General features: G+C 49.3%; 5 protein-coding genes, 1 non-coding gene and 1 pseudogene across 8 annotated transcripts in view; 2 read left to right on the plus strand and 5 right to left on the minus strand.

Moving 5' to 3' along the window:
* The window catches only part of NPBWR1 (neuropeptides B and W receptor 1), a 984-nt gene extending 967 nt beyond the window's left edge, over positions 1-17 (plus strand). Inside the window, exon 1 of the mRNA XM_008143297.3 lies at positions 1-17. This exon is cut by the window's left edge and continues 967 nt beyond it. Coding sequence (XP_008141519.2) covers positions 1-17 — 17 coding nt within the window.
* A 7,980-nt stretch (positions 18-7,997) lies between these two features.
* On the minus strand, positions 7,998-11,076 carry LOC129147281 (M protein, serotype 24-like). Its single transcript, XM_054708748.1, has 2 exons — positions 10,899-11,076; positions 7,998-9,156 (listed from the first exon to the last, which is right to left on the minus strand). Exon 2 carries the CDS (start codon positions 9,106-9,108, stop codon positions 8,605-8,607), a length of 504 nt encoding a protein of 167 aa, XP_054564723.1. The 5' UTR covers positions 9,109-9,156; positions 10,899-11,076; the 3' UTR covers positions 7,998-8,604.
* Positions 11,077-11,819: 743 nt separating this feature from the next.
* On the minus strand, positions 11,820-14,495 carry LOC129147286 (polycomb group RING finger protein 1-like; annotated as a pseudogene).
* A 6,321-nt stretch (positions 14,496-20,816) lies between these two features.
* FAM83A (family with sequence similarity 83 member A) lies at positions 20,817-32,619 on the plus strand. Its single transcript, XM_008143410.3, has 4 exons — positions 20,817-21,458; positions 26,461-26,628; positions 28,652-28,776; positions 30,725-32,619. Exons 1-4 carry the CDS (start codon positions 20,979-20,981, stop codon positions 31,257-31,259), a joined length of 1,308 nt encoding a protein of 435 aa, XP_008141632.1. The 5' UTR covers positions 20,817-20,978; the 3' UTR covers positions 31,260-32,619.
* A 231-nt stretch (positions 32,620-32,850) lies between these two features.
* C19H8orf76 (chromosome 19 C8orf76 homolog) lies at positions 32,851-45,096 on the minus strand. Of its 3 annotated transcripts, none has more exons than XM_054708746.1 (7): positions 44,884-45,091; positions 44,480-44,632; positions 43,620-43,715; positions 42,356-42,499; positions 38,599-39,017; positions 37,209-37,341; positions 32,851-33,269 (listed from the first exon to the last, which is right to left on the minus strand). In XM_054708746.1, exons 1-7 carry the CDS (start codon positions 44,998-45,000, stop codon positions 33,072-33,074), a joined length of 1,260 nt encoding a protein of 419 aa, XP_054564721.1. In that variant the 5' UTR covers positions 45,001-45,091; the 3' UTR covers positions 32,851-33,071. The 3 variants fall into 3 exon arrangements, with proteins under 3 accessions (XP_054564721.1, XP_008141631.2, XP_054564722.1); XM_054708747.1 differs by lacking the exon at positions 32,851-33,269 and adding an exon at positions 33,329-33,501 and having other exon boundaries at positions 44,884-45,096; XM_008143409.3 differs by lacking the exon at positions 44,480-44,632 and having other exon boundaries at positions 44,884-45,088.
* LOC114232136 (U4 spliceosomal RNA) lies at positions 41,800-41,940 on the minus strand. The gene has a single exon (XR_008554659.1). It is a non-coding gene; the product is annotated as a U4 spliceosomal RNA (small nuclear RNA).
* Positions 45,097-52,061: 6,965 nt separating the features above from the next.
* ZHX1 (zinc fingers and homeoboxes 1) lies at positions 52,062-60,606 on the minus strand. Its single transcript, XM_028147924.2, has 2 exons — positions 57,853-60,606; positions 52,062-53,782 (listed from the first exon to the last, which is right to left on the minus strand). Exon 1 carries the CDS (start codon positions 60,604-60,606, stop codon positions 57,856-57,858), a length of 2,751 nt encoding a protein of 916 aa, XP_028003725.2. The 3' UTR covers positions 52,062-53,782; positions 57,853-57,855.
* Positions 60,607-60,948: the final 342 nt, after the last annotated feature.

The raw sequence follows: 60,948 nt of genomic DNA on the forward strand, positions 1-60,948 counted from the left end.
GCCGCCCCGCCGCCTGACTCCCCCGCGCGCCCCCCGCGGCCCGCGCTCCCGCTCAGCACCGCCGGCCCTGGCCTGCAATCTTCCACCCTCCGCCCCTTCCGACCTGCCGGAGACGCAGATTCTCGGGCCCGGACCTGGGCGTGCCCGGAAGCTGAGCTTGCCCGGCCCTTTGGGTGATGCTGGAGCAAGCACACCCAGTGCGCGGACAGCGGCGGCTGAGAACGCGCCCGACGGCTTCCTGAGGCCGAAGGGCACCCCGCCGAACTTGTTGGGGGAGCAGAGTAAGGGGAAGGGAGAAGGGCTGGGAACTTCCTTCTCGTTCCGCAGCTCGCTTTCCGGGCCCCCAAGTCGTGCGCAACCCGGCTCTAGGTGGAGCCCGCGGCGCTGCCTCGGGCGGGCGAGGTCCGAGGACGCGGCGGCTCGTGGGCTCCGCACTTGCCTCTGCACTTCGCTGCTTTGGTTTCCAGCAGCGACTGACCGAGCTTTTGCTGGAGCTGCGAACAGCCTGCCCATCCCCCCTGACCGCCCCCGAGCTTCTAACGGCACGAGAAAAGGGTCCAGGCGCGTGCGCTCCGCGCCCACCTCGCCCGGGTGCGCGGTGATGGCGGACGAGGCCCCTCGGTCCTTTTCGGGGAAGTCTCGGGGACGGAGAGAGGGAGAGCGGGGAACAGAAGAGAGAAGAGAGAGAAAGGGGAGGCGTGTGGGGAAGGAGGCTGGGGTTTGGCTGTGACTCCTGACAACAGCGCTAAGACTAGTCATAACCCCCCTTCCTGATCCAGCCCCTTCTTTCTTTACCAGTCCCCTCCCCTCTGCCCCTCCTCTCACCTGAAAATGCTCCCGGACTCGGGCTCTGGGGGGCTCTGGGGGGCTCTGGGGGGCTCCGCGGGCTCAGGACCGGCCAGGAGCCCGAGTTGCCCAGGCGCGGGGCTGTGGCGCTCCCTGGCGGAACCAGCGGCCCAGCGCGCGGCGTCCTAAAAGGGATCGCGAGCCTGCGAACCTGCTGCTTACACCGTCGGATTAGGAATAATCGCTTCTTTCTGCAGAGGACTTCGTTACCCTCACGCTGCTTTCTCCCCGTGGACCTCTCCTAGAACTCGGACCAGTTCATTGCAATTGCTTTTCAGGATTGAGAACTTTATAAATATCCTAGCGGGCCCGACGCAGGACAATTCGTGCAAGAGTAGGCCTTTCTGCCCCCGGCTGCCTGCACGGGCTTCCCTCCTGCCACCCGCAGGCACCCAGACTGGGCTGGCTTCTCGGGAAGGACTTCTGGTCTAATTAGCATATTACCTTTTTTTTTTATTATGGATAATGTCCCAACCTCATAAATGTCTATGAGGAGCAAATGAGGTAAAAAGAAATGCAAAATTATTCTTTCGTTCTCTTTTCCTCGTATTCTTCATCTCTTTCGCTTAGGGACGGCCAGGAAGCTGAAATGAATCTGCCCTTATATTTCTCTCTACTGGATTTCTTTCCACTGGCAGCTATGGATTCCATGGGCTTTATTCCTGAGTCTCAGATAGCACCTGGAAGTTAAGTGAACCTGGTCAATACCTGGTTCTGGAATCACAGGGGAGTCGGCCTGCAACCTTTATTTATTTTTTAAAATATATTTTATTGATTTTAGAGAGGAAGAGAGGGAGAGAGAGATAGAAACATCAATGATGAGAGAGAATCATTGATTGGCTGCCTCCTGCACCCCCCCTACTGGGGATCGAGCCCACAACCCAGGCATGTGCCCTTGGCGGGAATGGAACCTGGGACCCTTCAGTCCCCAGGCCAGTGCTCTATCCATTCAGCCAAACCAGCTAGGGCGGCAACCTTTATTTTCTGTCCACTGAAGAGAGATGAAAGTGGAGTAAGAGAGAAGATCGACACTTTGTCCAACCATCTGCAGTTTGCATCTCAGACATGAGGGCAGAGCCTTCACCAGACCATGGTCATTGACTACAGTTTTTTAAAAAAGGTATTTTTTTTTATTTGGGATGAATTCAAAACAGAAATGAAAATTTCTACAAATATCTGTTTCCTATGGCTTGGTGTTAAGTGTGAGAAAAAGCATTAGTGTCACCATCAGGTTTTGTTTCCTTAATTTAATGGGCATTAATCAGTTTCTCCATTACTTTGGTTCAAAGTACATTTTTGAAAATATGTGGAAGGGGAAACGTCTCTCTTGGGTGGGGCTCTGCAAACTCCCTCTCTGATCTGGGTGAGTAAGGATTGCTTCTTTAGCTCTCAAAGTTATTAGGGAAAATGGGATAACACATAGCTGTAAGTTTAGAAAATGTAAATTTAGAAACCTACCTTGGGTGACCAATAATAATACATTGTTCAAAATACAGTTTTTCCTCTCCAGTACATGTCAGATGACGGGCATTGTGGCCTTCGAACAGTCCTCTGCCAGTGGGCCTCAGAGGGCCTCTTGGAATTCATCGTAGTATTTCTCAGGTTTCTTGGAAACATTTTATTGATTTTTTTATGACTCAAAAATTCTTTTAGGAATCCTCAGTAATTTTTTTAGAATATATTTTTATTGATTTCAGTGGGGAAGGGAGAGGGAGAGAGAGATAGAAACATCAATGATGAGAGAAAATCACTGCTCAGCTGCCTCCTGCACGCCCCCTACTGGGGATGGAGCCCACAACCTGGGCATGTGCCCTTGGCTGGAATCAAACCCGGGACCCTTTAGTCCACAGGCCTATGCTCTAATCCACTGAGCCAAACCGGCTAGGGCTCTCAGTAATTTTTAAAAATTGAAGTTTTAAGCTTAGAATAGTTGCTAGACCATCTAAGGTGATGAACGCAGAGTAAAGTGGTCACAAACAGAACCAGGTACAATCACCTGGATTTGAAACCCCATCTGCCTTCATAACCTCAGTGACTACACTTTGACATCCTCCGGACACAGATGGGGAGAGCAGGGTGACCCATCTGCCCACCGTGTCAGCCCCACGCAGGCCGATCTGGAGCTGCCTTGAATCTCAGCTAGGACTGCTGGACAAATATACAAACCGTTCTGTTGTCCACATCACCGTGTTGTGTTGCATCCTATTATAGCCCGTGGTTGATTAAACAGGGCTCAGCAGTTCAGTGTCACCCTGGCTTTCTAAATCAGTGGCTAAACTGTTGTATTGTTATTTCTAGGTTGTAGCCTTCAGATTAACATGTAGAAGTCCAGAATGTATGTCTCAAACTTCCTTTTTATGCTGTGTCTTCAGTAGAATAAATATGCAAGTAGCCACATTAAAAGTAGAGTTTATTTACCTCATTGTATTACAGAGGTTTTAACTCGGTGTTGAATTCTTGCAATCTTCGTGTAAACTGTTATTTGGTTATACCTCTTCTGGTATTTAAAAATGTCTGTTTGGTCTTAGTTCAGTTGGTCAGGTTATGTAAGGCACGTGTTTAGGCTCTCTCTTGAGCAATGCAGACTGTTAGTCCACCCTGAGAGAAGCGCAGTTTAAAATAAAAGCTGAAACATTCTGTGTCATACGTGAATATTCTATTGCCCGAGAACATCGAAATCCATAATCCAATCACTTTAGTGTATATGCACTCTTAATTTTTAAAATATTGCCTTCATGCCCTAGCTGGTTTGGCTCAGTGGATAGAGTGTTGGCCTGCGGACTGAAGGATTCCTGGTTCAATTCCAGGCAAGGGCACATACCTTGGCTGCAGGCTCAATCCCCAGCCCTGGTAGGGGTACATGCAGGAGGCAACCAATTGATGTGTCTCTCTCACATCGATGTTTCTCTCTCTCTCTGTCTCTCCCCCTCCCTTCCACTCTCTCTAAAAATCAATGGAAAACATGCTTGGGTGAGGATTAACAAAACAAAAATAAAATAAAATACTGCCTTCATGAACAAGTTATTCAACGGCCCTGGCTGGTTTGGCTCACTAGATAGAGCATCGGTCTGCAGACTGAAGGGTCCCGGGTTCGATTCCAGTCAAGGGCACATGCTCGGGTTGCAGGCTTAATCTCCAATAGGGGTCCTGCAGGAGGCTGCCAATCAGTGATTCTCTCTCATCATTGATGTTTCCATCTCTTTCTCTCCCTTCCTTCCTGAAATCAATAAAAAATTATTTTTAAAAAATTATTCAATGGATAAGCAGTAAATAAATAGGAGGGATTTGACAGGACAAGATTATGAATTAAATATTCCCTCTTGATTTTGATTGTGAAAATGATATATAACTGCTGACGAGCACAACAATTCTAGAACATATGCAGGGGCAGTAAAAGGATGCTATGTTGTTATCATATAATCACAAACCCCGTCTCTTGAATATTTGAGCAGCCTGTGTGGTGAGTGATAGCTTATAGCACACCCATAACTGTTTTAGCTAACAGTGAGCACAGACATGGCTCAGATGCACGCAAGGCAGAGGCTCTGACACCACAGCAATTTGACCTAGTGAGGAATAACTGTAAAGAAGCAAGGGGAAGACCAAATATTACAGTCATTTGTGCCGCTTTGCCACCAGTCTGTCCACTGCTGGGGAACGGGACTGGACAGGGGGAAGAATAGACCCGTGCCCAGTAAAGTCTGGGTGACATGGGGAAGGTACTTGCCTGTCAGTCACCCCTGGGAACAGTCATTGGCCAGGGTAGATGTGGCCACTGCAAGCACGGGAAGATTTGAGATACTGAAGCTCCTAAACGAAGGCGTTGGCTCTCTTGAGCCCTGGCTCGCAGAGCTCTCACGCTCCTACATTAATGGGCTGATGGACTACAACTAGCCCGATGCTGTACCCGACTCAGTTCCCCCAGGGAATGGCAACTTGGTGCTGGCTTTGCTGCTAGCTCTATCCCTCCCCAGCTGCACATCTCCCAGGGCTGCATTAAGGGAAATGGGACTTTGAAAACCCAGAGATGTAACTCCATGCAAATAAAAATCACTCATCTTCCCTCGATTTCGTACAGATCTGACCCCCAGCACCCAGTGGGGCGAGGGTACCTCACTTTCACCAATAACATAACCAGCCCTGGCTGGCGTGGCTCAGTGGATAGAGCGTCGGCCTGCAGACGGAAGGGTCCCGGGTTCGATTCCGGTCAAGGGCACGTACCTCGGTTGCGGGCACATCCCCAGGTGGGGGGCGTGCAGGAGGCGGCTGATGGATGTTTCTCTCTCATCGATGTTTCTGACTCTCTATCCCTCTCCCTTCCTCTCTGTAAAAAAATCAATAAAATATATATTGAAAAAAAAATAAAAAATAACATAACCAGAAAAACCCTCTCAGTTACTGAAAACTCTCCTTTCCTCAGCAACACGCTGGGGGGAAAAACAGCAAGCAATATCCTACACACATGGCAATCAGCTATGCTTATCTACATTAGGGAAGAGATCAGAGGCTGCGTCACATAATTGTCTTAGATTGAGCAGATTTGGGTCTGGCACCTGGGTCCCCACTGTATATACAGAGAAAGTGAGATACAAGGAAGTGGATCGATTTGACCAGACCCACCAAGACCAATCGGGATCAACCAGAGCCACCTGTTTTCTAGAAACTGCTTCAACCTATTCCAGCGGAGAGGAAATTGGTTGCCAGGTATAATTTGAAATTACTAGATCATAGAAAACATTGATGTCTTTGAAATATTTAATGGATCAGGCAATATATACTTAATATTACATCATGTGGTACAAAGGGAGGAAAAGGTTTGATAGTAAAACTTCAGTCCTAACTCAGAGAAAGTGTATGGCGTTGTTAAAGATCTTTTAAGAATAAAAATTCCTTGGCCAGCGCTGGCTGCACGCACAGCTGAACTACAAAAGTACCACATTCGTTAGAATCTGCATGTTCCTTCCACATGGGGTTGTGCTCCAGGGAGCACCACGTATGGAGAACAGTGTTAAGGGCCCCTCTGTTTCCATAGAATGGAGTTTTGTCTTGGGTAACACTGTCCTTGAGTTTAAGGCAAGAGACATTTATTTATACCATAAATCATAAAGTTACATGAAGATATATCCTATCAGTTAAAATTTAAAAAGGGAAGAAAGGTTAAAATGACATCTCTGAGAAGCTCTTAAAATGGATGAAACTACATGTTTCCCACAAGCCAGAACTGGATTAAAGGATTTCTTCAAATACCGACCGGCAGCGAGAGTACTTTGCATTCCCCACAAAGGCCTCCGGTGAGTCCTGCACACACAGACGCCCAGGGAGGCAGCTTTGCATCTTCCCGTGAAACCTGGATCATCTGGAGAAGACTGCGCGACCAGAAGTGGTGCCTGAGGGTGACTCGATGACTGCTGCACCCCACGGAAAGAGCGGGTGGGACTTCACCGTTAAGTTGCCTATGGGCAGCAATGTAGGAGAGGTGGTGTGCTCCCCAAAACAGGGGCTTCCCATTGGTGGATACTAAATAGTTAACAACAAATAGATGTTGTAAGTGGCTCATCCATTTGAGAAGTTCTTTTGCTTTAAACAGCAGTGAATTATAAGAGACTATTGAGTATAGGTGATATGAATGAAGCAATCATATTAGAAAAGATACATTTACACCTATAAAAGTACCAAGTGTGTTATCCATATTCTCCTATAGCAGTGGTTCTCAACCTTTCTAATGGCGCGACCCTTTAATAGACTTCCTCATGTTGTGGTGACCCCCAACCATAAAATTATTTTCGTTGCTACTTCATAACTGTAATTTTGCTACTGTTATGAATCGTAATGTAAATATCTGTGTTTTCCGATGGTCTTAGGCGAACCGCTGCTGTTCGATGAGCCTAAGACCATCGGAAAACACAAGTAGCAACGAAAATAATTTTATGGTTGGGGTCACCACAACATGAGGAATTGTATTAAAGGGTCGTGGCATTAGAAAGGTTGAGAACCACTGTCCTATAGGATGTTGTTTTTATACCTGTAACTCCTGCCTCTCATACAACCGGTGTTCTTTAAATATATATACTGAGTGGCCAGATTATTATGATCTCTGAACGCATAATAATCTGGCCACTTAGTGTATTTGTATCTCAAATGGGTACCAAAAGTATTCTAGGCTTTTGCTGGAGATCACCCACCTATTTGCCCTGAGCTTTCTATCAGCCAGTGCAAAGGGAAAAACTGATCAGGTGCATGATTTATAGTATCTTTGATATCAAATAAATGAGGTACTCAAGAAAAGTACATTTAGTGGCCAGATTATTATGCATTCAGAGATCATAATAATCTGGACACTCATTGTATATATACATACACTAGGGGCCCGGTGCACAAATTCATGCACAGGTGGGGTCCCTCGGCCTGGCTGGCAATCGGGGCTTATTGGGGCCAGCCAAGGGGAGGGACCGTGGGAGGTTGGCTGGCCATCGGAGGTTGGCTGTGGGAGCGCACTGACCATCAGGGGGCAGTTCCTGCATTGAGCGTCTGCCCCCTGGTGGTCAGTGCACATCAGAGTAAACAGTTGACTGGTTGTTCGGTCAACTGGTCGTAATGGTTTTATATATATATAATTGATTTCAGAGAGGGGAAGGGAAAGGGAGAGTTAGCAGCATCAATAATGAGAGAGAATCATTGATCAGCTGCCTCCTGCACATTCCCTACTGGGGATCAAGCCCACAACCTGGGCACATGCCCAGACCAGAAATCAAACTGTGACCTCCTATTTCCTAGTCAACCAACACTCAACCACTGAGCAACACCAGCTGGGCTCAACTGACATTCTTATTGCTGCATTTTTATTTGTTCTCTTTACTGGAGAATCCCACGGATCCTGTTTTAAAGGGAATTTCTTATATATTTCTTTTTTTAAAATATATATTTTATTGATTTTTTACAGAGAGGAAGAGAGAGGGATAGAGAGTTAGAAACATCGATGATAGAGAAACATCGATCAGCTGCCTCTTGCACAACCTCTACTGGGGATGTGCCCGCAACCAAGGTACATGCCCTTGCCCGCAATCGAACCCGGAACCCTTCAGTCCGCAGGCTGACGCTCTATCCACTGAGCCAAACCGGTTTCAGCGGGAATTTCTTATATATTCCTGAAAGAAATTGGATCTAAGCTTTATTATTACCATTTGTTACTATAGTTAAATTTTATAGTACACCTTTAAATGTATTTATTTACTTTTATATATTTTTATTGATTTCAGAGAGGAAGGGAGAGTGAGAGATAGAAACATCAATGATGAGAGAGAACCATTGATCGGCTGCTTCCTGCACCCCCCACCCCAACTGGGGATCAAGTTGCAACCTGGCATGTGCCCTTGACAGGAATCAAACCAGAGTCGTTGCCTATCATACTGTAGAGGCTTTTGTGGGTTTCCAGGTCCAGATTGATGAAGGAGAATTGAACTATGCTTGATTTTTTGATAAAATGGCCCATTTTGATCAGCAGCCGCGAGGGGAATAACTCCATGATCAGCTTCTGAGGCCAAAGGTCTGTTTTCAGGTTCTCACCTTGGTCCACGTAGACCTGGCAAGGCAGTGACCGCATCAGCAGGGTGTTGGTGCCTGGTTTGGGCTTCTCCTTCCACCCGAGGACACCGCTCCAGGCCAGGAGTGTTTTGGAGATTGGCTGCTGCTCACTGAGGGCCGAGACCCCTCGCTGGGCTGGTGAAGGGCCACTCTCCTCGCCGTGAGATACCGTGCTCACTAGGGACGGTGACCCAGGCTGTGCAATGGGGGCAGGCCCTGACCAGGGGCCACTGAGGACTGGTTCTCTTTTATGGTTTTCATGTCCCGTTTTACGGTTTCCATGTCTCCTTTTACGGTTTCCATGTCTTCTTTTACGGTTTTCATGTCCCGTTTTACGGTTTCCATGTCTCCTTTCATGATTTCTACGTCTTCTTCTATGGTTCCCGTGTCCCCTTTTACGGTTTCCATGTCTTCTTTTACGGTTTTCATGTCCCGTTTTACGGTTTCCATGTCTCCTTTCATGATTTCTACGTCTTCTTTTATGGTTCCCGTGTTCCCTTTTACGGTTCCCATGTCTTCTTTTACGGTTTCCATGTCCCGTTTTACGGTTTCCATGTCTTCTTTTATGATTTCTATGTCTTCTTTTATGGTTTCCATGTCCCCTTTTATGGTTTCCATGTCTTCTTTTATGGTTTCCATGTCCCCTTTTATGGTTTCCAAGTACTTTATTATGGTTTCCATATCTTTTTTTAATCCTCACCAGAGGATATATTTTTTATTGATTCTAGGCTAAAAGGAAGGGAGGGGCAGAGAGAGATAGAGATAGAGATAGAAACATCAGTGTGAGAGAGAAACATCTGTTCCCTCCCATACGCTCCCAATCAGGGTTCCTTCCAATAACCTGGGCATGTGCCCTAACTGGGAATCGAACCAGTGACCCTTCGGAGAAGGGACAATGCTCAAAACAACTGAGCCACTTCGGCCAGGGCTCCAAGTCCTTTTTTTATGCTGTTAAAGTTCTCTCTAAATTCAGCTACTGTTCCCCTAAGTTCACTGAGTACCACCATTATAAACCAGTATTTGGAACTATACATCTATTAGATTGCTTGTCTCCATTTTGTTTATTTTTTTCTGGACTTTTGTTCTGTTCTTTCCTTTGGGACATGTTTATTTGTCTCCCCACCTCTCCCCACCTCCCCCTCCCCCCCCGCCCCGCTTTGGCATCTCCCCTGTGTCTGCTTCTGTGTACTAGGTAGAGCTGCTATGTGTCCTGGGCTTGGTGGAGTGGCCTAATACAGTAGGTGTCCTATAGGGTCCAGTGGCACAGCCTCCCTGATCACCCAAGCTGGGCACTCCAGTTGTGGCCCCAACCTACACCATCATGTGCTCTGTATACCCTCCTCCTGTTGTTGAGCCTCGATTGCTGTAGGCACCTCAATGGGAGGTATTTACCCCCAGGTCGATCGGCTGCAAGTACCAACCACTGTGGAAGATCAGCTGTGCAGGGCGTACCCCACAGAGCTGGACTCACCTCTGTGGGGCAGTGGTGCCTGCTGAGCCCACCCCTTGAGTGTGTCCCCTGCGGAGGAAGTTTGTGGTGCTCCGACATGGTCTGAAGCTGTCCACCGGGTGTGCTGGCTCTGGGGCCTCCTAGGAGGTGCTGGCCCAGGTCAACCACCACCTGTGTTCTGCCCAGGGCTACGGGGCTTGAGCTACAAAGCAATCTGCAAAGGCTGCTACTTGTGCTGGGCTTGGAGGTGCCCAGGAGACGCCAAGCTGCGAACCAAGGCCAGATGCTGCTAGTGCTGGGCCTGGGGCCGCTTTGTGAGAGGGCCTGGCATGCTGAGGCCAGATGCTGCTTATTTGAATGATTTTAGGAATGTCTGAAGCACGAGCCAAGACAGGCCATTCATATCAAAAGCCAGTTGGATGTGACAGGGACTCAGATATGGCCCTTGCATGTAGGCTCTTTGGAGAAGGGCTCATAAAAAAACCCACAAAAAACAACGACCTCGCCCTTGCCCGTGTTGCTCAGGGTAAGAGCTTCCGCCCACGCACGGGAGGGTTTCGCTTCCTGCCCCTGGTTGGGCGCATGTGGGAGGCAACCAGTTGATGTTTCTCTCTCACATTGATATCTCTCTCTCCCTCCCTCCCTCCCTCCCTCCCTCTTTTTCATTCTCTCTGAAAAGCAGTGGAAAAAATCATCTCAGGAGACGATTTAACAAAACAACAAAAACAAACAATTCCATTTCCAGTTCCTTTCAAGCGGCTGCCTCAGCAATGGACTCAGAGGAAGTGAGTCTAAGTGCCCGGGTCCTGCCCGGGACTCCAGGAGCCCTGCTTCCCTTTGGCCTCAAATCCCTGCTCCTTCCTACAGCCGAAAGTTATGGGGATTTCTCTTCCCGCCCTGGAACCCGGGGCTGGGCGGCCTGCTGTGAGGCCGGGACAGCCGAGGTATCCCTCCCAATTTTCATCCGCCACACGTCTGTGTGCTGCCAGCCCAGCCCGCTCCTTGTCTGGGCCCCACATACCAGGCTCAGTGTGGCTTCTTTAAATCTCTAGTTGTAGGGCTTCTCTTCAGCTAGATTTCTCTCAGGCAGTTCTGGATGATGGTTGTTCTGTAGTTTAGTTGTAATTTTGATGTGGTTGTGAGAGCCAGGATCTGTTTTCGTGACGGGGTTCCTCCTTGCCTTTCTTCAGCAAAATGGAAAGTCCCCTTCTGTGCCAACCCTTATCTCTACTTCCTACTTCCTTCTCAATCGCTACTGCCTCTTCCTCCAGCTCAGTTACTCCCAGAACAACCAGAAGGGGTCAGTATTACAACTGCCCTTCATTTACAGACATGCAAACGCAAAGACAGGCAGTACCTGCCCAAGTTCAAAGCTCTGGTAGCAGGGGAGGCAGCATTCCATCCCGAGTCAGACGACTGTGCTGTCATCTCTCCCCCAGCAGCAGCTCCTCACAGCATTTCCTCACTCCTGCGCCTTTAAATAACTTTGAGAAATAGCTAAGCACGTCCTTGCATGATGTTCAGTGGATATCTCAACTTTCTCTTAAATGCAAACAGTTACAAAGGATGTAATTTCAATACATATATGCTGATTTAAAAAAATAAATAAAACTGCATATATGATTTTTTAAAATATATTTTATTGATTTTTTACAGAGAGGAAGAGAGAGGGATAGAGAGCTAGAAACATCGATGAGAGAGAAACATCGATCAGCTGCCTCCTGCACACCCCCTACTGGGGATATGCCCACAACCAAGGTACATGCCCTTGATTGGAATCGAACCCGGGACCCTTTAGTCTGCAGGCCGATGCTCTATCCACTGAGCCAAACCGGTGAGGGCTGCATATATTATTATTTTTTTTTTATTTTTATTTGCTTTTTAAAAGTTTTTATTTCAAAAACTAAAGCCACAATTAATTTTACATAAATATATGGGGAGGGGCAGGGAGAGGGATGGGACAGGGGCGTGGCCCCTACCTCCTCTTCTCTTTCACACTGTACTGTAAAAGCAAAGGGGCAGGCTTGCCGAACCATCGGGAAAGCCATACCTGCTCCTTGGTCACGTGATCAGGGAGAACCTCATTGTCAAAAAGGAGCTGCACGTGCTGGGGATTTAGCATCAGGCGATGGCAGAGGACCCTCCGGAGATGACGAACCTCAGCTCTAACAGAACATCGGACATATTTGTTCTGCAAGACACTTTTATTCTTGTCTTTGCCAGAACTCAGCCGCTCCGGGCACAGCTCAGCCGCTCGTCATGGCGATAGCCGTGGGCTTTAGGATGGCCCAAGCTGCTGACGGGCAGGCCGAGGTGGCTCAGGGCTGGCTCTTGCCCGCCGGGCTGCGTGCCTTGGTCCAGCCTCGGGACTGGTAGAACTCTCTGACCCGTTTCTCTTCACTGTCTTGCAAGCCAGGCACCAGCTTGTACACGATGCCCTGCGTGACCCGGTCCAGTCTGAGGGTGAGCAGTGGCTGTTGCACATGGGGCAGTACTCGCTGGTTTGGAGGCACTTCTCAACACAACTTCTGCAGAAAGTATGGAGACTCTGTGATGGTGGTGGCGTCCACGAAGTAGCCAGCGCACGGGCAGCAGACGATGTGTTCACTCAAGCCTTTGATTTTTACTCGGACCTCCTCCCTGCATGGTCAGCATGGGCTTAGCCCCCGGGGGCTGACACCACCCCTGCGCCCAGCGGACCTCTCCGCGCATAGCGGGGGCTCCCTTCGCGTGGACTGGCCCGGCCTTCCTTTCCCAGGGGAGGCTATACGACGACGGACCTGCATATATGATTTTAACATGCATCCAGTGAAATCTAAATAGCCCATCGAGCCCGGCCGGCGTGGCTCCGTGGTTGAGCGTTGACCTATGAACCAGGAGGTCACGGTTCAATTCCAGGTCAGGGCACATGCCCGGGTTGCAGGCTCGATCCCCAGTGCAGGGCGTGCAGGAGGCAGCTGATCAATGATTCCCTCTCATCATTGATGTTTCTATCTCTCTCTCCCTCTCCCTTCCTCTCTGAAATCAAGAAAAAAGTATATTTAAAAAATAAAATAAAAATAATAAATAAAAAGCGTAGAGTGGCTCAAGAGGCTGGGTGAGTGACACAGTTCCCAGGGAAGGAAGGCCGGGAGCCAGGCCCTGTGTGGGAGGGCCGTCACCTGTGGTGCTTGGGAGGTGGCACAGGTTCCCAGGCCTGGCCCCTTTCCCGCCCCGACTTGGTGATGTGGAAGGACTTGGCCGCGGGCCCACGTGTCTCCTCTCATTATTCCGGCTGTGACAGGCCAGAAGCCAGGGCGCAGCCAGCTGGGCAAGTCCCGGGAGGCTCAGAGAGGCCGACTGGAGGGAGAGACTTCCCTCAGACACGCCCCGTGGGAAGCAGCCAGTGGCTCCTTGTCACCGGTCCAGGGCAGCGGAAGGCCAGCCGCCCGCTCCATTTGGACTGGGTGCGCGGACGTGTGCGTCTGCCTGTTGTTGCTGGAAGCTTCTGAGGGTCATTGCTCAGAATCTCTGAGAAGGAAGGGCTCACCCTGACAGCTGGGATACTCCTCCATGGGCTCTGCTCTTCCCCACCCTGAGGCCAGAGGCAGCCGTCACAGACGCTCATCTGGCCGGTCTGGGTTCTGAGTAACAGCTTCAGTAGTTCCCACCACCGCTGAGACGAAGGCCAAAGTCCTCCTGTGCCCCCTGACATCTGACCTCTTGAGGTCATCTCTTCCCACCCCTCACCACCCCCCAACACAACCTCTACACTCCTGGGGCACCCATTCCCTCCGGCCTCCCCCAGCGAATTCCTGCTGCGCCTACCTGTCATGACCTCAAAGAGGCCTCCTGACCCCTGGGCTAGGTCAGCGTCCCTGCTCTGTATTCTCATGGCTCTTGCTCCCCTGACCTTAACGCTCACCCAAGTTCAATGTCATGACTTCTCATTTGCTGCCTTTCCCACTGGACTGTAGGCACCACCACAGCACAGGCCATGCTGTCGGCCGGCCGTGCATGGCCCGCGGTGGGCCCTGAGCATTTGATGATGGAGGAAATGCTCTCAGCTCTACCGTAATTGCTTGTCTTTCTTGGAGGGCGGGGGCTGCGGTTGGCTCATCTCTATATCCCCAACTTTTAGCCTGATCCAAGTCCCATGTCCTAGTTCCAAAGATATACAGGCTCCGATTTCAGGAACCAGGTGGGCCTTTCCATGAACTGGCCAGGAATGGACTTCAAAGTCCACACCCACTCTCCACATACAGGTGGGAGGGCGGCGAGGTCCCCTAACCAGAGCAGATGAAAGAGTTACAGCGCTCACCTCGCAGGCCTTCCCACTCTGTCCCCTCTGACGGGTGACACAGGTGGTGGAGGGTGTGGGCCCCAGGAGCTGGGCCCGGAACAGGACAGTGGTTTTGCCTGCGGTCCCAACAGGGGTCATGTCAGTGGCAGGTAGCATCAGTGTGTGTCCTGGCACCCCAGGCTGTGAGACACAGCCATGAGGCCCCCTTCTTCACAGGGCTGATGGGCATCACGGTTCTTACCTGTGGAAGTCAGGCATCGGGGCCTGGGCTGCTGAAACACGCATCCTTTCCAATGTTATCACTAAAACCTCCTCCCGCACCTGTCCTTCCAACATAGCGTTGTGCCTGCAACGGCACCACCACGTTGTGGCAAAGTTGCATCATCTGGCTCATAATCAAGGTTTCGAGGCTTCAGCTAGTTTAGGTGACAGTGTGGAGGCTAAAGGGAAAAGTCTGGTTACAAAGTGACATTTACTGAGAGGTCAGGGCCCCTCCAGCGCCTCGTACATACGGACACAGGAGGCACTCCGTGTTTGTGGAATAAATGATTCTATAAAGTTTGCTGTCTTGACTCTGTGGGTCTTTTTCTACTCGGAAATTTGGTCCTGATTAGAGAGAGGAAGGGAGAGAGAGAGAGAGAGAGAGAGAGAGAGAGAGAGAGGGAGGTGAGAGAGAAACATCATCGGTTGCCTCCCACAGGCGCCTCAACTGGGAATTAAACCCACAACCTAGGTATGTGCCCTGAGTGAGAATCAAACCTGCAGATTTTTGGTGTAAAGGATGATGCTCCAACCAACTGAGCCATTCTGGCCTAGGTCAGAGCAGGTCCTTGCTCATCGAAGGGGAGCGGGAAGTTGGCCACACTGAACTGGTTCACCCTCACAATCTTTGGTCCCTAGAGCAAGAGGGATGCTCATCAGTAAGCCGCAGTAGACAGTGTTGGTAGAGCACGCACGTGTCAAGAAGTGGACTAAAACCACTGAGTTAGTTTTGTGGGGCATCTCCACTTTCTGGTAAGAAGGCAGCAGGAACGCGAGGATAAACAACGCACGGACAAATCGTGTCATTTCAGCGATTCTGACTGCAAGTTCAACGCTCTCATATCTGCATTTAAAATGGCATTGCACAATATAAAGATGATTGGTGAAATTCATGCTCATAATTTTGAACTTTACTTTTTTTTAACTTAAAACATTCAATAGCAAATTTTAAAAGCACTACGAGAAATCAACAGAAAGACTGCAGCAGAAGAGAAAAAGCTTTGTATCTTAATACCATTATTGCCACTTTTTTCCTTTTGTTTTGAACAAGGGAAAGGGCTTCATCTGGAAGGTCATCCGGAAGGATGTCCGGTCTAATTAGCATATTACACTTGTATTATTTTAGATACCCCAAACTAGAAACAACTCAGTGTCCTTCCGCTGAGAAATGGATAAACAAACTGTGGTACATCCCTGCAATAACATGCCACTCGGCCATGAAAAGCAGCTGCCCATTGACACACAACCACCACGTGGATGGACCCCAGGCACATATGCTGAGTGAGAGAAGCCAGGCTCAAAAGGCCCGCACTATGTGGTTCTATTCTAGGACATTCAGGAATGGCAAACCTTAGGGAGAAATAACAGAACAGTGGTTGCCAGGGGGTGGAGTGCAGGGGAAGCTCCAGAAGGGGCCAGAAATTTTTGCAATTCTGGAAATACTCTGTATCTTGATCATGACTGTATTCATTTCGCCAAAACTCTTAGAGCTGTACACTAACATGGGTAAACTTCACCGCACCGAAGTTGTACCTTAATTTTCATTGTAACTTTTTAAAAGCTTCTGCAAATTTGCTGGCCAAAAATGGAGCTGCCATGGTTTTCATGCATCAGAAATCGAGAATAATGGACTAGGAACTCAAAAGTAGATAACTTGCTGCCCTGGCCTAGTAGCTCAGCTGGTTAGAGCCTCATCCCAATATGCCAAGGTTGCAGGCGTGATCTCTGCTCAGGGCACATACAAGAAGTAATGGATAAATAAGTAGAACAACAAATCAATGTTTTTCTCTCCCTTCCATTCTCTCTCTCTCTCTCTCTCTCTCTCTCTCTCTCTCTCTCTCTCTCTCATCAATAAACAAAAACTAAAAATAAGAAAGTAGGGAGCCCGAGAGAGCAAAGGGGCTTTGCAGGCGTGGGCCCTGGGAAGTAAGCTGTGGCTTTGCTGGGTGCCAAGGATGACCCCGCTGAAGACGGCGCGGGAACGCTGCCGGGGCGCCTGGCCTGCCTGGGCTGAGCTGATTATATGCAGAGTGGACTGATCAGTGTGGACATCGAGCTATTTACCCGTCTAGGGAATTATGCCAACTAATTTCCAACCTAATCGCATGTCTCGGGTCACTGGGAAATGAGTCTATACCGTTTCCATGCCGCTGCAGGCCTTGATGGGGCAGTGGTAGGGAGAGGGTGGCAGCTGCCCCATAAGGCCCAACAGGCACCCTGCTCCTCCCGGCTCCGGGGCCCACAGCCCAGGCTCTCCGTGTGGCTGCCTCCAGACAAGCTCTGGAATCCCGTGTGTGTACATTCTCCCTGGGTGAGCTGGCCTCTGCCCCATCTGTTCACCCAACAAGCACTGATTGAACGCCCACTGCCTGCCAGCTCCAAACTGGGATAGGCACTGGGGTGGTGGTGCCAAAAAGCTAAGTCACGACTTGCCTGACCCTGTACGCCAAATTGCTCACAGTCCAAAGGAGGAGATTGTTGCTTAAACCAGCAGTTACGGAATCTGGTTGCAGATGGGAGTGAAGGCTTTGGAGGCAAACCCAATCCCGGCTCTGCCGCTGAGTTCCAGAGGAATGTACTTCACCTCCCGCTGCCTCAGTTTCCTCACCTACAAACACTGCAGGGCTGATAGGGTGCAGTGTGTATGTAAGGAGACCACCCGCTCCCTCCTGGTCCCCAATGCTGTCCTCTCCCCTGGAACGTCTCATAGTCTGGATTTGCCTGATTGGCTCCTCCTTCTGAGATCACATCATAAAGAAACAGCCAATGCCCGGCTGGCGTGGCTCAGTGGTTGAGCGCCAACCTATAAACCAGGAGACCGCTGGTTCGATTCCCGGTCAGGGCACATACTCAGGTTTCGGGATTGACCCGTAGTGTGGAGCGTGCGAGGCAGCCAGTCCATGATTCTCTCTCATCACTGATGTTTCTATCTCTCTTTCCTTCTCCCTTCCTCTCTGAAATCAATTTAAAAAGTTAAAAAAATATTAAAAAAACAAAACAAAACAGTAAAAACCCAGGTTGTGCACCTTTGGCAGGAATACCCCGGAAGTGATGGCCTGCTCTTCTCACCGCATCCTATCAGGTGGCGCAAGCTTTCGTTCCACTTGTCCCATTATTGAGAAGGACCACTTTGATCGCTTGATTAGGGTGGGGTCTGACAGGCTTCTCAGTTGTCAAGTTTCAACTATATCAACTATGTAAAAGGCTCAGAAAAAACATTGTGCTGGCTTAGGCTAAAGAGTGGAGCAGTGGATAGAGCGTCAGCCTGAGGACTGAAGGGTCCCAGTTTCAATTCCAGTCAAGGGCACATGCCTGGGCTGCAGGCTCGATCCCCAGTAGGGGGCGTGCAGGAGGCAGCCAATCAATGATTCTCTCTCTTCCCTCTCCCTTCCTCTCTGAAATCAATAAAAATATATTAAAAATAAAAAGAGTGGAGCAGAAATGGGGCAAAGCCTTCTCCCGTAGGTCTCACGCCCTTTGGGGCTCATCCTGTGAAAGAGGCAGAAGGTCCGGTGGTTGGTAGGTGGACCCTGGGACCAGAGCACCCACATGTGGCCCTGGCACTGCCCCTTCCAGGCCAGGTGACCTTGGGCAAGTTCGGTAGGTAACCTCTGTGTTTCAGTTTCCTTCATCCATGAGAGATGGGAACAGCACTGACTCCTAGGGCTGCTATGAGGATCGAGTGAGTTAACACACGCAAGGCGCTTGGAAGAGCACCTGGTACTCTGGACGTGTTCCATACATGTTAGCCGTGGCCATATGGACAGAGGAAAGTGAAGCTCCGTGAGGTTAGCTACCCAAGGTCACATTCTAGTGGTAGCATAGGCACAATGAACCTGGTTGTGCGATTCCGAAGGCATGGACGCTTTTTGCTGCTGTACATCCTGGGAATGGAATGCAGGGAGAGGAGGCCGTGCACCATAACTAGTGCGAGACTGACCGAGATGAGTGCTCCCAGCCCCTTTAGACGCAGAGGAGGAGCAAGTCCAGCTGCTTGGGGACTGTCAGGAAAGGCTCCCTTGCATAGGTGGGAATCAAGAGAGACCCTGAACGCGGAGAAAGCGTCGAATAAGTTGTCCAGGTGGAGGCAAGGACTTCCTGATGAGGGGAGGGGCTGAGAAAGGCAGGGACTGGATGGACCTCCCACATGGGTGAGGGTCAGTTATCCCCTACGCCACGGTTCCTCGGCCTCAACACTATTGACCTTGGGGCCAGAGAGTTCTTTATTGTCAGCTGTCAGTAGCATCCCCCCACCCCTAAGTTGTGACAACCAAAGATGTCTCCAGACATTGCCAGATGCCCCCTGGGTGGGAGGAGCTAAACCCCCCTCCCCCCATTGAGAACCATTGTCCTAATAAAGGAAGCCCAGACACCACTCATTTGCTAATAGGAGCCCGGCTTCTCATTGGCTTCTCGTTCTTTCCCTCGCTGTCAGATGTCCTCATGAGCAGAAAAGACTACACTCCAGGCCACAGGACAGAGAAGCAGGCCCTTCGCAATCCTCAGTTTTGGTACCAGATGGCTCTTTGATAGGATGTCTCAGTGGAGGAAGGTGTGGCTCCACAGCTGGCCAGCCTTCCTGGTCCAGAAATGCAGCCCCAGGTGGGGGGATTTATTCCAGCCAGCGGACACTTCACAGGGCTGGGGCTGCAGAGGGGAGGAGATGGGGGCAACGATGATGACAATCACTGGCCATTGAGGAGAGTGTGACTTTGAGGAGAGTCACTGTCCCTTTCTGGGCTGCAGTTTACCCATCAGTCAGCTGGAGCACTTGAAGTACATACATCCAAGCCCTAGCTGGTTTGGCTCAGCCTGCAGACCAGAGAGTCCAGGGTTCGATTGTGGTCAAGGGCACGTACCTCGGTTGGGTTGCAGGCTCCTCCCCCTCCAGGCCCTGGTCAGGGCACATGCAGGAGGCAACCAATACTAGTAGATATGTTTCTCTCACATCATTATTTCTGCCTTTCCCCCTCTCTTCCACTCTCTCTAAAAATCAATGGAAAAAAAGATCCTTGGGTAAGTATTGAAGAAGAAGAAGAAGAAGAAGAAGAAGAAGAAGAAGAAGAAGAAGAAGAAGAAGAAGGAGGAGGAGGAGGAGGAGGAGGAGGAGGAGGAGGAGGAGGAGGAGATGAAGTACATCCAAGATTCCTTCCAGGTGAGGATATTTGAATTCTCCAATTTGAATTCTCTATCCAGCAGTGAGGGGGTAGTTCCCAGCTCCCAAGGAAAGAGTTCTGTGATCAACTAGTAATGTCTACCAGGAGCAGAGGAATAGGGGGATTGGGTGTGACAGCACACAGAGAGGTGTTTGCTGACTATTCTAAAGGACTCAACCAGAGTCGTGGCATGGCCGGGGGTGGGCGGGGGCAACAGAGGGAGAGAGCTTATTAGGTCTGTCCTCTTCAAGGTTCCAGGGATTGTGATGAGGAGATAAAATGAAATAAAGGAAGGATTACTCAGGGTTGTGAGTTGAATTCCTTCAAATATTCTTCTCTCTACTACTGGACAGAGCCACTTGGACCACAGCTCTGGGGAGGTTACAGATGCTTCCAGCAAGTTTCCTCCAAAGAGTAGCCACGCTGCCGAGGGCCCTCTGGCTCCCGCTGTACTAGCAGACTGAAGGCCCCGCAGTCCTCGGCTTCTGGCAGAGTTCTCTGAGCTGGTATCGGCCGTGCCCTGCTGGCATCCCACTGGCTCTCACTGCTCCCGGTCTCCTACTGTGCGCACTCGTGCCTGCCTGAAGGCCTTCTCTGGCGTCACAGCTGGCTGGCGAGCACACAGGGCAGCCAGGGGGTGGGGAACTAACATGGCTCTGGCAGCAGCCCTTGACCCATGACAAGTGGAGGTTGGAAGGAAATTCTGCAGCTTCCTCACCCTTTGGGTCGGAATAACCTGAGATGTGTTCTATGACCATGACTATCACAATAGGGAGAGAGATGGGACAAGAGCTTTTGCAGAGCAAAGGAAGGACTGGGAGCTGGGGTGTCACCAGGAGGGAGGAGGAGCACTGGGGTGCACCCAGCTTCCCAGCTCACGGGGTCGGAAGGCGGGTCTGGGGGCAGCATGTGCCCCCGGGAGACCCTGGTCTTTGAATGCTGGGTGTTGAACTGAGGAGCACAGAGGTGATGGGCTGGGAGAGGCTCCCTGCTTTGTAACAAGGACCCGAGGGTCTCGGGGAGATTGTGCAACAAGCAAGCGGGAAACCGGCTCACCTTGGCCGCCCGCTGCCTGCCGCTGGGAGGAGGGAGTTTCCTAGATGAGTGCCAGGGCATGATGGAGCAGCGCCCCTGGCCGGCGGGCAGGGCAGGTGTCGCAGAGAGATAGGCCCCGCCCGGCGGGCGCAGCGGGGCTCTCTTCCAGGTGAGCATTGCTCAGAACAGCGGGAAATGACTCCTGGGAGCGGCTGTGAGGTGGCAGAGCGCCCCGGACGCTGGTGCACAGCAGTCCCGGGAGCTGGGTGCTTCTAGGAACTCCACTCCCCCGCGGTGGGGGGCTGCCAGCCCGACATCAGGAACAGCTGGAGTGCTGCCTCCCCACCGCCACCAGGGACAGGGCAGCATGAGCCGGGCAAGGCAGGTGGGCAAGATCCGGAGACGCCTGGAGGATGTCAAGAGCCAGTGGGTCCGGCCGGCCAGGGCCGACTTCAGCGACCACGAGAGCGCCCGGCTGGCCACAGATGCCCTCCTGGACGGCGGGCCCGAGGCCTACGGGCAGGTGCTCCGCCAGGAAGGGGAGGTGGACTTCCTGTCCTCCGCGGAGACCCAGTATATCCAGGCCCAGGCCAAGGAGCCCCCCTGTACGCCGGACACCCCGGGAGGGGCCGAGGCAGGAACCAAGGGGCTGGACTCGTGCTCCCTGCAGTCAGGGACCTACTACCCCGTGGCCTCGGAGGACAGCGAGCCCGCCCTGCTGCACACCTGGGCCTCGGCCGAGAAGCCCTACCTGAAGGAACGGTCCAGCGCCACCGTGTACTTCCAGACGGACAAGCACAGCAACATCAGGGACCTCATCCGCCGCTGCATCACCCGGACCAGCCAGGTAGCGATGGCTGAGCTGGCCCCTTGGCCAGGGCGGGCGGGGAGGAACGGGGCCTGGTGGAGGGGGCAGAGGGGTGCGTCCCGCCCTAAGGGATGGAGTCAGAGATGCCACCCTCTGCCTCACCCGGGATCTCTGACTTCCTGGACCCCTCGGTCACGGCCTGGGCCCCAGGCACCACCCCATCCCTGAGCTCCTGCAATAGTCCTGCCTGGGCCTCGTCTTCCCTCCCGTCCCCGCCACCCAGGCTGCAGGCTGCTGGAGACGCTTTTCCGCACGTCAGCTCTAACCTGGCCCCCTTTCTGCCCGACCACCAATGGAGGCAGACAGGGCTAGGCAAGTCGGAGAGGATGAGGGAGCAGCGAGTGCCCCCTGGAGCGGCCCCTTCCTCTGGAAGCAAAGAGGCGAGGCGCCTGGCCCAGCTGGGAGTCCGGAGAGGCTTCCAGAAAGAGAGGCTTCGGGCTGGTCCTGAGCAGGTGTAGGCGCTAGTCAGGCACAAAGCAGGGAAGGTAAGGGGGGCGCAGGCCGAGGGATCTGAACACAGAGCGTGGCGGGCGTGCGAGTCTGCAGTCACTCAGTACTGAGTGGCAGGAGGCGGGGCAGGACCTGGAGCGGTCGGGAGCTGCGCTGAGGCGTTTGCTCTCCCCCCTGTGGGCAGTGGGAGCCACTGAAGGCTCCGAGCGGGATCACAGCCCACTTCAGTGACAGCCTGGAGCTGGGGTCCAGCCCCTCTGGCATCTCCGTGGGAGCAGCCCATCCTGCAGCCCTCGTGTGTGTGTGTGTGTGTGTGTGTGTGTGTGTGTGTGTGTGTGGATCACAAACTCTGCCTGCAAAGGCCTGACAGGCATCTAAATGGGTGAAGTTCATGGGGGCCTGGGACAAGAGGGAGTGGTGGGGTCTGTGGCAAAGAAGGTGGCACCAACTCAGCACCAACAGAGCCGTCTTCCTACCTGCTAAGAGGAGCTGAAAAGTCTTACTTTGAGGTGAAATCTCTGATTTGTGTTGTTTTAGATTCCTAACTGGCCGTGCTGGTGAAGGACATCAGCAGGCCTCAGGCCACAGAGGCAGGAGGGAAGCCTTGCTGGGGGTGGGGGCAGGAGGGGAAGGAGAGGGACTCGGCCAGGGGTTTTCGGCCAGGGGTTTACGCTTCACAAGCCCTAACCTGGCTTCTTTCCGGGGGGTCGCTCACCCTGTGGGCAGCAGCTTCAGTGAAGAATCCCCACCCCCAGTGGTGCCCACGCCTGGGAGAGCACTGAGCTTCACGCACGGGGAGACCAGAGCCGGCACACTGAGAAGCAGGCCCTGGGTGCTGGAAGGGACCCTCGTCCAGCGTGGGATCCGAGGCCTGGGGAGGCTGAGGGACTTGCCCAGGTCATGCAGCCAGCCCCACGACGGGCCCACACCCCTGGCTGCCTGCCTGGGACCATCTGCCAAACCCTATTGCCGCCGCCACGGAACAGGAGACACTGCTCGGAAGCAGCCCGGTGACAGGAAAAGCTGCTGCTCCACGCATTGTTCCTTCAATTTAAATTTTCCAGAACTCCGCTCCCTCCCTCCCCAACCCCATCCCCACACAGCCTCCCCATCCCCATCACCACACAGCCTCCCCACCCACCACACAGCCTGCTCACCCCCCACACAGCCTGCCTACCCCACACACAGCCTCCCCACCCCCCACACAGCCTGCCTACCCCCCACACAGCCTCCCCACCCCCCACACACAGCCTCCCCACCCCCCACACAACCTGCACAGCCCTGGAGGCTTTTCCAGGAGCCTTTGGATTTCACACAGCATTAAACTTGGAACCCCAACAAAAACGTGAGCTTAAATATCAGCTCATTCTTTTTTGAGTTCTTTTCAGCGTAACCAAAATTTAACTTTTAAGTGATCAGAGAGAGAGGGAGAAGGTTTGCAGGTGACACATTTCTTCCCTTGGAGTCCATTCTCACCCCTCCGGGCTCTGGGGGAGCGGAGTGGGCATCTATAGCCTGGGCTGGAGAGTCATCTTGGGCACCTGGGGCAGGAGGAGCTACAGCTGACAGTGGCCGCCACTATGGCCCTGATCTAGGACACAGAACTGGCCACGTGCCAGCAGGGTGCCGGCAATTCTGTCAGCCAAGCCAGCATGGCAGAGCACACAGGAGCCTCCTTCCCTTTGGGGAGCTCAGCTGCCCCGGGAGGAAGGAGAGGAGAGGAGAGAATGGGGTGGGGGTGGGGGGTGAGGAATCCATTGGTGGGTGGCAGCCTGAGCTTGAGCAACCACTGTGCCTGGAAGTAGACAGGAAGGTGACTAAGGCGGGCTTCACGAAGAGGTGGCCTCTGAGTTGAGTCTCAAAGGCTGAGTAAGAGTTTGCCAGGCAGAGCGGGGAGGGGAAGGCATTCCAGGCCTAGGGAGTGTCAGACACCAAGGTCAGGTCTGAGAGAGCTGAGGGTCCAGGAGGTGGGGAGACACGCCATCCCTCTGGTGGGACAGCTGGTTGACAGGGGACCTCGGGGAGTGATGAGGGTGGGAACAGGGATCAAAGGCCACAGCAGCTCTGCCTTATCCTTTGGGCCAACAGTCCTTTGTAGGATGCCAGGTATTAGCTGGAGAAGACATGAGAAGTCATAGGCACATGCAGGAGAGATTTCATTGTAGACCAAGTAGCCATTGCTACGCAGGAGCCATCAGGCAAAGTAGTTCTTCTAAGCGGCCCCACAAAGCGGCCCAGCCCGCCTGGCTGGTCAGTGGCAACTTATATACACGCTCAGACAGAAGAGGCCTCGTGCCAATGAGGGATACACGCTCGTGCTACGTTAACATGAACAGGTTACATCCTCGCCTGCCCGCAAGCGTATGGCAAATTGGCCTGGACCATCAGCGTACTCTGACTAGGGTTCCCACGTGAGGTTTGCTCGAACCAGGCGCCGAAGGCCACGCAGACGTGGAGGAAGGAGGTGTGGCACAGCTCCCGTGCCATGCAGGGCCAGCCGGGAAGCACCGGGGCGGGCAGGAGGCAGGGCGGCAAGGGGACAGCAGGGACACGAGCCTGTCTCGTGGTTCTGCAGGAGGGACAAGGAGGGCGCAGCGAACAGTTTGAGGTGGGCCTGTCTGGGTCAGGTGGGCAGGCTCTGGGCTACAGAGGGTCCCTGGTGGTCCCGGCCCTGGCCTGGGCGATGAAGTGCTATTTATGGGGTTGTTGTGTGCGAGTTAAAGAAGAGGGTAGTTGGATGTCGGCTTTGGATTGCGTTGTTTGCACATCAAAGACATGCGCACAGGCCAGGTGTTTGCTATCTCTAGGAATCAGCAGCTCTGGGATGTCAAAGCATCATTACATACAAAATCCACAAGCCGTGATCAATACGCCCTCCAAGAGGGGCCAAGGACCCTTTCAAGCGGGTCTGTAAGGTCCTTCCCTTTTTAACCACGTATCTGTGTGAGGCCAGTTTCTCTGCACACACTTCCACCCAAACAACCGCCACCACAGATTGCTGCGGAAGCAGACATGCAAGGCCAGCTGTCTCCTGTGCAGCCAGACGCCACAGAGATCGACAACACCCCGCTCACTACATTCTGCTGTTGTTTTGGAAGATACAGTTATTTTTTATTAAAAGGGTTATTTATATTAACACGTAATGAGTTTAATATTGTTTTCAGTAACTAATATTAGTTATTTTAAGATAACTAATAAATAAACACTTCAAAATGTCCTCACATTTAGTTTCTAATATGATAAATATCCATAGCTATAATTCACATAAACCAAAGCTCTTTGGAATCCTCAATAATTTTTTTTTTAATCTTCACCCAAGGATATTTTTCCATTGATTTTTAGAGAGTGGAAGGGAGGGGGAGACAAAAAGAGAGAAACATTGATGTGAGAGAGACACATCGACTGGTTGCCTCCCACACAAGACCTGACCAGGGTGGGGGGTCGAGCCTGCAACCAAGGTATGTACCCTTGACCGGAATCAAACCCCAGACCTTTCAGGCCACAGGCCAATGCTCTATCCACTGAGCCAAACCGGCTAGGGCCTCAATAATTTTTAAGAGTGTAAAGGGGTCCTGAGAGCAGAAAGTTGGAGAAGTTTAGCAGACAAGCCCCCTCTCCTTGCTCCCTTTGCCTTTCCCACTCTCTGAGCAAGACATGGATTGACTGTAGAAAGAAGAAATCTAATCAGCTCTCTGGGAGGTTGGGAGGCTGGAGTGGAGCCAGGAGAAAGCAGCTCCCCACCTCCACGCCCCGCCCACCCCCAGGGGGCAAGCACTGCCTTTTCAGGCGGAGACCCTGCCTGGGATGGGCTATCCCCCTCACCTCACCCCCCAGTCCCCACAGGTCACCGGGTCATTGCCAGCAGGTCTGAGGGAGGTGGTCAGGGGGGAGAGAGGAGGGTCTCGGGTCAGGACAGGGTCGGAGTGAGGCCATCAGAGCAGAAACCGCACCATCTCCTCCTAAAGGAGCTCACCAGCCCCGTCTCAGGAGAACAAGGGCCTCGCTGGGACACACCGGGGGATTTACTGCCATCCTGGGAGGGATAATTGCCTCTTCTGTCGCTAGCTTGGATGAAGAGCATTTATCTTTCAGCAGAGAGGGCCCATAAACGTAAATGTGTACAGGCACCTGATTGTGCCCTAACAGGCACGGAGCTCAAGGATCACGGTCTCCCAGCTAGAACATCCTTCCTGACGTCCGGCCCAGGGTGAGCAATGTGTCAGCCGTTCCCTCCCCGGCCCAGACACTCGCATCAAGAAGTTCTGGAGGCTGGAGGTCCAAGATCAAGGTCGGGCAGTGTCAGTGAGAGCCCACATCTTGGTTGATAGGCGGCATCTCGCTGTGTCCTCCCACGGACGGGCGAAGAGCTCGCTCAGGAAATCCCAAGGGCTTCTGAGCTTGGTGCCTGCACCTCCCTCCCCTCTGCCAGCGCCGTGGGGCCAGCGCTCCCAGGCCCATGGGACTAAGTTCCGCCGAAACCAGTTAGCACTGGACCTGACCCTTCTGTATTTGCCCCCTTGCCCTGGCCCAGGTCCTGGCCATCCTGATGGACGTGTTCACGGACGTGGAGATCTTCTGTGACATCCTGGAGGCGGCCAACAAGCGCGGGGTGCTGGTCTGCGTGCTCCTGGACCAGGGCGGCGTGCCGCTCTTCCAGGAGATGTGTGACAGAGCGCAGGTCTCTGACCGGCACCTCAAGGTAGGCCCGAGGGGAGGCTGAAAGGCGCCGTGGATTAGAACAAGGCAGGCCAGGGCACGGGGATAGGTACCCACTGTGCCGTGGCGTCACACAATAAGGTTTATTTCTTGCTCAAAGTGAAGGTCAGACGGCCCCCCCTCATCTTGTAGCTCCATAGGAAGATGTGGCCTCCAGGATTGCAGTGGCCGGAGAAAGGGGGGAGGAGGTCCCTCGGGATGAACACCGGACTTGGAAGAGATTTTCACTTCCACTCATAGCCTTTCTTTAAAAAATACATTTTTATTGACTTCAGAGAGGAAGGGAGAGGAGAGGGAGATAGAAACATCAATGCTGAGAGAGAATCATTGATCAGCTGCCTCCTGCACGCCCCACACTGGGGATGGAGCTTACAACCTGGGCATGTGCCCTAAATGGGAATTGAGCCGTGACCTCCTGGTTCATAGGTAGGTGCTCAACCACTGAGCCACGCCAGCCAGACCCACTCATAGCCCTTTGACCTCCCCGAGCTGCCCGGGGCAGGAAGGGCAGGGCAGCGGCTGAGCATCAGCCTCTGGCATTTCCACCTTCACTGCGTTCAGCTGAGGGAGCCCGTGGGCGTTTCACGCAGGGCAACCTGAGCACCTGTGTGATTCCCGGGCAGGAGGGGGGGCAGCCCTCTGTAGCCCCAACAGGAAGCTCATCCCCTGGGACTTAACCAGCCTCCCCACCTCCTTCTTCCGGCAATGAGAAAGGAAACCCCGAGATAAGGGCTCCCTCAGTGTCGCCTCTGGGGCAGCTAATCCAAGGTCAAATGTCCAGGCGCCCGTGGCTTTGCAGCAGGCCCCGCTGAACAGCTGATGGTGCTCCCTGGTGGCTCCCTGTAGCTCAGGCAGGTTCGCCTCCTGGAGGCCGGTCCTCCTCCCGTCCCCCTGCCTGTCCCTCCACGCTGACCGCCAGGCGGCTGAGTTCAGGCACCCCTGGTGTCACAGGCCCCGGGCCTCTGATTACTGGGTCTGCTTCATCTTACCTGGATCCCACTGCTCAGCATGAGGCCATAGAAACAGGAGAGTCGGCGCCGGCCTTGTCTTCATGGCTCACACGGGCCACCAAGGGACAGTGGGAGGTGGCCCTCCTCCCGCAATCTCAGAGCTTAGAGGAGCCGGAGGAGCAGCGGGGGGCATTGGGTGTCCCCTCCCAGAGCCCGCCCAGCAGTGCTCCACCTTCCTCTCAGATGCCCGTGCTTCGCCCGCCCGCCTTCATCTCTCCGGCCTTCCCAGGCTTCCATGCCGGCGGGCAGCAGGCGCTGCTGGGGAGGAAGGGGACAAACAGGACCAGGATTTGGGCGTGGACACACCTTTTTAAACTTATTTTTATTTATTTAAAAAAATTTTTTAATATATTTGTATTGATTTCAGAGAGGAAGGGAGAGAGAGAAACATCAACGAAGAGAGAGAATCATTGATTGGCTGCCTCCTGCACAGCCCCCACTGGGGATCAAACCCATAACCTGGGCATGTGCCCTTGACCGGAATCAAACCCGGAACCCTTAAGTCTGTAGGCCGACGCTCTATCCGTTGAGCCAAACCAGCTAGGCAACACACCTTTTTTTAGACACAACAATGGAGGGTCCAGTGAGGTCTCCACACAGCTGTCTCCTCTGGCTGCACTGAGCCTTCCCGCTGACCAGCTTGGGGTCAGGCACTCATGTCACTAAAGCCACTCACAAGGCAATGGCCCTGCCAGACCTCCGTGGTCCATGGGAGCCGAGACTGACGGCTCCAGGGGCACTGACCCACGGCTTCTATTTTCTGCTTTCTACCATCCCCCCTCCCTTTTTTTTCTTCTGTTACTTTGAGTATTGCCAGGACAATGAAGGCCAGTTAGAGAATTCAGCCAAGGATAAAGTAAAAATGGCCCATAATCCCACCAGCTAGAGATAACCCCGTTTCCGTGTTGGTGAGCATCCTCCCAGACTTTGTCCTGGGCAGACGTGTATCTGTAAATACGTGATTGGCGAGCAACACCTGGACCTCCCTTCCAACAGAACATTTCCATCCGGAGCGTGGGAGCAGAGGTGTACTGCGCCAAGTCAGGCAGGAAGTTCGCCGGCCAAGTCCAGGAGAAGTTCATCATCTCGGACTGGAGATACGTCCTTTCTGGATCGTACAGGTGAGCGCTGGGTCTCACCTGTTGCGGCTTCGTGGAGGCCAAGGCTGAGTGTGGTGCCCACCAGCCTCAGGCACACCCCTGCCCCCCATCAGCAGTTCCCAGGAGGGAGGACAGGCCTGAACAAATGGGGGGGGGGGGGGAAGGAAGGAAATGGGCTCTTCCTGGGTCTTCAAGATGCAGGGCCATCCCTGAGAACTGGAAATCCGGCTCCTGGAGAGAGGGCAGGACAATGCTTTTGCCCTCAGCATTCAGGGTCATCTGTTAGCCTATCAGGATCCTTCCCCCTGGGACCCTTAGAGCTGTAGCCAATGGAAACAAAGCAACAAACAGGAAAGCCCTCACCCCATGTCTTCAGCCTGGCTCTCCCTGGGCTTCCAGTAGTCTGGCCCTTCTCTCTGGTTGTCTCCAGTTCTACCAAACTGAAGAGCGGTCTGCCTCTTTGGCCGAGGGGTGGGGGACGAGCACAAAGGCTCAGGTGGCAGCCCAGGGGCCTCTGGGTGCGTGGGGACCTCAGCAGTTGCCAGGGCACCTTTGGACCTGTTTTACTGAGCAAAGCATGTAGTTGTTGACCTCATCCAAGCCTGATTCCAAACACAGGGCGTTAGATTTCTTAGTGTCGCCGGGAGCCCCACTGTGCCTGTCTTTGCACCTCCCCTGTCACCTGGCTGCCCTAGGCTCAGCCTCAGCTGCTCATCAACCTGGGGCTGAGTGGGCGGCTCCTGGGCGGGAGGTGAGGCTGAAACAAAGCCTCCTTGTTCCTCCCAGGATTGCCCCAGCCTCTGTGGGCCCGCCCTGCCTTCTACTGGCAAGGCCGGCGGGCTGGCGGCTGGAGGCTGAGGCCCTTGGTGGGCGCCGCCTCTCAGGATGCCCTGCCCTCTGACCTCCCAGCCCCCATCGCGTGCACACCGGGTTCACATGATTAGGGACGCAGGGATCTCTGACCTGATGCTCTTGGTGGGTCTTCTGTGCTCTCACCAGACATTTTCAAGGGTTGTTTGTTTGTTTGTTTTTTGGGGGGGATGAAGGGGGAAGGGCATGATGAGGGGAGTTTTCATCAAAAATAGAAAGAAATTTCGCCTGGCCTATATGGCTCAGCGGTTGAGCATTGACCTATGAACCAGGAGGTCACGGTTCCATTCCCAGTCAGGGCTCATGCCCAGGTTGTGGGCTCGATCCCCAGTGTGGGGCGTGCAGGAGGCAGCCAGTCAATGATTCTCTCTCATCATTGATGTTTCTATCTCTCTCTCCCTCTCCCTTCCTCTCTGAAATCAATAAAAAAGATACTTTAAAAAATAGAAAGGAATTTGGTTAAATCAGGGAATCATAGAAAGTCATACCTAAACGCCTTGAGCATTTTGTTTTTTCCTAAAACCTGTGATGGACGGAGGGCCAAGACCTCTGCTTGAGGGTGTCCTGTCCTGGGTGTCCTGTCCTGGGTGTCCCGGCAAACCCCGGACGCCCGGTTCCTGCGGGCTCGCCCTGTGTTCCCTTTTCCATCTGCCAAGGGACCCGGATTCTCCCTCCCCACCCGCCCCTCTGGGTCCACGTGCCTGAAAATGGACCTACACCCTCTAGATGTTCATGATCACATAGCCCCTGCCTTCCAAGGAGCTGCCTTCTCAGCCCCACACCCCCTCCGCGGGGATCGGCTAAGGGGCCATAACCTGAGCAGCAGGAGGAACCCTGACCCGAGGCCAGAAAGTCACTCTGGCAACTTCCTCACTAGCCAGCCAGCCGACATTGGCTGGCCTGGGAGCCCCAGTTTTGCCTTTGGTGAAAGGGGGCACACTGTCCCGCCAGGGCTTCCGCAGGATGACACGAGGCAGCACAGGGGGGCAGAGGGCGGGGTCCCCTCCTTCCAGTCCTGCTGTTGCCCCCCCACCCCTGAGGAAGGTCCCGGTGGCCCCCTGTGGCCCATTCCCACCCTCCCCCTCTCTCCTCCCCACAGCTTCACGTGGCTCAGCGGACACGTCCACCGGAACATCCTCTCCAAGTTCACGGGCCAGGCCGTGGCGCTGTTTGACCAGGAGTTCCGCCACCTCTACGCCGCCTCCCAGCCCGTGATGGGCCTGAAGTGCCCCAGGCTGGTGGCACCCCTCCCGCCCAGAGCGGGGCGCAGCCCCCCGCCCGGCCGCCTCAGCGGCAGCAGCTGCTCTGCCAGTGGCCGCCTGTCCTCCAACCCCTTCAGCAGCCCCTCCACCGGGAGCAACCCCCAGAACCGGAGCCTGTCCGTGTCCTCAGGGCCGAGCACCCCGCCGGCCCCACACCCGCCTCCGCCCCCCAGGCTTCAGCCCTACCACGGCCTTTGGGGGGCCCTGGCCCCGCAGGCCCACTTCTCCCCGAGGCCCCAGGACAGCCCGCTCGCTCTCTACAGCAAACTCGGCGCCTGCAGGGCCCCGCGGCTGCAGCTGGAGCAGCTGGGCCTGCTGCCCAGGGCGGCCCATGTCTGGAGGCCGTTCCTACAGGCCGCCCCTCGTTTCTGAAGGGCCCCCTCCCCCCAGCTGCCCTCCCAGGACCCCTGGGGACCCACCTCAGCGACGGCAGCTTTGCTTCCCCTAGAACTGAAGCACCTGGACAGCACTGTTGCCTGTTCGAATGCTCCCAGGCCTGAGAGCGTTCACTTGCCAACCCCACCCGTCCCTGGGTTCCCCTCTCTAGTTTGGGCTACGCAGCAGCACATTCCAGAAGGTTCCAGGGTGACGGGGATGGGGAACTAGAGGACAAAATGGTGAAAGTAGGGCCCGTTCTTCCCAAGAGCCCAGTGCTGCCACATGGCCATTCTCGGACCCGCCGGGATGTGAGACGGGGCGGACACGGCCCACGTTTTACATGTGGGTGAACGAGGCACTGAGCAGCAGAGGGTGCGTGTGACCGAGGCACTCCCGTTTCCCGGTTCGCAGGAACAGTCTTCTCCCCAGACTCGGGAGAGAGATCCGGGAGAAGGCCTGGGAACATTCTGGGTGTTTCTGGGAGGGGGAAGGCGGAAAACTGGGTACCCCTTGGCCCGAGGACTTAGGGATGAGGCCCCACAACTGCCACAACTGCCCCTGTGAGCCGTGTGGGGCCGGTGGACTCTGCAGCCAGCAGAGATGGGGCAGGCCGGGCGTCCCGGGATCGAGGTGACCAGGGCAGTTCCGTGCAGAGTCACTGCCAGGCCGACGCTCCCAGAGCGTCCGGAGCAGGTGCAGTTGGCCTCAAGGGGGAGGCCCCTCCGCCGGCCGGGTTCCTAGGAGAGTGCGGTGAGCAGCCCCCACTCCTCCCCACCCACTCGCAGTGGATAAGCAATATGAGCAAGAAATGAACCTTTGTAGTCCAAGCACTGAGACTGGGGGTGTTTGTTACTGCACCAGGACCCAGCTTCGCCTGACAGATACGGCCGTGGGCGCCGGGGCTGGGCATTCCCTGGTGGGACTGGATTCCCAAGGGTCCTCAGCCTTGGGCCCTCGTCCCGACAGTATGCCCACCAGGAGACCAGGCGGGTTTTACTTACCAGGCGAGGAGGTGGCTGAAGGCCAGAGCACGTCCTTTTCCAAGTTCCCAGTCCTCCCTAACCCACCTGTAGCTCCGCTCGGGCCAGAGTCACCGCTGCACCTGCCCTGGCAGCCTGCTCGCTGAGGGCCATCCTGAGACACCCGCCCGCAGTCTCTACTGCGAGTGAAATTAAACAACAGCAATGGGCTGCCCACCGTGTCCCGGGCACAGCAACAGGCGGAGACCCCAACTCACATGTGTCCTGGAGAGTCCCCGTCAGCTGCAGGTGACTCCCACTGAGCCAGCACCATGCAACATGAGGAGAGAAATCTGTGATCACCTAAATCAATAAAAATGTATTTAAAAAATTAAAAGCCTATAAAATCTAAAAGCCTCTTTTACACACTCTCCCAACAGATGACTTGTAAAGGGGTAGGAGGCTCAGAGAGGTGAATGGCAAAAATCCAAGAAACGGAACACAATAGAAAGAACCCGGGAGATAAGCCATTTTTATAAAACAAAGCATCATGTTTGATTCGCTCTATTTCATGGTTAGCAGTGGATTCTCTCTGAAGTAAAGAACAGTTAACATGGGGCCAGATGTCTTTTGAAAAAATATTTTTATTGATTTCAGAGAGGGAGAGATAGAAACATCAATGATGAAAGAGAATCACTGATCAGCTGCCTCCTGCATGCCCCACACTGGGGATCAAGCCTGCAACCCAGGCACGTGCCCCTGACTGGAATCAAACCCGAGACCCTTCAGTCTGCAGGCTGACGCTCCATCCACTGAGCCAAACCAGCTAGGGCCAGATGTTTTGTTTTTAAGCAGAGATTTGCATCTGTGTATGGAACTGGTTTTCAAAGGAGCAGAAGTGGTCTTTGATCTTTCGGAACCACTTGTCTTCAAATTCTTCCGAAGATGCAATCACCAAGGCGGCCAGGGCTGCAGGGCCCACACACTTCACCTCGCTGTGAACCTCGTCTTTTATTTTTTCTGGAACGATATCCTCTCCCATAACCTGCAGGAGGGGAAAAAAAAACAGTAAAAGGGGCACTCGCCGTGGCGTAAAGGATTTCATACAAGCAGGACTCCTCAGCAGCGCGGTGACGATTCCAACCTTTCCAGCGTATCGAAAAGATGTCTGATCAGAAGCGGCGAGCTGAGGACCCATGGGTAAAATATCACCCCGTGTTTCCGGTCTCATCCTTCCCCGAGCGAACAGTCGCAGAAGTGCTCATGTGGCAGCGGAACTGGTCAAGACACAGGAAGCCGAGTCACCTCCTCATAGCTGAGGGCATCTTCTCTTGGCACAAATGCAACTGCGAGGGACCCTCCCTCCTTGTAAAATGAGTGAAGAGCAGGGCTTGGGCAGGATATAACTCAGTCCTTCCAGAAATGGTACCACAGCAACCTCCGAGATTAAAGAAGCAGGCTGGCCCTCTGGAGGCACAATACTGCCCCCTACTGGTCAGAATCAGGTTCAGATTCTGCATTAGTTTCTCTTTGATAAAACACCAGGAAGATTAAGACAGGTTCTTGCTTGGGGGGGCGGAGCGGGAGGACAGGACAGGTTGAGGGGGAATAAAGAGCTATCTATTCAAGCCATCATTCCATCTGAGCTCAGAGGAGGGAGAAGCTGCCACAGAACAGGACACGCTGCGAAAGGTGCCTGAGGATGTGGATTTTGGCCGTGTCTTTGAGGACAGGAACAGAAGGAGGTGGAGATGGGAAACCCATGGCAGGTTTGTTAGATACAGGCAGATCAGTCTAGTAGAGGCAAAGACTTGGGTAAGGAATTACTAGGTCAGAAGTTTGGGGTCACTCTCTGGAAGGCCGTGGACATCATTACCAAGGCTGTAAACTAGACCTGATACATTTTTGTTTTAAGCAAGCAGGTAATATGGTCAAAGCAATATTTGTTTTTTCAATTTTATTTTTCAATTATACTTGACACTCAACACTCTTTTATACTCATTTAGGGTGTACAGCATAGTGGTTAGACAATTACATAATTTACGAAGTGATCCCCAATAAGTCTAGTACCCACCTGGCACCAAACGTAGCTCTTGCAATATTATTGACTGTATTTCCTGTGCTGTTCTTCACAAACCAGTGACTATTCTGTAACTACCATTCTGTACTCCTCAATCCCTCTCCCCTTCCACCCAGTCCTCCAAGCACTGTTTTAAGATGAACTCAGCAGCAACGTTCCAGACAGATCTGAGGGGAGAAGGTAAGGAAGCAAGGACATGAGCCCGGAGGTCGCTGTGCGAGTCCCCCGTGAGTCGGTAAGGACTGCGGCTAGTGGTGAAGAGGAATGAAGGGGCCCTGAAGAAAGGTGGGCTTGGTGCCTGGCTACCGGTGAGAGCAGAGGATGAGGCTGTGAGGTTCCAGGTCTGGATAACCGAGAATGACAGACAGGGTCAATGGAAAAAATTAAGTCTAAGGAAGAGATGGTTCTCTCCAACTCCCCCGTGCTTCCTCTCCGTATGCCGGGCACTGGTACTCCGTATGCCGGGCACTGGCACTCCGTATGCCGGGCACTGGTACTCCGTATGCCGGGCACTGGCACTCCGTATGCCGGGCACTGGTACTCCGTATGCCGGGCACTGGCACTCCGTATGCCGGGCACTGGCACTCCGTATGCCGGGCACTGGCACTCCGTATGCCGGGCACTGGTACTCCGTATGCCGGGCACTGGCACTCCGTATGCCGGGCACTGGCACTCCGTATGCCGGGCACCGGCACTCCGTATGCCGGGCACCGGCACTCCGTATGCCGGGCACCGGCACTCCGTATGCCGGGCACCGGCACTCCGTATGCCGGGCACCGGCACTCCGTATGCCGGGCACCGGCACTCCCTATGCCGGGCACCGGCACTCCCTATGCCGGGCACCGGCACTCCGTATGCCGGGCACCGGCACTCCGTATGCCGGGCACCGGCACTCCGTATGCCGGGCACCGGCACTCCGTATGCCGGGCACCGGCACTCCGTATGCCGGGCACCGGCACTCCGTATGCCGGGCACCGGTACTCCGTATGCCGGGCACCGGTACTCCGTATGCCGGGCACTGGCACTCCGTATGCCGGGCACTGGCACTCCGTATGCCGGGCACTGGCACTCCGTATGCCGGGCACTGGCACTCCGTATGCCGGGCACTGGCACTCCGTATGCCGGGCACTGGCACTCCGTATGCCGGGCACTGGTGAAAGGTGGAAGTGTTTTGGTGAGCAGTTCCATTTTAGACATTCTGTAGCTGAAGTGACAGCAGAATAATCAATAATCATCTCCGATTAACCGCTCAGTAGGTAATTACTCTGAGATGTGAGACAAGCGTTCCAGAGCAGGGAGCAGAGACCCAGACTGGAGGCTCAGCAGCCCAGAGGCGACCACTGAGCTCTGGTGTGGTTGACTGCTGGGGGAGGAAGGCAGAGGGAACGGAGAACCTCGGAGAATGCAACACTTAGGCCTCGGAGGAAGCTAGTGGTGTCTCAAGAGGCAGAGGGACAGTAAGAAATACAGGAGAAAAGCGGAGTGCAGCTCTCAGAGCAAAGGGAAGAGGAAACAAAAAGTGACTGGCCCACTGCTACGTACATATCTATGGAAACCAGACCAAGGAAAGGCTGCGGTCGGCTCAGAGAGGCAGGGTGTCTGGGCATGGCTGTGGGCTCAAGGGAAAGAGCCCAGAGAAGGGGGAGGCTGGAAAAGGCTCAGAGACAAGACAGGAGGGTGTGATCCCAGAACAGGGAAAAGGAGTCAAGTGGGAGCTTAGTTTGGGGAAGGGAGGAAGGAGCCAGGCAATTTGCTGTAAGCATTTTTAAAAATATATTTTTTATTGATTTCAGAGAGGAAGGGAGAGGGAGAGAGAGATAGAAACATCAATGATGAGAGAGAATCATCGATTGGCTGCCTCTGCATGCCTCTACTGAGGATCAAGCCCACAACCCAGCCCTTGACGGGAATCGAACCCAGGACCCTTCAGTCCACAGGCTGATGCTCTACCCACTGAGCAAAACGAGCCAGGGCATGCAGTAAACATTTCTTGAAAGCATGACATTAGGATGTATACGGACAGGGTTATTCTCATGGGAAAAGTCCCTGGGCTGTCAAGTTTCAATTATACACAAAGAGGAGTTACGTAAGTACATGGATAATCTCCAAATGCCATCTGAAGACATTTCAACAGCATACAATTTTGTTTGTTTGTTAATCCTCACCCAAGGATATTTTTCCATTGATTTTTAGAGAGAATAGAAGGGAGGGGTAGAGACAGAGAGAAACATCGATGTGAGAGAGACTCATTGATTGGTTGTGAGCCTGCAACCAAAGTAAGTGCCCTTGACCGGAATTGAACTTGGGACCCTTCAGTCCACGGGCCGACACTCCATCCACTGAGCCAAACCGTCTAGGGCCAGCATATTTTTTAAAAGCTAATAAAGGTTTAAAAAGATTGTCATCTGAACGTCTCCATAACATCAAAGCAGTAACGGGTGGGGCAGACAGACAATGGACTTGCAACTGGACGGGTTCCAGCGTGACTCTGCCCCTTAAATCCTGACCTTGGCAAGTCACAGCATCTCTGCGCCTCACTCAGCCCCACCTGCCCCGCAGGCTGTTCTGAGGATGAATGAAGGAGAAAACACAGAGTCCTGCACAAATGTCAACATTCATTCCTCCCCCACTCAGCACTCAGCAGCCAGCTGCTGCCCATGCTGGTGCCCAGGCAGCAGGCACGGCAAGCAGCAACCTGGAATGAACAGAGCCCCTGCTCCAGCCGCTGCGGCAGGAGGACGAGGAAGAGGCGCTTTCGGGATGAAGTGACCCCAGGCACGTAAAGGCAGGACACGGAAGTCCTTTGGAGGATGAGATCTGACCTCGTTTTTGAGAAAAGGGCGTGGGCGCCAGGAAAAATATCCATGGTGCCTCGCTTCACATAAATTCCAGGGGGTCACTCACCTCGGTGATCAGCTGCAGAGTGTCTTCTTTGAAGCCAAAGCCTTTCATTTTATCTTCAATTTCCTGCTGGGTCCTGAGGTTCCTCTCCAAAGCAAACGATGTCTGCTGAGACTGGGTGAGCTGAAGCAAAAGCCTGAAAAACACAAACGTCCGGACATGCAGGCTCCAGGAAGAAAGCAATGAGGTGTCCACATAGAGCACAGGGTTCGGCTGGATGAGAGTCCCGCTGGGCTCAGCCGCAGGCGCTCACCTCATCCGCATCCCTAAAGCTTCTTATCCTGAACAAAGGGCCCAGGATAGTCGTCTATCTGGAGAGTCGTCTTCTGGAAAAATGCATTGGCCAAGCTTCTCAAAGAAACTCTTAGACAGCAAGCTCTCAGAGGGCGTCCTGCAGAAGTCACGTGATCAAAAGCACACGTGCCATGGAGTGAAAAGGACAGGCCTCCCGTCAAAGGCTCCGCCCCAGAATCCTGGGATGTGTTCCTCTGCGGTCAGTGCTCTGTGACCCTCCAGGGCCCTGAGCCCACAGCAGCCCGACCTCAAGGACTAATTAGACTCTCCAGCTCACTTCCATTTCCCGAAGCAGGCCCAAATCGCTGAGGACTCCCTGATGACCACTTTGCAACTGCCTCCCCACGAACTCCCGCATCATGATCAAAGCCTGGTCTCCTGGCTCCCCCTCCCTCCTGTCCCCCTCATGTGGCCCCTTCGTTGTTTATGAAATACTGACTGTGCAGACACCACACACTACTGTAGGCCCTGGGAGACAGGCTCCAGCTTCATGGGAAGGAAGAAGAGAGATCACAAACAAGACAATCTCAGGTAGTGATGAGTGCTATGAAAAGGAATCCAAGCGAGGGTGGATGCAGTGTCTACTTTGATGGGACAGCGGAGGAGGCTCCTCTGAGACACCCCAAGCCAAGACCTACAGGACGAGGAGCCAGCCACACGACCATCTGGGGAAAGAGGGTTGCCGAGGGGCAGGGGCTCTGACACAAGAACTAACTTGATGTGTGTGCAAATCGCGAAGATCCCTGTGGGCAGAGCACAGGCAGGAAGAGAGACTGCAGTAAACACGGAGAACAGGAGAGGGAGGCAGCTCACGTCAGCCCTCGCAGGGGTGGAGAGAAACGGGGAGTTTGTGTAAGTGCGGGGGGAAGTCCCTGGGAGCTCATGACAGATCCTGGCCCAATGCACACCCACCTGTTTTCATCTGACCTGTCTGCATCACCTACCTGGCCGCTGGAAGCACTTGCGTCTAGACCACAGGAAATATCTCAAAAACATATACCAAGTCTAGCCTGGAACTTTTTGAAACTTAAAATTAGCAAAAGGACACCTTTACTCTGAGTTAGCATCCTGCACATTGCTTAATGCACTGTCCGTTTACCTGGTCCGTATAAAGGAAGCGCACGCTTTCACCCGAGCCTCCAGCGACAAAGAGTCCCGAGAGTTCTTCAGAGCTTCCTCCTTCTTCCGGCTGTTACTGCTGCTCGTTTCCACAGAAAACACGGAGCTCTCGGGCAACGTCTCAGGGAGACACACACGACAGTCTCTCCCTGCGTGTGGGCAGGCGGAGGTGACAGTCCTGTCACTGGGGGGGGAACGGTTCTGTCTGTGAGATGACGCGGACGATGCGGCCAGGTAGGCCTCTGCCAGCCGGCCCCAGCTCCAAGGGCTGAAAGGGTGCAGAGAGACCAGTCTCTGAAGGCAGAAGGCGGTGCGCTGCACGTCCTGCGAGCTTGAACAAATGGCAAGCTGGAGGCAGAGCACAGTGGTTAAATGGTCTGTGTTCGTTGCTTTCATTTCCTAAGGAGAAAAGAAAGGTCACAAACATTACACTGCAGACCGTTTTCTACGTACAAATGGAGGTTCCTAACCACCCAGCTGTATATGTTATAAACCAGAAGCATCTTTCAGCAGCTACACAAGGAGAGTGAACAAAGTACTTTTCAATAGATCTGTTTGAAACCCTAAACCTAGAGAAATATATGTTACCCAGTAAAGCAAGCACCGATCACTCCCAAGATCCTAATGTCATAACAATAACACAGAGTTCAGCACCAAAGACATCACTGCCAGTTTATCTTCAAGTTTATTATAATCTTTTTTAAAATATATTTTATTGATTTTTTACAGAGAGGAAGGGAGAGGGAGAGAGAGTTAGAAACATCGATGAGGGAGAAACATCAATCAGCTGCCTCCTGCACACCCCCTACTGGGGATGTGCCGGCAAACAAGGTACATGCCCCTGACCGGAATGGAACCTGGGACCTTTCAGTCCACAGGCCGACGCTCTATCCACTGAGCCAAACCGGTTAGGGCTATTATAATCTTTATTGCCTTCAGCCACACAGCTAAGAGACCCAAGCCAACTTTTTGATACCCTATGGGCGTGGTCGGCAAACTGCGGCTCGCAAGCCACTTGCGGCTCTTTGGCCCCTTGAGTGTGGCTCTTCCACAAAATACCACATGCGAGCGCTCACGTACAGTGTGATTGAAACTTCATGGCCCTTGCGCAGAAGTTGGTTTTCGGCCTGGGCGAGTCTGTTTTGAAGAAGTGGCGTTAGAAGAAGTTTAAGTTTAAAAAATTTGGCTCTCAAAAGAAATTTCAATCGTTGTACTGTTGATATTTGGCTCTGTTGACTAATGAGTTTGCCGACCACTAGGGGCCTACGCTAACGGTTCCATTTTACTAGTAAGATTCCAGGCTTTCTAAAAATCCAAATGGTCATTTCCTTGAGGATTCGAATGAACTCTATGTCCAATGTTCCTTGGCTTAGATCTTAAGCAGGACAGCCCTGAAGCTCATGCTGCATCGTAATTGAGTCCAAATGCTTTCCCTGCTCTGACCAAGGCCAGTGTTTTTGGCTCCAGGGGGTTGCTTGGTTTCCTTCTGATCAGAAAATCCTTTGTGGTCTCCTTAGCAGAGCCACCACCTCTTGCCTAACTTGCCATATGGCAAAAGCCCTGTGGGTTACAGAAAACAAACCTTCTTTTCTAAGTTCAAGCCTGGAGAGCAGACAGCAGACTAAATGGCCTTTCAGTTGATTTTAAGTCACAGGAAAACCTGGCTGTCTAGTATGCAAATCGAGCGGCCACAGAAAACTGCACTGAGTGAAACTACCCAGGCTGCTGCCGAAGACCTGGCGCTCCAGGGAGCGGAAGCTTGGGAGGCCTCTCAGCAGTCACGTACTGAGTGAAAAGATGGAGAGAAAGCCCACGCAACCGACCTGGTCACACTGTGTCTTCCAAGCGACAGAACCTGCCTGGTGTTGCTATTACTCTGGTTGAGTATTCTGTCCTTCCCGACAGTCCAGGAAGTCCTAGAGGGTTTCCGTTCAAGGCTGAACCCCAAGCACAGAGCACAGCACTTCAGACACAACAGATGCTTAATAACTGCTGAGTCATACCTCCTCATGCCCTTCTTGTACAATAAGGAAAGTGCTGTGACTGGACCGCCTGAACCAAATACTCCCGTTCTACAACCACTCTGTGGGCCTTTACTCTGTGTAAGAACATTTTCATATTGAGAAAGCAAGTGTGTGTTGGGGTAGAGGTTGTTACATACAAACTACGATTTTGATGGGAGGCTTCTGACAGCATCACCAGTAAATAACTCCGTGGATGTTAAGTTCCATGTGGATGACTTGGTGTGATTTTTCCAGAATATGCACCTCCTCTGTGATGCGATGATGACCAGTTAATATTGACTGAGTGCCTACCATGTGCCAGGCATAGCTCATTTAAGTGCTTGACTCACTTAATCCTCATGACAATCCCTGAGAACAGATTCTATTTTCATCCCCATTTTATAGATGAGGCCAATGAGTCACAACAAAGGAATTAGATCACCTGCATGACCTCCCACAGTGAGGAAGTAGCAGAGCCAGGCAGTCACACTAGGAATAAAGAATAAAGCCACAGAAGAGCTGACGCGTTAGCTGGCTTAGGGTTCTCCCACTGGACTGCCAATGAGCGATGTATGTGCAGGGGATAGACATCCTTATCTGCCTCCTCAGCACTAACCCCAGAACTGGGCACACGTGGGATTGACATGTCGGTGAAGAACATAAATGAAAAAGAGAGTCCTTTACTGTCAGAAAGCAATTTCTTTACACAGTTCATCACACACCACTATGAGATGTTTAAATTGTTTAAGAAACAGGTTCTTGCAACAATATGCATCCAATTAACCCACAATCGTTAGAGAGAAGAAAAAGAAAGGAAAAAATGCAGCTATTTTCCATGTTCTGAAGACAATTACCCCAAGGTTTCCTCTCACTGCAAGAGGTGGAGATCCTATGCGATGAACCCCTCAGCAAGCAAATTTAGGGATTCCCCTTAGTTAACCAGAAAGAGGACAGTTCAGATGCACGCACACTCAAGGCTGACCTTGGTCGACTAGGTCCACAGAGGTCAAGATCAGTGACATGCGCTTCATTAGTTCCCTTTGAGGAAGAACACTGGCCATCTATAAACTAGGACTGTTTACTTGAGATCAACTCCCTAAAATTTACACAAATAACCAGAAGTAAACCATAGATGCCTTAAACTGAAAACAAAAACAAAAACAAGCAGAATGTAGAATTCAAAGAGTTGCTTTTCTTTATCCCTTAAAAAAAATTCTGCAAATTCCATTTAAGAAAAAAAGGATTTTTTTTCCCCAAATTAGCAATAATTGCACCTCGGATAAACCTCATTGGCTACGATATTGCCACTGTGCAAAGCTAAAAAGGATTATTAAAGCTTGGCGTAGTATGATCTTTAGTCATTTTTTGGTAAATCCCCCCTTTACAAAAGTAATACATGTTCATTGTAGAAATTTTGAAAAATAAAACCTAAAGAAGGAAAGAGATCATTGATAATCCTTCCATCAGTATTTACTCCCAACAAGAGTAAAATCTTTGGAAATGAGATTTTCAGGCAATGAAGAATTATCATAATCAAGAAGAAACATGACAAGAAAATGATTATGTCCAGAGCTCCAAAATGTTCATCATCATAGAGTTCTCACATCATTGGCAATTTTCTTCTGCTCCTCCAAACCCACAGATCTTGCTGTAAGAAGCTGGTTTTTGTTTTGTTTCAGAAAATATTCAACCATCTTAGGAAAACAAGTAGAAATAACCAATGACACCACTCACCAAGTTCGTAGCAATCGCCAGTGCTTCTGCATGCCTTCCGAGGTGAGCGAGACACCGAGCCTGGCCTTCCTGGACATCCCTTTTCATGGCAACATTTGTAGGTGGTAACTTATCAGAGATACTGGAATATTCCTGCAGTGCTTTCTGGCAATTATGTGTTCAGTTGAGGAAATGAAGAGAGGGATGAGAAGAAAAGCGGAAAACACAGAAGAAAGGACTCAGTTATAGGGATGATTTTTCCTAGGCAGAAGGTAATGTCATAACTGACCCCAACAATGAACTAAGGAAGACTTGAGGATTACAGTCAGTGGTATTCTTCTAAAAGGCAGAGAATAAATGGCTGGAGAATAAAATCACCACTACCATAGAAAACATCGTAGTATAGTAGGAAGAACATTCTGGAGCCAAACAGACCAGGGTTTGAATGTTGGTTCTGCCACTAACTTGCTATATAACCTTTTCATCAGCAAAATAACAACAGGACTCTAATGAAGATGAAATGAGATCTACATGTAAAGCTGGTACCTAGCTGTTAGTTTCTCCCTTTTCTTACACACTTTGGGGTGCTTTGCTTCTGGGGCACTAAGAGGGGTCTGTGATAGAGGCTCCCACATAATGAGGAGATACAGAGCATGGGGAATCCGAATTACAAGGATCCCCAAAAGATTCCTATACTGGAGTTACAAGAAACAAAACTAATTATATAGAACCTCATAGAAAAGAACAGACCAGCCCTAGCCGGTCTGGCTCAGTGGATAGAGCACTGGCCTGTGGACTGAAGGGTCTTGGGTTCGATTCAGGTCAAGGGCACATGCCCAGTTGTGGGCATGATCCCCAGTAGGGAATGTGCAGGAGGCAGCTGATCAATGATTCTCTCTCATCATTGATGTTTCTACCTCCCTCCCTCTCCTTTTCTATGTGAAATCAATAAAAATATATTAAAAAAAAAGAAAAAGAAAAGGACAGACCATGGACACAGACAATAGGGTTCTGAAGGTCTGGGGTGGGGAGTGGGGTGGGGAGTGGCAGGTTGGAGGGGGTCAATGCGGGGGGGGGGGATGGTATATATGTAATTCTTTCAACAATAAAGAATTATTAAAAAAAGAAAAAGACAGAGACTTGGGATTCTAAGATTACAAACACATATAGCAAAAGATTAAATTCATCTTCACAAACAACACACCTGTTACTGAACTATGCCCTAACTTATGGAACAAGAGCCCATTTCAAGTAGCGCAGCCTTATTATACATGTGGAATTCTACCTGATACTCCTGCCGCCGGTAGGCCAGGTCCCCTCTGAATTTCTTGACCGTTAGAGCTTCCACATCATCACTGCTCTCCGTTTCCCCATAAAACCACTAGAAATTGTGAAAAGAGTGTATTACAGAGAACGAAGCTGTGCTTTTCCAACTCATACTCAGAAGCACTTTTCCATAACTAAACGATTGAGTCTCAAAAAAGACCTCCTTCTTCAGGATGAGACAGAGGAAGACACCCTGGCATAGAAGAGTGACGATTTTAATGATGTCCCCTTCCCCCCCTCACAGACGCGCCCCCCCCCCCGGCCCAGTTTTTATGAAAATGATCATAATTAATACACATGCCAATAATATGATGCCTCTCAACTTTGAAAGGCATTAACGAAGCGCCCACTGCCAGGTGATCGTCTAGCATTCGGGGTCTAAAAGAGCTTTATGGGATACTGGCAGGTGTTCTGCGTTTTAATAGAAGCTAAAAGGGGCGGGGTGGCGGTGGAAGGAGTCAAAGGCAAAAATTTGGGGCTGGAAAGGGAAATCAGAAAACACTTCTTGGCCCGGCCGGCGTGGCTCAGTGGTTGGCGTGGACCTAGGAGCCAGGAGGTCAGGGTTCCATTCCCGGTCAGGGCACGAGCCCCGGTTGTGGGCTGATCCCCAGGGTGGGGCGTGCAGGAGGCAGCCGACCCATGATTCTCTCTCATCGTTGATGTCTCTCTCTCTCCCTCTCTAAAATAATTTTTAAAAATATGAGAAAACACTTCTTGAAGGAGACAGTGTTTTAAGATGTGACCTGAGAAATGGATACAACTGAGGGATTCTGACCATCAGAGCGAGATTACGTGGGCAGGGAGGGGGACACCGCTGACCGAGGGCAGGCTCGTTGGCGGGTGGAGGACGTCGCCGTCGGGGGCGGACCACGCTAAGGTCTGGGCCGTGGGCGGCGGCTGGATTTGTGGGGGCGCTGAGGCCCGGCTGCAGTCGGTGCAGGCAAGGCCCGTGGGGGTCCGCAGAGTTGACAGCTGGGTAGGGGAGACCAGGACGTCACAGCGAGACCCGCCAAACGCCTGCGGCCAGTTCATCGCGACCGCGCGGGGGTTTCCTTGCGCCCTCCGACCCTCGCGGTGGTTAGAGATAACGGGAGGCCGGGTGGGCACCGGGGCAACCGGGGAGGCCAGGTGGGCCCCGGTGCCGGGACCCGCGGAAGCCAGGGCCCGGGGGCCCAGGCGAGGACGGGGGGCCGGGACGTGGAGAAGAGGCCCCGCCCTCTTACCTGCGGCTCGCAGAGCTTGGCGCGGTAAGACGCGGGCGGTCCCGGGCGCCGCTCCCGCCTCTCTTCGAACACCGAGTCCTCGAACTCGCCGCCCAGCAACCAGCACCCGGCCTCCATCGCGCGCCCACGGAGGGGGCATCGAGAGGAGGCGGTGCCTAGAGCGGCGCCCAAGTGCGGGCTAACGCGAAGGGGCGGGGCCGCCAAGGGCCAGAGCGCGGCATCCTGGGATTTGTAGTCTCTGGAAGCCCACTGCAGGTTGGGAGTCGTCGTTGAGCTGAGATTTTTAACTGACTCACAAACTGACCGAACTCGGGGACAGGGTTGGACTTCTCGGTCTCAGGAGATGGGCAGAGCGTTCCTTATATGTTCGCATCAAAAAGCACCAGCCCCAGGGTAGCTGTGTAAAATCGGTAGGTACCATTTTTTTTTTCACCACTGACGATATTCTTGACACTGTGTTAAGCACTTCTTTTTGCACTTTATATCCTTTCCTTATGAAAGACACAGTGATTCCTATTTTGCAAATGAAGATATTGGGCTTATAGAGGTTAAGTAACTTGCTCAGGATCAATTATCAAGTGGCTAAGAGCTGGGAAGTAAATGAGTCAGTATTCCCCAAGTCTCCAGAGCAGACACACCACCAATAACAAAGACCAGAATAAAAACCAGAGGATATAGAGATTTACTCTGGGGCTCCATTCGGGAGCACTCATTCTGCCTGGAGAAAATACTAAATCCCAGAATTCTAAGACTAATGTTTACTACCATTTTTATACTTTCAAGGTGTTCCCTGAGACTCGGAAGCAGAGAGTGTTGACAAAGTACCACTCGATGTACACAGCAGGTAACAGGCATGGAGCTTTTCTCTGGTTTTCCTCCTCTTGGTCCTCATCTCGCCAGTTCCTCTCCCACCATTTGTCTTCCAGGGTTCTCTCTTCAACACAGTTTTCTATTCCACACACCCTAGGGCAGTGATGGCGAACCTCTGACACGCGTGACAGCACTGACACGCGTAGCCATTTCTGATGCCACGCGGCCGCTGAGGCGGCTGCATGCCGAGGATGAAACATTTGCTGCTCCTGAGGATGAAACATTTGCGAAATAATGTTTTTTTCCTCAAAGTGACACACTACCCGAGTTATGCTCAGTTTTTTGGCGAAGTTTGGCACACCAAGCTCAAAAGGTTGCCCATCACTGCCCCAGGGGAACCTAATCCACTACCCACCCCCTAACTGAATTAGTGCTCTCCAGCCAAGCTGGTCCTCTCTGGAATTGACCTCCCTGAGTTTTTCCCTCATCCTGCAACCTTCCCTGCCCTTACAGGTGCCACCTCGCCATTTCTTTTGTCAAGAGGACCCCTCCCAGTGTGCTCCATCTTGCTGCCTCCCATCAACCTTTCCTGATTCCCAAGTCTGGTTACATGTTCCTTGTCTGGGTTCACATAACACCATGTGGTTCTCTCAGACAGGGCATTTCTCATTTCATACAGCTCTTGTCCATGTTTTCTTGTCCCTCACTCCCAGGAGACCATGACCTCATTCTAGGCCGGGACGTCTCTCTGTCTAGCGCCAAGCATAGTGTCTGGCACCCAGTAGGCCTTCACTCCTTGTTGAATGGGTTGTTACGCTCTTTGCATGTGAATCCTCTCCCCTCTACAGTCTATGCTCCTCTAGGGCAGCACTTGGTACACAGTATTCATTAAGCATTCTGTGCATAACCCAATGTATTCTTGAGGGCCTACTCTGTGCCAGGTGATGAGGATATACCTATCACTCATGGTCCTCTCAAGGAGCCTGAATTAAGGTGGAGAAGACATATGATACACATGTGAGCAAGCAAATTACTTAATTACAGATTGTGGCCAAGTGGTAGGATAGAGAATAATGGGGCTTGGCAACCGGTAGAACACCTTCCAGAATGAAATCACATCTCTTCCCCTCCTTTTCTTACCCAGGCTGTTCTCCTCTGAGCCCCCTTTCTCTGCTTGCTCAGATATTTGTAAATATTGCTTTTTCCCCTTTTCCATTATTTTCTGTTTTTTTTTTGTTTTGTTTTGTTTTAGCAAAGCATACCCTTCCATTATTGGCATGCATCATCCACTAATTCTCCTGGGTATTTATTAACTTACTAGAGGCCTGGAGCATGGATTTGTGCACCGGTGGGGTCCCTCAGCCTGGCCTGCACCCTCTCGCAATCCAGGACCCCTCGGAGGATGTCAGACTGCCAGTTTCAGCCCCATCCCCACAGCCTGCGGGGATGGGGCTGAAACTGGCAGTCCGACATCCCCCGAGGGATGTAGTAGTGCACAAAACAGCAGGTGCCCAGGGAGGAGCCCGAGCCCAGGTTGGGCGCCACTCCCACTCATCCCGGCCCTGCTGCACCTGCTGCTGCCTCCAGCCATGAGCCCGCTTGTGGGAGTGCATTGACCACCAGGGGGCAGCTCCTGCGTTGAGTGTCTGCCCCCTGGTAGTCAGTGCACATCATAGTGACCAGTTGTTTGGTCGTTCGGTCGTTCAGTCACTTAGGCTTTTATATATAGAGATCTTAGCATACTGAGCTCTCTCATTTATTTCCCATAGTCTGTACATTTTTATAATAGGTACATTCATTGATTCAACTAAAATGTCTTGAGACTTGCTCTAAGCCAAGGTCTGTATCCTCAGAGTGGAGGATAGTGATAAATAAGACAGACAAGATCCTTGCTCCATGGAACTTAAGTTCTAGTGGGTAAATAACAAGTAAATAAATGAACAAAGTAGTTTGAGACTGTGGTAAGTGCTGTACATGAAAGTGGAAGAGTGAGGTGAGACAGAGACTGCTTCGGGGAGGGTGGCCAGAGAAGGCACCTCTGAAGAGGTGATCTTTGAGCTGAGCCCGGAGTGAAGAGGAGCTGGCCAAGAGGACATCTGGAGGTAGCCTTGCAGGTGGAAGCAAGAACTTCTGAAAAGCTGCAAGAATGAGGAGCAGAAAGCAAGCTGTGGTGCTGAGGCTGAGCAAGCAAAAAGGAGAGCTAGCTGCCTGGCCTGAGACAGGAGAGTGAGGCAGAGTCTATTGTGTGCTCAGTATGCATTTATTGAATGAATGAATGAATGAATGATCTAATGATACAAAACTCCACGTGTATCTTACTACCATCTGGGCTGTACTTTCTTGCATTGACTGTGCATGGTGCCCATGGTGTCAGGTTATTTGCCTGTCACTCCCTTGGCTGTCATATGATGTATGTAGCTGAGTTTTAGCCTCTCTGCGTCTCCCCCATCCCACTCCCACTACAAATCTCAATTTAATGCCCTTTTATTCAGGCTGGCAAGTCTTGAGCCAAACAAAATTTTCTCAGGGATAGCTCAGTTCATTTCATTCCAGTATCACAGGCTGTTGTCCAAAGACAAAGACTGTCTGCCAACACCAGATATGTGCACAACCAGTCTGGCAATGCTTTTCTTCTCTCCTGACTCCCAAACTCACAATCTCTAGTTCAGTTTGATGAACATTTATTGAGTAACAATATTGTGAAGACACTGGCTAGGCAATGGTTAAGGGTGAGAGCTCTGCAGACGGTTCAGGTTTGATACTCGGTGTGTGAATCTGATCCTTTGTGACCCTCAGTTTCACCAACAATACAATGGGGATAATAATAGCATCTACCTCATGGACTGTGCATTGGGATTGAGATTAATCAAGTAACCCTCTCAACCTAGTGCTTGGCACATAGTAAGTATTCAGTTAATGCTAGCTAAAAAAAGATTTTAAAAATGTAGTTTCTGCCTTGAAAGTGCTCTGCTAGTGAAATAGATGTACTTACAAAGCCAATTTGACAGGTACTGAATAAAGTATAAACCAAGACCTGTTAGGTAGACATAGGAGAAGCAGTTAGTACTGAGCAGATCAGGAAGAGATGCTGGAGGCCTCTAGGGGAGGCAACTACTGTGATGGTGACAACATCAGAATAAGGACAAGCCAGACTGAAGGAATAAAATTCATTGTTACTTCAATCAAAGCAACTGTCTACCTACTCTGTAAAAAGCAGTTAATGATCAAGGGATTGAAAATATAATAAAAGCCTAATATGCAAATAGACTGAACAGCAGAATGACTGGTTGCTATGATGCACACTGACCACCAGGGGGCAGATGCTCAACGCAGGAACTGCCTGCAGCCTGCAGGCCCCAGGCCAGCCAAGGTGGGTGCCAGTGGGGGGCCCCCAGATCGCCCCGCTGGTCACCCTGCAAAGGGAGGTGACTGGCTATGGCGGGCAGGGCCGGCCAGTGAGTGGACAGCAGCAGGGGGCGGGGCTGGCGAGCAGGTGGCGCCAGGCCGGCCAAGGTGGGTGCCAGCAGGGGGACCCCCCCCCACCACCCTCCCAATCATCCTGCCAGTCACCCTGCAGATCGGCCCTGATCTCCGGCCAGGCCTAGGGATCCTACCCATGCATGAATTTTGTGCATTAGACATCTACTGGTAATATAAAATAGAAAGTAATAAACACCTTAAGAGGTATATAAAGTACAAAGAAAGTCTAGAAAAAAGAAAGCTTAATTCAACTAAGTACTTTGAATTTAAGGAAAGTCTTTTCAACAAGTGGTACTTAACAAATGGCCATCCACATGCAAAAAAATGACCTTACAACATTCACAAAAATGAACTCAAAATAGATCATATATCTAAATGTAAATGAAAAACTATAAAACCCTCTAGAAAATAACATAGGAGAAAACCTAGATGACCTCAGGTATGGCAATGACATTTTAGATACAATACCAAAGGCATGATCCATGAAAGATATAATTGACAAGCTGGACTTCCTAAAAATAAAATACTGTTTCACAAAATTTGTTTGTGAAAGACAATTTCAAAAGGGTGAGAAGACAAGCCACAGCCCAGGTGAAAATATTTGCAAAAGTCACATTTGGTAAAGGACTATGATCTAAAATATACAAAGAACTCTTAAAACTCAACAATAAGGAAAAAAACCTGATTTGAAAAATGGGCCAAATACCTTAACAGACACCTCACCAAAAGAAGTTATACAGATGGCAAATAAGCACAAGAAAAGATGCTCAACATCGTATGTCATCAAGGAAATGAAAATTAAAACAATAATGTTCAAATCCGGAACAATGAAACCACCAAATGCTGGCCAAGAATGTGGAACAATAAGAACTCTCATTTACTGCTGGTGGGAATGAAAAATGTTGTAACACACTATACATACTTTTATCATATGATCCAGCAATCATACTCCTTGATATTTACCCAAAGGATTTAAACTTATGCCTACATAAAAACCCAAACATGAATTTTTATAGCAGCTTTATTCATAATTGCCCAAACCTAGAAGCAACCAAGATGTCATTCCACAGTAGGTGAGTGGATAAACTGGTACATTCAGACAATGGAATATTATTTAGCACTAAAATGAAATGAGCTAGGGGAAGGAAGTGGAGGGATTGAGAGAAAGAAAAAAAGAGCTACTAAGCCAATGAAGAGACATGGAGGAACCTTAAATAAGTATTACTAAGTGAAAGAGGCCAATTTAAAAAGGCTACATTCTATATGCTTCCAACTATATGACATTCTAGAAAAGGCAAAACTATCAAGATAGTAAAAGATTAGTGGTTACCAGGGGTTTGGGGAAGAGAAAGATGAATAGAAGCACAGAGGATTTTTGAGGCAGTGAAGCTACTCTGTAATATATATATATAGCAAAGGTGGAGATTTATTGAAGAACAAGTACAGACTCCCACGTGGGGAGGGAGAAAGGGTCCCACTGAGTGCCTTTTCCCTGTGGCTTATAAAGGCTGCAGATCCTGGTGCCTTGATAACCCCTCTGCTTGGTCACTATTCCCTTAGACTGGTTACTATAGTAACTCCTAGGCTCAAAGGGGACATGTGAAGTTCCCACTCCTTCCTTATTGTTTTCCTATTCCCTTTGGGCTTTCTTCTCCTTCTGGATGAAGGGCTTCCTTCTCTTCATTTTGTAAATATAGACCTTTTGCTGTTCCCAGCTCCCTCATTCTATGGAAGTGTACCTGTTGCAGCTTTTCAGCTTCTCTATTCTATGGAAATATACCTTCTGCTGCTCTGCTTGCGTCTGTATGATGTTGTAATGGCAGACACATATCATTATACATTTGTCCAAACCTAGAGAGTGTACAACACCAAGAGTGAACCCTAAACTATGGACTTCGGGTGATAATGTGTCAGTATAGGTTCATCAATTGTAACACATTTACCATTCTGGTGGGGGACATTAATGGAGGAGGCTATGCATGAGTTGATGGTTCTTTAAATTTAAACATCGAATTATGCTATAACTCAGCAATTCCACTTTAAGTATATACACAAAATAACTGAAAATAGTGACTCAATCAGATAATTGTATGCCATGTTCAACGCAGCATTTTTCTAGCCAAAATGTAGAAATAACCCAAGGTCCATCCATCACAGATGAATAAACAGAGTGTGGTACACACACAGGATTATTTATTCAGCCATAAAAAGGAATGAGATTCTGATATATGCTACATGAATGAACCTTAAAAACATTATGCTAAATGAAATAAGCCAAACACAAAAGGACAAGTATTGTTATGATTCCACTTATTTGAAATATCAAGAACAGGCAAATTCATAGAAACAGAAAGTAGAGTAAAAGTTATCAGGGGCTGGGGGGAGGGGAATCGAGAGTTATTGCTTAACTGTTACAGAGTTTCTGTTTGGAATGATGAATAAGTTTTGGAAATAGTGGTGATGATTGCCCAACATTATGAATATAATTAATGCAGTTGAATTTTACACTTAAAAACAGATATAATGGTAAATTTTGTTATGTGTATTTTACCACATTAAAAATAAACACTCAGTTAATAAAATGGGGAGGGGAAATCACTGAAAACTACTAATCACAGCTAACATTTATTTTGGATACATCCAGGAGGGGGTTCTTTTGCTCTGTCAAATAAATAGATTTAAAATCTAGCAAACATCATAGCAGTATTAAGGGCCAAGTCTACAAAAGAGACAGGAGGGAACATTTCAATAGTTTTAACAGCTATACAAAGTTACATATTGTAATGAAATATAAGTATATTCAATGGCTTTATACTTGTCTAATACTTGACATTTCAAATTTTGAAAATATGAAAATTATTACCAAGCAAAACTCAGACCACATTAGCAAGGTTTAAAAAAGGGAGCAATTTAATTATTATAATACAGAGAGCTTTAAGTTTTTAAATGTGTAAAAGAAAGAACAGTTTAGTGCATTAAATTGTTACAATCTTTACATTGCTTCTTTTAAAAAAGTTAACAGTAGTATGAAAAAGCCACCCACAAAGCCAGCTGTCTGAGCGAAGAAATCAGCTAAACGGCAGCATTTTGGAATTACTAATAAAGCTATAGTTAAAAAATGAAAAGTTTATAAAAATGAAAGCAGCATGCATATTCAAGGCTTTTTCATAACATTTTCATTAGCTGACAAACATTTAGGTAAAAACATGAGATTAATATTTATTATCCATTAAATTAGATTAAACTGGCCAAGCCCACTACATCTGGTCATTCAGAAAAAAACAGACAAAAAACCCCAACATTTTAAAACACAAAGCTAACGGAGCCCTGCCAGAGTGGCTTAGTTGGTTGAGCACTGTCCTGTGCACCGAAAGGTTGCTGGTTCCAATCCCGGTCAGGGCACATGCCCTACAGAAGGCAACCTCTCTCTCTCTCTCTCTCTCTCTCTCTCTCTCTCTCTCTCTCTCTCTCTCTCTCTCTCTCAGCATGTCCTCAGGTGAGGAATAAAAGTAAATGAAAATAAATAAAATAAAATACAAAGCTAATTGAACTGAACATTTCTTCTATGAAGAAAGCACATTTTGAAAAATGGTCCCCTAGTCACAAAAGAAAGGGTCCTTCTCAACATGAATGAACAGCACCAGTTTTTACAAGGTTTATAAGTTAGTAGGAACTTTCAGTCTCCTGAAAAGCTGACTTTTAATTCATTATGATCAGTTAAGAATTTTTTTTCTATTCACTGAAGTTATTACACAAAGTTGAATTTCACTGAAAGATAATTCTTGAAAATTCTGATCTGACACCTGTACAAACATTTGATTTCCATACGATTGGCATAGCATTTATTTCAGAGGCTCACCCCATCCAAATTCTTATGCCAGTTTCTTTTCCTTTTTCAGTGTTGATTATCTTCAGTTTAATAAAAATCCAATTCAGCTTCGAATAAAAACAAGTAACAGAAGCATTACAAGTAGTAATAGTGGTATCCATGAAAGATCTAATCATTAAGGGCCAATAATACCTCAAAATCTTATTGTGCCAACATGTATCAAAAGGCTGTATTTTCACTTACATTGAAAATGTATAAGCCCATGCATAACTTTTAATCTTCATGCAGGGCCTGATAAATGACAGAAATAAATCAGGTTTTTCTTTTTCCTGTTTCCAACAATTTTTACTCTGGGAACTTTTTGGTCACTCAAAGTATAAGCCTAATAACATATCAGAGAATACAGACAATAAGGTCCATCTCACCAGATATACAGTATTACACTAGACAAAATATGAGGACAAGCTCTAGTGGTCATTAAACCCCCTCTGAAAGTCCAAGAATCAGAATGTCTCCATCTTATCAGAATAAAAATGTATTAAAATTTGAATTTTTACAAGTTGTTTTTTAATGTGTTCTATTTACATTGCAGAACTTCCACCAGCTGCAGTAGTTTAACTTTGGCACAACATTAAGTTCCATTTCTTTTGGGTACTGGATCCTATTTTTTGAGAATGTGTATGCTCCCAAAGGGTTTCAGTGTCATAAAGATTGGGCCCATTCACAGTAAATCAGACAGCTTGAGTTGAAGAATTGATTCTCCTCCAACGTTTTAGGCAGCTATAAAAAAAACACACACACACACAATAAAAAACTAAAAATTTAAAGGAAACCATACTTTAATGTTTACCTCTTTTAGAAATAAAAATGATACAAATTAGCCATGAAAACACATCCTCTGTAATCACTCAGCAATACTGAGATCACTTCCAAATATATAATGCAGTAGATTTTGTGTGCAATTCCTATGTATGTGTTCTGCATATACTAGACTTGCCTTAAAGACATTTTCACCTATACGTAATAATTTTTACCTATATTGCATATACCTATATGAAATAATTTATTTAAAATTATTAGTAAGAAGTATATATTTCATTGTCAGTGTCTGTAATAAATAAACTATGAAATCTAAACTCTTGTATTTTTTCTTTTTTCTTAACTCTTGTATTTTTTTTCTATTTATATACATCAAGTCCTCAAATAACTTTGATTGGTTCAACACCATTTTGTTATAACATGATGAGATGCTACAGGAACTTAATTTTTGCTTATATCCATCAGCCTGTGGTAAAATTGGGTTTCCTTATACATCACTTCGCTTAAAGTCACAGACCTATTGACAACATTAAGTGAGGACTTACTGTACAAGGCCGGACTGTGCAAAAGACACACATGTATAGTAATCCTCCTTATCAATGGCTTCACTTTCTGTGGCTTCAGTTACTTGTGGTCCACCACAGTCCAGAAATATTAAATGGAAAATTCCAGAAATAAACAATTCATAAGTTTTAAATTGCATGCTGTTCTGAGCAGCATGATGAAATCTCACATCATCTCCCTTCATCCTGCCCAGGACGTGAATTATCCCTCTGTTCAGCAGATCTATACTGTATATACTACCTGCCCATTTGCCACTTAGTAGTCCTCTGGATTATCTGGTCAGTTATCAGAGAGAGAGAGAGAGAGAGAGAGAGAGAGAGAGAGAGAAAGAGGGTGGGGGAGATAGAGAGAGAGACACCACATTCACATAACTTTTATTACAGTAATAGAAGCCCGGTGCACGAATTCGTGCACAAAAGAGGTCCCTCGGCCTGGCTTGCGGGATTGGGCTGAAACCGGCTCTCTGACATCCTCTGAGGGGTCCCAGATTGCAAGAGGACTCAAGCCAGGCCGAGGGACCCCACCGGTGCATGATCAGGGTTGGGGAGGGACCACAGGAGGGCTCCTGGGCATGTCCAGCCCATCTAGCTCAGTCTCGATCAGCCAGACCCCAGCAGCAAGCTAACTTACCAGTCAGAGTGTCTGCCCCCTGGTGGTCAGTGCACATCATAGCGAGCGGTTGAGCAGCCTTAGCATATTAGCATATTACACTTTGAATGGTTGAACAGATGACTGGACACTTAGCATATTAGGCTTTTATTATATAGGATAATTGTTCTATTTTATTAGTTATTGTTAATCTCTTACTGTACCTAATTTATAAATTGGACTTTATCATAGGTACATACATACAGGAAAAAACATAGTTTATAAGGGGCTTGGTACTATCTGTGAGGGTCTTGGAACATATCCCAGAAGGATAAAGGGGTACTACTGTATCTCACTTTTTGCAATAACTATTTTGGAAAGGGTTGGTTACTTTTTTTTGGTATGTTGCACTATATTTAAATGAAAAAGTAACTACTGAGAGGAAACTTACAGTGAATCCTTTTGTAGGATAAAAACTTAATTTGTTAAACCAATAATTTGTTAATTAATGTCTTTATAATTTCAGACTTTTGCATATATATATTTTTAAATATATTTTTATTAATTTTAGAGGAGAGGAAGAGGGAGAGAGATAGAAACATCAATGATGAAAGAGAATCACTGACTGGCTGCCTCCTGCACGCTCCCCACCGGACGTTGATCCTGCAACCTGGGCATGTGCCCCTGACTGGAATCGAACCTGGGACCCTTCAGTCCACAGGTTGATGCTCTATCCACTAAGCCTGTGGTCGGCAAACTGCGGCTCGTGAGCCACATGCGGCTCTTTGGCCCCTTGAGTGTGGCTCTTCCAAAAATACCACGGCCTGGGCGAGTCTATTTTGAAGAAGTGGCGTTAGAAAAAGTTTAAGTTTAAAAAATTTGGCTCTCAAAAGAAATTTCAATCGTTGTACTGTTGATATTTGGCTCTGTTGACTAATGAGTTTGCCGACCACTGCACTAAGCCAAACTGGCCAGGACTAGACTTTTGCATATTTTAAGAGCAAGGCAAGTTTGCATATGTACCACAAAAGTACACGTATAACATGTATGACACAATTTTTGAAAACTGTGGCTTTGTGTGAAATATTTTATCATAGCACCTATTCAAGTATTAATATAATAATTATCCACACAAACTTAAAGTAAGGTCAAACTAAAGTATATAAAAAGTTCACATTAGTTTTAGAAGACTGCAATTCCCCAAAAAATCACTGCAGAGGTTACTACAACAACAATTCATTGCGGCAAAAATTTTGTTGTTTTAATCTTGGCTGAGTGCACATTTTTGTGTCTAGCAATAAAAAAAGAAAAAGCCTGTTAAAAATATTTTATGTATCTGGGTCAGAAGAAAGCCTGTCCTGAAGAGTTCTGACAGTAGGAAATGGAGGACTGCCTCAGGATAAAGCTGTACAAAGCTATTTAACTTATAACCTACAATACAGTTTGTTCTATAACCTGAATGAGATTTATTCAAAAGTAGGTGCATTTTTAGTTTCATCTTTTTCTCTGCCTGAAAAAAAATGTTAATGAAAAGAAAACTTGGAAAAGGATTGCTAAACAGTAAGAATAGTGTCTGGGACATATTAAGCTCTCTATAAGCAATTGTTATAACAAAATAAATAAAACCATGAAGGAAGATGTGGGGGAATGAAGGAGATACTGTGCAGAAAAAGAGAGGGTAAAAGTAGAGGCTGGGATAGAGATGCAAAAAGCTAGGGAAATACTTAAATATGCTCATGTGATCCTAAGAGTCTATGCCTCGTTTCCTCCCTTACAGTCTGACAACACTGCAGTAATTTCGGATAATAAGATGCTTTTGGACTACTGATAGACATATACAAACATTTCATGAAAATTGCATTGTTTTTTGAAAAGTACAGTTTTATCCTGAAACACTCAAAAACTGAGAGTAAAGAACAGAACAATGTTACGGAATTCCAAAAGTATTAAGAATTGAAGTCCTAACTCCAAACCAGATATCTGATTTGCAACTACAGTGACGTTTTAATTAATCCAACCTATAAAAGAATGAAGATTTAAGGAATATGCCAAACCTTTACATTTAAAGCATATTTACTTGCACTTTTATGACTACAGGGAGATATTTTTAACTAAATACAGCATTTTTGCTGGTAGCAGGTTTGTTTTATATCAAAGAATGAAAATACATTTTAGGCAATTGAGTTAATTTAATATCAAATTTGTTGTTTACCTTTTGATCTCTAAAACAGAAATAATTTATATTACAGTTTTTAAAAACAGATGCCACCCAAGTAAACATGGAACTTATATATGGCCTAAAATAGACCTTTGGCTTTTAATAGAAAAAATATTGAGTTATTTTTAATACATAAAGCATTTTAAACTTTAGTTAAAAATCTTACAGTTTTGGGGTTAATACAATGAAAGAAAAAAGATACCATTTTCACCTAGTTTCCTGAAACTGAGCAATCCTCACCCCTGTGGCAAGTCTTTCCTGCAGTATACTTTCCCCCTTCTTTTTAGTTTTTGTTTTTTAATTTCCTTAAATAGGCAAAAAATGAAGCTTTAGTGAAGGAGGGTTACAAAAACTACACTTTAGTTATCTTTAGTATTTGTGTATTCCCTCATACCCACCAGTCTCCCTTCTTAGAAAATGGGTGACTTTCCTTTAAAACAAAGTACAAAACACTAAACTCTACATATTAAACAGAACAATCATAATAATCAGACTATACATGCTAATCATATATTTATTGGCTATACTCCTAGTACCTAGTTCTCTTATTAGGTAAAAGAAAAACTATTTAAGAAAACTATCAAAAGTGGAGATGACAGATACCAGGTGGCTGTTCTAAATGTGTGTGGTTGATGAATATATGCTTGGATTAAAAACTTACATTTCAGTCATCTGATTTAGAAAGCTTCCGCTTCACATGTTGTGGGGGTTCCCAGGTGTCACTATCATCTGTTTCTTCTTCATCCTCTTCCTGATCATCAACAACTTCATCTTCCTCCTCATTTTCCTCAAATAACTCTACACCTAACTCTGATCTTCTCTGTCTTTCGGCAAACCACTCTCTGACCTGCTCATAGCCCATGTGTGATTTGTTAACAAGTTCGTCAAGGTCTTGCTCATTAAGAAATTTGTGCTTCAGGTAATAATCCTTAAGTATTGCAGTTCCAGTTTTAAATTTTATGAGTGACGCCCCCCTGTCCCAGTTGTTCATTCTCTTGCCTCCTCTAGGCCGCCCGCGCGGCCTTCCTCTTCCCCTTCCTTTGGGTCTTCCTCTCCCCCTTCTCCTAAGGGAAGACAGACCATTCATACCACTCGAATTGGAGCTTTGATAGTAGTAGTACCATTTTAAGTTTCCATTTTTCCAAGCATAACGGGTGTCCCCAAACCAACTAACTATGTCTGGTCTAGCAAGCCCGCTTTCTTTGGCCAACTTGTCATACTCTTCTGGTGACGGCCACTGGGTTCGGACAAATGCACTTTTGAGCATGTGCAATTGCTCAAGTGTTTTTTTACATATCTTGCCTGCACTCCCTGCCTTAGGCGCACCAGATTCATCTCCAGGAGAAGTTTCTCCCGCTTCTTCTTTGGAACTACCTGCATTGGTTTCATCTATTTCCATTTTCTCTTCCTTTAAAGCTTTTGATTTCTTCTTCTCTGTAAACCAAGCATCAATTTCTCTCCTGGTCAGTTTGGTTTGCGCTCTTAACCTATTTAATTCTTCATCTGTCAGTACGGAGTTGTTGAGAAAACTGGCCTGAAGGGCCTGGAGCTGCTCTGCTGTCTTTTCTTTAAACTTTTGGGGAGTAAAGTCGGGGAAAGGATTCCAGGATTGTTTATGCTGTGAAGTAACAGCAGTTGGGGATTCCGTGGTTTCATCACTGGAGTCGATAATAATGGGAGTGGAGGAATCATTGTTGAGATGTAAGCACTGATTACTCTTTGAATTTCTCTGATTGTACCTCGTGTCGCTAAACCATTTTTTAATCTCTCCTTTTGTCAAGCCTGTGATTTTCATAAGTCTGCTAATTTCTGAGTCATTAGGAAACTGATTTTTAAGGTAGCTGACTTTTAATTCTGCCAGTTGCTCTTTAGTCTTTTTTGCCCGAATGCCAAATGAATCGGGGTTTGCCAGTGTGGTTTCGTGTTTGACAGGCTGAGAAGTTGGGACTGCTGCTGCTGCTGCTGCTGCTGCTGTTGCTGCTGCTGCTGTTGCTGCTGCTGTTGCTGTTGCTGTTGCTGTTGCTGCTGCTGCTGTGGCTGCTGCTGCTGTTGCTGTTGCTGCCGCTGCTGCTGCTGTGGCTGCTGCTGCTGGTTTTGTTTCTGCAGGAGGCTGAGCAGCAGGGCCCTGACTTTTCTGTACACTGCTTTGATTTGGCACCCCTGCCACTGTCAAGGCTATCGGTGCTGTTACCGGCAAGGTGTTTGTTCCAGCTACTTGTGTAAGAACCAGGCCTGGCTGACCAACTATTTGGCATGTCTGTAAAATGGATGGTAAGCCATTACTCCCTGTGGAAATGTGTGTCGGAATAACAGTTATGGTCTGAGGTACAGTGTGTACTGTTCCGTTGAACTGCTTCCTTCTTGCCTCCTCTACTTCCTCAGGAGTCCAGCTCACACCATGTTTTAGACGTTGGGCTGAAAACCATATCTTGATCTGTTCCTCTGTATATTTTGCTTGAGCGGAAAGAACAGTAATTTCTGACATGGTTGGATAAGGGAATTTTTTGTAGGTGTTAAGCAAAAGGGGGTTGTTATCCAATGCAACATTGTAGGTAGGAATGCTACTAACAGGAATTAAGACTTTGGGAATCAAATTGGAATTCTGCTGAGCTGACACAGCGGTTATCACCTGTGCTAGTCCAGGAAGAACTGCTGCTGGGGTCACTACCGTGCTGGCAGCATTTGGGTGTATTCTGTTGACAATGGAAGTACTGGTATTAGAGTCAGAAGCTGAAGAACTAGGATTTTCCACACTTTCTTCATGGTCTGGTTTGATCTCCTTCTCTTTCTCTTCAGGAACATCCTCAATTGAGTTATGATGAATTGTAATACGCTTGTTCTCCACTTTATTTTTCATCATTTTCATGATGGGAGTTTTACTGATAGGAATTCCTGAAGAAGAAACTTCTGTAGATTCAGCCGACTCCGAGTTCTCCTCTTTAACAAAACTACCATCAAAAGTCAGATCGTTTATAGTTTGTTCAAAGATTGTCTGGTTATTTCGTTTCACCATAGTCAACCTAAAATTCTCTTCTCCTGGGTGGTACTTCAGATTATGCTCAGAAAGTGCATCATACCTTTTGGTGAGAAAATTACATTCAACACAAACATAGGAGGAATTTAGCACTATGTTGGGATGTTCTGAATCCACATGAAAAGTAAACATATTTAGGTCTGGAGTTTGAAAAGTACAATATTTACATTCATAACCACCTTCAACTTTTTTATTTTGCTGATTGTCAGAATCCACAGATTCATGAACTTCTTCCTCACTTGAGATGCTCTCTGCTCTGCTGTTTTCTACAGGCGTGAGTACAGGAGGCCCTTCATCCAAATCTGATATCAACTCGAGGTCTGGATCCTGTTCACTGGCAAGGACCATGCAGGGTGTTGTTGATTTTCGCCTGCTTGCCATTCTGATGTTATGGGGGAAATCTCAATGGTGATTAAAAAGCATTGAGGCTTAAAACTATTCAGTATTCTTCATTTGAAAACAATGGCTTTTGGTTCTTCAGGTCCATTTTTATGCTCAACAAGTCTCATTAGCAGCTTTTTCATGGTTCAATCAAGTAAAGAATTTATTGTTGGCAGATAAAATACTGTTGAACTGCTGGAATTTTTGAAGCACAACTCCAATCACCTACATTAAAATAAATTTAAAAATGTTTTTAAATGAGTGATTATGATCTTTTAAACAAATAAGTTATATTTCACTTATATGAAGTTGTAGGATGGCTTAGTTATAAAGATCTGAAAT

The sequence above is a fragment of the Eptesicus fuscus genome, chromosome 19, assembly GCF_027574615.1.
Source record: "Eptesicus fuscus isolate TK198812 chromosome 19, DD_ASM_mEF_20220401, whole genome shotgun sequence".
Lineage (NCBI taxonomy): Eukaryota > Metazoa > Chordata > Mammalia > Chiroptera > Vespertilionidae > Eptesicus > Eptesicus fuscus.

Excerpts from the sequence above, each read along its gene's own strand:
- ZHX1 (XM_028147924.2), bottom strand. The coding sequence starts at position 60,606 with ATGGCAAGCAGGCGAAAATCAACAACACCCTGCATGGTCCTTGCCAGT.
- FAM83A (XM_008143410.3), top strand. The coding sequence starts at position 20,979 with ATGAGCCGGGCAAGGCAGGTGGGCAAGATCCGGAGACGCCTGGAGGAT. Across the intron at positions 21,459-26,460 it reads GCATCACCCGGACCAGCCAG|GTCCTGGCCATCCTGATGGA; the intron begins GTAGCGATGGCT and ends GCCCTGGCCCAG. Across the intron at positions 26,629-28,651 it reads TCTCTGACCGGCACCTCAAG|AACATTTCCATCCGGAGCGT; the intron begins GTAGGCCCGAGG and ends CCCTTCCAACAG.
- LOC129147281 (XM_054708748.1), bottom strand. The coding sequence starts at position 9,108 with ATGGAAACCATAATAAAGTACTTGGAAACCATAAAAGGGGACATGGAA.
- C19H8orf76 (XM_054708746.1), bottom strand. The coding sequence starts at position 45,000 with ATGGAGGCCGGGTGCTGGTTGCTGGGCGGCGAGTTCGAGGACTCGGTG. Across the intron at positions 44,633-44,883 it reads CCAAGCTCTGCGAGCCGCAG|CTGTCAACTCTGCGGACCCC; the intron begins GTAAGAGGGCGG and ends TCCCCTACCCAG. Across the intron at positions 43,716-44,479 it reads CGCCAACGAGCCTGCCCTCG|TGGTTTTATGGGGAAACGGA; the intron begins GTCAGCGGTGTC and ends CACAATTTCTAG.